The sequence below is a fragment of the Triturus cristatus genome, chromosome 6, assembly GCF_964204655.1.
Source record: "Triturus cristatus chromosome 6, aTriCri1.1, whole genome shotgun sequence".
Lineage (NCBI taxonomy): Eukaryota > Metazoa > Chordata > Amphibia > Caudata > Salamandridae > Triturus > Triturus cristatus.
The window spans coordinates 1,306,089,979-1,306,162,067 of NC_140589.1; positions in this window are offsets into that span (position 1 = coordinate 1,306,089,979).

Sequence of the window (72,089 nt, forward strand, 5' to 3'; positions counted from 1 at the left end):
ACCTCAGCAAACCCTAGCAAAGTTTGCCTCATGAATGTGAATAATGACTGCAAGAATCTCTGGAGGGAGCCATATATAGTTAATACTTGCTAGAGCTTATTCCTGGGAAAGAAATCAAAAGCGGTCTTAAGGTCTATGAAGGCTACATAGAGACTTCCACGACCAATGACCACAGTCTTCCAGGTGAGAAGAAAAAAATGAAACGCTTAGTTGATGGTACTCGTTTTTTGTCTAAATCCAGCTTGGTAAGGGGACAAGATGTTACAGTCATTCATCCAACACTGGACCTTTAGGAGGAGAGCTCGGGCAAACACCTTTTGGATACAGTCTATACGACTGATTGGTCTTTAATTGCAGGGTAGAGATCTGTCACCTTTCATAAACACAGGGTTCGTCTCTGCTTCCTTCCAGGAGGGTGGAATTTGGGCCTCCTAAGCAATTGCATTGGTTTAGGTCAAAATATAGTGTGGCCAATTCTCACTGTCATGTACAAACATGTCTCCTGGAATGCCAGCGGGACCGGCAGCTTCAGCCTTTGCGATAGAAAAGATACAGGTCTTAATTTCACTTACAGAGAAAAAATCTACTACTATGACAGGGGCAAAGCCATGATTGGGGTCTCCTTCATCTTGTGCGCAGGGGCCGGAGTATAATTGAAAGAAATGATGGTACCATGCCGCGATCAAGATGTCATTAGTCGGTGGTGGAGGCCTGTTAGAATCCCCCTTGTAACACGGAGCCAGAACTTTTGTGAATCCTTTCTGTCACAGGCCTCCCTGATCATCTCCAATCTATCTTCATTCCACTCCATTTTAGCCCTTTTTTGTGCCAACTTGTACTATCTCCTCAACTCCCTCACATGACCCACGTTATTCACTCTTATTGCCTGGGCTAGTTGTCTTCTAAGGGCTCTACACTCTTCATTAAACCAGGCCATCTGGGAGCTTGGCTTCTGGCCTGATTTAGATAAACAGAGATGCCCAGTAAAGTGTCTTGCTAACTGTTCGAAGAGGCCAGTATGACAGGCTTGAATCTTGTACAACCCTCCTGAATGGCACATTAAGCTACGAATTGCTCCTGTGGATGACAGCAGGTTCTGTTTGATAGCTTCGAGCTTAACTTCGTCCATGGCTATCTGAGGCCATTTGAGCCGATGATTGTCGTTGGAAGAAAGTATTGTTGCGGGGATTCTGCTCATGCACAGAACTATGCACAGGAAACCAGGACCTCAGTGAACTGTGGTGTACCAAAAAACTCACCTCAGTACCCAGAAACCCTATCCGACTAGCATCAGTGTCTCATTTGTTCTCCTTATCATATCAAAGCTACCAATGATTAGACAACCCAGAATAAGCGACTTAGAGTACTCTCAGGAATGGTGGGAATCAAGAACACCTTTTCGTTATTATTCTCATATCGGTCCACAATGTGAGTAATCAGAGACACGGAAAAGTTTAAAATGTTTATTTTTAACTACGTGCTCTAAGATGCAATACTTTGACTAACATAAGCAAACATATGATTAGAAATAAAACCATCAACATTGTTACAATACCATTAAAAACAAAGGGAGAAATCATATTACAATGATAGTGGAAACAGGCTAATAAGCTAGTTTTATAATAATAATAGAAGGTCTCTAGGTTTGAATGGGGAACCCCATACCTCCAGGATCAGCTTAGGTGAATCACATCACAGGTTCAGCACTGCTCTCTGTGTCTGGAAAGGTTTTCTCCAAGAGTGTAAGAATCATGCATGCAAATGCAATATTAAAGGCACCCGAGGTTCAGATATTTGCAGCTGTGTGCTTGTTGTGTCTAGAGCGTGGGCCGATCAACCTGAATTCAACAGCATACATTGTTATTTGACCTTGACGGTTTCTGCACACAGTGTTCAGACTAAGGTCACAGTGCACGTGAAAAACAGACCGTTCTCATGTGAAGAAAAAGGCAAGCAAGCAGGTTTACGTGTAATAACAACTACCTGTAGTGTTGTGTGCAAAAGCAGCAAAGTGGCAAGATGGCGCTAACATCTAAAATGCTTATGCTAACATAGCAATGTATGCAGACAAAACCCTGTCTCCACTACACCCTCCCTTGATCCAACCACGAACAAAATAGGGAAGCAATGTATGAACGCAGAGTTCAAGTTCGAGTGAGACAGAACCAGGTTCATATATGGCCAATCTGTATAATTGGTAGTGAAAAGTTTGTTGGGAAAAAGTATAACAAATCAATCAGGGGCGCTATATAGCCCATTCTGGAGCAAAAAATAAATAAATTCCAGTTTGTATGTGCGGAAGATGGAGACCTGCCAATTTAATCCATCAACGTATAGGCACAGTATGTTGCAACAGCCTCCAAGAGGAAGTCATTGTAATCTTCAGTAAATGAGTCAGCCATCCAATCTAATAAACTAAAGGAACATACATGTTCTTCGATTACCAGAGCCTCTAGCACCATCAGAGGACAACTTGCGTGTTCTTCAAAATCACTTCGCGCCAGGAAGTCATGAGCTGCTGCATACATATCCCAATGTCCTAGGATTCCATGTGCAGCTGCACAGGCCATAATCCCGATACCAGAACAGTCTAACTCATGAGCCACTAAGGGACTCATCAGTCGATCATAATCCGGGGCAGGAGATGCCGTGTTCGACAGGCACAAATCCAGAGCCCATTCAAATGAACAATCTAGGCAATGGAAAACAGGTTGCACGCAAGTAAAGTATGAGAACCGGAAGGATAATCCATAGGCTACGCTCAAAGTAGCCAGAGGTAGTGTTCCATAGTATTCAAGCATCTGGTTGCGCAGTTGGAGCAGCCGGGGCAGACTGTCGTGTGACGCAGATTGTGCAGGCATTGCGGAGCAAACAAATCGACAGCAGCACACCAGCAGTCAAGGCGAGGATTAATAGAAGCCCACCGAAGACGCTGGAAAAAATAGAATGAAAAAATGCCGGTATCACACCAAATATTGTTTGGAACAAGGTCACAAGGCCGGAGCCCACAACTTTGAAAAAATGCGCCAAGCCAGTTGTTGATGAGGCATTGAATATAGTGTGAATCAGAGCACTAAAATGAAGGGGGATATCAGTATTTAACAGAGCATGCACCTCGGTGCGGGTGTTCGCTACATGAATGACAAATGTTTCACGAGAAGAAGTTAGGGTGGCTTCTTTTTGGGGCAATAGAGCCCTTATTCTGCTCATCTTGTTGAACTCTGCTTTCAAGGTTGGTATGGAAGGCCAGATGGACACATCGAGTCTCCCATGCGGGGTTGGGAAAAGCACATTCTTACAACAGACTACTCGTTGTGAGAAAGTTACAATGTACGGAATCCCTACTAGCATCCCACAGCATGCCTCATTATTTAAAAGCAGATAGCTACCCTTAGCTAATCACGTGAAAGTGGGTGTAATCGCTGGCACAGGATTTCCCTTCAGAATGCAAGCTAAATGCGGTGCGTGAACGTTGCATGCGCCATGCAATTGGATGTTCCTACAAACCACTGAGTGATCAGGTGTGGAAGTGCAATCCTCTCCTTTTAAATAAAACTCTTTACCCTCTCTCATGCACCTGTATGTAAATGGGAGCGACCAAACTTCATGTAGGAAAGCGATACCCAGTGGTTCATATCTGCCTAAGGCATAGTGTTTCATACATGAAGTAAACTTAAACAATGGAAAAGGTAGCGTGATTAACCATGGATAAGCCACACAGCTGAGTTAGATGTGGCCACAGAGAATGGTAAAGGTTCCAACTTTTCAATATGCAATAATGAATATGTCGCATCCTTCATGGACATGAACTGTTGTCTATCAGTCAGATTAAACGGCAGGTGTTCATGTAGTCCTAGGGAACTTTCCCAGCCTTCAATGTTTGTAAAGTCCATGCAAACTGCATTATAGAACGCAATTGATTTTTTTGACCATGGTATAAATCAGACATATCATCCTGTACAATATCCACAACAGATGAAACAATATTATCTAATTTGTAAATTCTGCAAGAAAGGGTGTTAAAGCTATTATCAGTGACAGCAAGCACTTTTTCCAAATTTGCTTGATCGATTGCTCTTAATCTAGAAGCAGTCTCAATTTGAGATAATTTCCAATCTTCGTTGTAATTAGCATATACCCATCTTTTGGACCTGCCACCCACGGGGCCCCTAACAAAATCATTCAAATCTACATCGTCATTTAATTTGGACAAATGAAGTTTAACTGACACCAAGGTGGAATGTTGAAGCCAGTTTTGACATAATTTTCCTACGGAATAGGTAACATCTAAAACGCTTATGCTAACATAGCAATGTACATAGCAATGTATGCAGATAAAACCCTGTCTCCACTACAGTATCTCCTGTGATGAAACCAGGATTTGGGGGGTCGGGCAGACCCACCCAGGGTGATCCCACCAGGAGTTGCAGAAGATTGGGATCACTGTCTACGATAGATTCCACAGCCACGTCAACCACTCTGTGTCATAGTGTAATTTCCACCAGAAAGTAATCTTTGCAGCTCGTATTGTTGGTCCTGTTGAAAGTATTAGCACCCATGCTATCCAATCTAGTACGACCATTTGCAGCCCTTCATCCAAACTCTAGGGCAAGGGCATTTCATTAGAGTGTCAATTGGGGTCCTTTTTTTATAGGGAGTAGATAAAGGAGGGGGACATGCCACATCACATCCTGCTCTCTAGCCCTACAGATATCCTCCCTTTCCAAAGGCTCAAAGGTGACATTAAAGTCACTGGCTACCATCAAAGGTGGCGATGGGGCCCTATCATCCAGAAGTGCTTCTAGCTCATTCAACGTGGATGACTGCCTTCTCAACCTTGTGCCTCTAATGTAGAAGCACCTTTCTGGCCTGCACAGCCAAAATATCTGCACAATCGGACGGATGTTCTCGACACGTGCAATGGAGTGCAATCCTGACCCAAATTACTAACCCCTCCCAGATGGATGACCGGGTTTATTTGAAGATGCTGGATGAAAGAAGGTTACGTAGCCAGGGACATAGACAGAAGAGGGGCTCCATGTCTCCTGGAGTATGCAAATATTGAAAGTTTTGATGAATTGGATCCAATGTGGGAGGGACAGTTTAGGTATTACCCAACCACATTCCATGATAATATTCGGAGCGTGCTACCCACTTCCTGGCTGTTAGGTGGGTTAAGTCACAGAGCAAATAGGTGATTCCCTAACGGCACTTGCAGAAGGACTTTTTTGAGTGCGGAAACTCCTATAGCCGTCTTTCTATCAGTAGATGGAAGCACGATGGGGGTCTGAATGTCGTTAGATGAGAAGGGAATAGAATTGGGTGGGTGCATGTCTGTCTACAAGAGAGGGCTGAAAGTATGGAGATTTGGTGTTGGAGACTTTGGACATATTGTTGTTTAGAAGTGCGAGTCAGTCATAAGCTGCTAGAGAGGAATCTCTACTCAAATGGGTTACATGAGAATGGACAGTAGCAAATGGCGAGTTTAATGGTAAACTGTACTCAAATTGAATGCGTGTGGGTGTGGGTGAGCTAGATCTAGTATCCATAGCTTTCAAATTATGCCCCACCATCCCATCAATCAAACGCAATTCAATACAATCCATATGATTGCTAAGATGGATGAGCCTTCTGGCTCCTACGATATGATCTCCTATGATTGCACGGCAGCCACTCACATGGCGGATCCAATTAATGGATTTATTAATGAGTGTTTCTTCCTCTTCGTGCCTTTGGTTGGGCAAGAGATTTGAGGCATTAATCATATAAAAGCATTTGGGGAGTAATGGGGTGTGTTCACTAAACCCCTGAAGTTTGTTACAGGAATGGCACCCTTAGGATATATAGATGGATATTTGGAGGTAGGAGGAGGACCCCACACTAGGCGCCTTCCTCACCCTCGAGCCACAGGCAAACTCTAAATGGCTTCAGGTAATGGCAGATATTAACAATGATTAGTCCAAGAAGGCTTAGTCATCGACACGCCAAATCTGCTTACAGTCTAAAGATGAACTGCGTTTGGCGTCTTGCTCCAGTATATCATATCAAGAGAGATATGGGTATAAACTCACCAATCTCATAGGGCTTGAGGGATAAATAGGAAAACACAGTAAATTATGAAGGAACAGATAATCCCTGGTAGCTCCAAGATGCAGAACGCAAGGGGGGTGGCCCGCCCTGCTTCTTCCTGGCAATGATGGGCAAGAACGGGTCCGCCCTTGGCCCAGGCTTTGCCCGGCCATGGCCTGCGCGCGTTCTGCGCAACGGTGGCAGACCTTAAGAGCGCGAGTTTTGGCAGCAGCCCCTCCCTCAGGGCAGAACAGAATCCTGGAACTTAGAGTCCCTCCAGACAACAGCGTGTCTGTAATATTTAAAACAACTACCTGATCTCCATCATGAGCTCCATGTTTGGACATTGTGAGAAGAGAGACGGAACTTAGTAAATGAATTTATGGAGATAGAGTTAGCCCAATGTGGGAAAATGTATCCTACTTAGTCTGAGCATCCCCACATTTATTGAACCAACAATATTCTTGTATAGAAGGCATGTGCTGCGATAATCAGAAGGCAGAAGCAAATGAAAACGATTACATGCGCCCAGAGAGTAAATAGTAGATATAGTTCTACCATGGTACTAAAAGAGTGTATATATGCAGACATATAACCAAGGTAATAATCAGGCATACTCCTACTATGCAAGCCCCACTCTAAGTATTCCTAGAGTGTGTGTAGGTGTCAAGCCAAAAATCCCCCGAGGGACGATTCAGTCCCATCACCTGGCGGGAGAGAATTTAGGAGTCCATCTTGGTCATGGACTAGATGCCCCCTCACGGAGATGTCAGACTGCTGTGTGGCGAAGTCTCAACATGCAGGGACCCTCGGTGTCAGATGAAGTGCCTCCTCTGCTAATCTTTTGGAATGCTCATTAATTATAATAGAAAGCATCCTTGTGATGCACATATAGATTTGCAATCTTATGGATATGTAGATAGGCCTGTTGCCCCATGGATAAAGATAGAACATGTGTACATAGTGCGTAAAGAGGCCTTGTACATGTGTTTGAGGCACCGTGATAATGTTATGCGAAGCTAGATGTGTTAAAAAAAAAGTTGCAGCGAAACTAATCCACACTTTTTGTGCGCGCAAATATGTGCAAAAGGTCACAGCGGAAATGTTATTGTGCAAAATTAGGACAACAGAAGAAAAATGTATAGCTTCATAGCACATGACTGCACCAGTCCTTGCACTTTGTTCCTCACCATGAGTGGCTGCTTGGCACCTGAGTGATGTCCTGTCATTTTGAGTGGCACTGTACTTTTTGAGTATCAGTTAGCAAACCTGACATTTGAATAGTACTTTCACATACTTGACCAGCACATCGATGATTCTTGCATTTTTTTTCATTTTTGATTTGTTTATTAATTTCAGGCAAAACAATGACATCAAATAACAAGAGTTCTGTTACAGTAGAGCTATAGGAAACAACATCCACCCCACCCCATCCCTCCCCCACCCTTCCCTTAGGCAGAACAAACATAAATCTAGTGCATTGAAGAAATGCACGTTTCCACAGTCACACATATGCAAAGTAATATCAATGACGGCAATGTACGAAGTCCTCCAATAAATCTACGAATATGAGTGGACAATGAAATCTCGCGGGGCGCAAGGGGACACCTACAGTATAACAGCGATTGGGACTGTGTGTGAGTCCGAACCTGAAAACAGCCGGTGTACATATTGGAAGAGTGCATTATTTATACAGGTTTACAGCAAGTCCGGTCTGGACAACAGATATGCAGTGAGCGGGGCCCTGAAATCTTTGGGGTGACAAGTCTCAGGTAACTCCTCCTCGTAAGTCAATAGCTGAGTCTTACAGTAAAGCAAAGCACCCCAACATTGTGCCACAGCCCTCTTAGTGAACAAGGTGGACACTGCAACTATGCGTCTGTTACAGGCTTGAGGCATTTTACATATCCTAGTAGGCAGAGTTCGGGAGTGCAGTGCACGGGCTCCAATATTATATCAGTAAGCATTTTCACCACCTCATACCAAAAGGCAAACACACCCGCACACAACCATGCCACATGTAGGAAGTTTGTGTCCGCCATTCCACATCTCACAGAGTTAGCAGTTTCTCGCAGGCCATATCTACATAGTTGTACAGGGGTATAATATAATTGGTGTAAAAATTTGAAGTGAATTATTCTGAGGTTGCAATTAGCCCTAAGTTGACCGGTGAGGGCACAACATGCCCTCCAAACATCCAGAGTGAGGGTAGTCCCCAGAGCTGCTTGCCATCTGGCACAGGAGAGGTGATCATTCTGCTCCCGCTCTCGCAAGGTTGCGTTGTAAAGTTTAGTTATTAAGCCCCGACGCTCTTCTCCCGCCAGCATTGCCTGCAATGCCCGTAGTGTAGTAGGTTCCGCCGGATATTCCCGATAGACAGCCTTGACGGCTTGCCACACTCTGACATATGTGAAGCCAAACATAAAGCCATAAAGTCTACACCTTTCTGCGCATCTTGCAGGGTCTTAAATTGACCATTCGTATACAGATCCCCCAGCCGTGAGACTTTGGACATATATTGTTGTTTAGAAGTGCGAGTCAGTCATAAGCTGCTAGAGAGGAATCTCTACCCAAATGGGTTACATGAGAATGGACAGTAGCAAATGGTGAGTTTAATGGTAAACTGAACTCAAATTGAATGCGTGTGGGTGTGGGTGAGCTAGATCTAGTATCCATAGCTTTCAAATTATGCCCCACCATCCCATCAATCAAACGCAATTCAATACAATCCATATGATTGCTAAGATGGATGAGCCTTCTGGCTCCTACGATATGATCTCTTATGATTGAACGGCAGCCACTCACATGGCGGATCCAATTAATGGATTTATTTATGAGTGTTTCTTCCTCTTCGTGCCTTTGGTTGGGCAAGAGATTTGGGACATTAATCATATAAAAGCATTTGGGGAGTAATGGGGTGTGTTCACTAAACCCCTGAAGTTTGTTACAGGAATGGCACCCTTAGGATATATAGATGGATATTTGGAGGTAGGAGGAGGACCCCGTTGCGTTAGTGGTCCCCTCGAAGGTCGGGCATATAACTTTGGGCCCTAGGTGGATCATTTGGGGCAGGTACATCTTTAGAAGTATCAATGGAGTTAGCAGTAGTCACTCTTGCTGTGATATGAGTTAAGTAGGTTTGTACTAGGGAGGATGGGGTAACACACTGGCTATAGGACAAGGCGGGGAGCTGTACTTTGCTTGCACTGTTGCTAAAAGAAGATTGACCAGACCTGTAAGGTCTTTTTTTGGCTGATTTTAACACAATATTTTCCAATTTATTAGGGATAGGAATTGCGGCGGTGATATACTATCTTCAGCCCTATCATGGGTAGCTTTCAGATGTTACCTTGGTATCAAGAGTGACCACACACTAGGCGCCTTCCTCACCCTCGAGCCACAGGCAAACTCTAAATGGCTTCAGGTAATCGCAGATATTAACAATGATTAGTCCAAGAAGGCTTAGCCATTGACACGCCAAATCTGCTTACAGTCTAAAGATGAACTGCGTTTGGCGTCTTGCTCCAGTATATCATATCAAGAGAGATATGGGTATAAACTCACCAATCTCATAGGGCTTGAGGGATAAATAGGAAAACACAGTAAATTACGAAGGAACAGCTAATCCCTGGTAGCTCCAAGATGCAGAACGCAAGGGGGGTGGCCCGCCCTGCTTCTTCCTGGCAATGATGGGCAAGGACGGGTCCGCCCTTGGCCCAGGCTTTGCCCGGCCATGGCCTCCGTGCGTTCTGCGCAACGGTGGCAGACCTTAAGAGCGCGAGTTTTGGCAGCAGCCCCTCCCTCAGGGCAGAACAGAATCCTGGAACTTAGAGTCCCTCCAGACAACAGCGTGTCTGTAATATTTAAAACAACTACCTGATCTCCAGCATGAGCTCCATGTTTGGACATAGTGAGAAGAGAGACGGAACTTAGTAAATGAATTTATGGAGATAGAGTTAGCCCAATGTGGGAAAATGTATCCTACTTAGTCTGAGCATCCCCACATTTATTGAACCAACAATATTCTTGTATAGAATGCATGTGCTGCGATAATCAGAAGGCAGAAGCAAATGAAAACGATTACATGCGCCCAGAGAGTAAATAGTAGATATAGTTCTACCATGGTACTAAAAGAGTGTATATATGCAGACATATAACCAAGGTAATAATCAGGCATACTCCTACTATGCAAGCCCCACTCTAAGTATACCTAGAGTGTGTGTAGGTGTCAAGCCAAAAATCCCCCGAGGGACGATCCAGTCCCATCACCTGGCGGGAGAGAATTTAGGAGTCCATCTTGGTCATGGACTGGATGCCCCCTCACGGAGATGTCAGACTGCTGTGTGGCGAAGTCTCAACATGCAGGGACCCTCGGTGTCAGATGAAGTGCCTCCTCTGCTAATCTTTTGGAATGCTCATTATTTATAATAGAAAGCATCCTTGTGATGCACACATAGATTTGCAATCTTATGGATATGTAGATAGGCCTGTTGCCCCATGGATAAAGATAGAACATGTGTACATAGTGCATAAAGAGGCCTTGTACATGTGTTTGAGGCACTGTGATAATGTTATGCAAAGCTAGATGTGTTAAAAAAAAAAGTTGCAGCGAAACTAATCCACCCTTTTTGTGCGCGCAAATATGTGCAAAAGGTCACAGCGGAAATGTTATTGTGCAAAATTAGGACAACGGAAGAAAAATGTATAGCTTCATAGCACATGACTGCACCAGTCCTTGCACTTTGTTCCTCACCATGAGTGGCTGCTTGGCACCTGAGTGATGTCCTGTCATTTTGAGTGGCACTGTACTTTTTGAGTATCAGTTAGCAAACCTGACATTTGAATAGTACTTTCACATACTTGACCAGCACATCGATGATTCTTGCATTTTTTTTTCATTTTTGATTTGTTTATTAATTTCAGGCAAAACAATGACATCAAATAACAAGAGTTCTGTTACAGTAGAGCTATAGGAAACAACATCCACCCCACCCCATCCCTCCCCCACCCTTCCCTTAGGCAGAACAAACATAAGTCTAGTGCATTGAAGAAATGCACGTTTCCACAGTCACACATATGCAAAGTAATATCAATGACGGCAATGTACGAAGTCCTCCAAAAAATCTACGAATATGAGTGGACAATGAAATCTCGCGGGGCGCTAGGGGACACCTACAGTATAACAGCGATTGGGACAGTGTGCGAGTCCGAACCTGAAAACAGCCGGTGTACATATTGGAAGAGTGCATTATTTATACAGGTTTACAGCAAGTCCGGTCTGGACAACAGATATGCAGTGAGCGGGGCCCTGAAATCTTTGAGGTGACAAGTCTCAGGTAACTCCTCCTCGTAAGTCAATAGCTGAGTCTTACAGTAAAGCAAAGCACCCCAACATTGTGCCACAGCCCTCTTAGTAAACAAGGTGGACACTGCAACTATGCGCCTGTTACAGGGCTTGAGGCGTTTTACATATCCTAGTAGGCAGAGTTCGGAGTGCAGTGCACGGGCTCCAATATTATATCAGTAAGCATTTTCACCACCTCATACCAAAAGGCAAACACACCCGCACACAACCATGCCACATGTAGGAAGTTTGTGTCCGCCATTCCACATCTCACAGAGTTAGCAGTTTCTCGCAGGCCATATCTACATAGTTGTACAGGGGTATAATATAATTGGTGTAAAAATTTGAAGTGAATTATTCTGAGGTTGCAATTAGCCCTATGTTGACCCGTGAGGGCACAACATGCCCTCCAAACATCCAGAGTGAGGGTAGTCCCCAGAGCTGCTTGCCATCTGGCACAGGAGAGGTGATCATTCTGCTCCCGCTCTCGCAAGGTTGCGTTGTAAAGTTTAGTTATTAAGCACTGACGCTCTTCTCCCGCCAGCATTGCCTGCAATGCCCGTAGTGTAGTAGGTTCCGCCAGATATTCCCGATAGACAGCCTTGACGGCTTGCCGCACTCTGACATATGTGAAGCCAAACATAAAGCCATAAAGTCTATACCTTTCTGCGCATCTTGCAGGGTCTTAAATTGACCATTCGTATAAAGATCCCCCAGCCGTGAGATACCCACTTTGGCCAACTCACAGAGAGCCTGATTCTCACGTGTCGCAGATATATCAGGGTGTGATGCCAGAGGCAGTAGTGGAGCATAAAGGTAGGATAGCTGAGCTCAGTCCGCCAGCATATGCCAGGCCCATGCCGTGCATTGTACAGGGTTTATCTCAGTCCGCAGGCCACCTGCTCCACCCGACAGGGTTGCCGCTTGTACTGGCATTGGAAGGACCGCATCTGATTCTACCGCCACATGAGGCTGAAACCACTGTGGGAAGTGCCAATAATGCACAAACTGCGCCTGGGCACAAAGGTAGTACAGTCTGAGATCTGGGGCCTCGAATCCTCCCCGTTCAAATGGCTGCACCAAAAGATCCCACCTACATCTGGGTTTTTTACCACCCCACACAAATGTCAACATAGAGGATTGAAGTGTTTTGAACAGTGCCATATTCAATTTGATAGGGATATTGACAAAGAATTAAAGCAGTTTGGGTAGAAAGGCCATCTTTACAACCGCTATTCTATCCGCCAAGGAGAGAGGCAGATGTGCCCACCGCTCAGCCTGGTCAGTAATACGCGTGACTGCACGGCCATAGTTCTCGGAGATCACCACGTCTGGATCTCTATGCAGCCAAACCCCTAGATATTTCACGGGGTCCGATGTCCAGCTTAACCTCCTTAGTGTGCGCCGTCAGTGGAAACACCACCGATTTTGACCAATTAATCCCGAGACCGGAAAACCGTTCAAATTTAACATACTCGCGGAGCAGCTCTGGTAAATATACCGCGGGCTCTCGAACATATAATAACATGTCGTCCATATAGAGAGAGACAACTAGTGGTCTCTGCCAAAATCTCAAGGCAGCTGCCCCATGTCGTTGCCGGAGTTTGCAAGCTAGGGGCTCAAGTGCGAGCGAGAAGAGTATTGGTGACAGCAGGCACCCTTGCCGCGTGCCGCTTTCAATAGGGATCGGAGACGACACCCATCCATTAACTCACTCCCGAGCGACTGGATTTTCATAAGACACCCTGATCCATTGTAAAAAAAACGGAGGAAAGCCCATCCTAGTCAGAACCGTGAACATGTACGGCCATTGTAATGAGTCAAAAGCTTTTGCTGCATCTAGCAGCACTGCAACTGCTTGGAGGTCGGGGTCAAAATAATGTAAAGTAGAGAAAATAGTGCGAAGATTATGTGTGGTAGAGCGCGCAGTGACAAACCCGGACTGATCGGGTAGACCAAAAGAGGAACCAACGGTTGTATCCTAGTGGCGATTATTTTTGCAAGAATCTTCGCGTCGATATTAATAATCGAGAGCGGCCTATAGGAGTCGCACTGATTCGGAGGCTTGTCCGGCTTCAGAGTCACCAGTAGAGCCTCCTTGAGAAAAGGCAGTAATTTTCCCTTCTCATATGCTTCCGCATATACTTCTAGTAATCGAGGGGCAAGTTCCGACGCATATGCCTTATCAAATTTGCTAGGCAGTCCGTCCATCCCCGCTGCTTTGTAGGTCGGTAATGACAAAATGGCCAATTTAACATCCTCTTCATCAAACGGCTGTACTAGGTATTCTCGATGTGAGTTAGAAAGTCAGCCCAATGCAACATCATCTAGGTATGTGTCAATCTCTTCGGGCAACAAGGAACACTTAGCAGCATACAGTCAGGTGTAAAACTGCAAAATGGCTGCACTAATCTCAGGAGTTGAGTAGTGGGCAACCCCATCCATGTCCAGTAATTCCGTTACATGCTCCTGAGTGCACGGCGCTGCCAGTTTTTGTGCTGGGGAACGACCGGGATGGCCACTCTCACCATAGTAGCGAGCCGTCTTTTGGCGAGAGCAGTGTAACAACTCCTGGTCAACAGTTTCATTATGCTCCGTGACAAGCACTCGTATGTCAGCTAATTTCGCTGGAGAAGGGTTGGCCTCATATTCTTGTTCAAGCGTGGAGATATCAGACGCCAACTTTTTAATTCGACGTCAGATGACACGCAACACTCCAGACTGTGCCCCAATGCAAGCCCCCCTGATGGTGACTTTAAACGTCTCCCAAAACACTCCTGCACTGTCTACAGAGCCCTCATTCTCTCTAAAAAAATTCCTGATCGCCTCAGCAATTGTCAGTTTAAATACTGGATCTGTTAATTCAGTTGCATCTGTTAATCGGCATGTAAAAGGTGGCTTCTCACAAGTGGGGACCTGCAAGTCAAGGGCTACAGGAGAGTGGTCTGATAGCGTTCACGCCTCGCGTTTTACTTCTACTACCCATGTACAAACCTCTTCCGAAACCAGCCAGAAGTCTATACGGACCACAATTCATGGACCGAGGAAACAAACGTACTCTCCCGACCCACGGGATGCCGACGGCACCATACATCATGCAAGTTTCCTGCCTCAAGTATCCCCAGCAGCACCTCTGAAGCTTGTTTAGGTCTCGCCTCACTACTGCCAGTTCTATCCAGGGTCGAGTCCAGGCAAACATTAAAATCACCACCCCAAATGAGTGCAGCTGGGGGAAATGTAGAGATTCTGCGCCACACATCGGAGTAGAAGGAGGGATCGTCTGTGTTTGGACCATACACATTTACCAATAATACACTAATGCCGCACAGACTCCCATGCATAAGCGCCACTCCTCCGTGTTCATCCATTCCCAATCTAATCACAGTAAACGGGACACCTTTCTTTACAAGAATTAGCACTCCTATAGAGTAGGAAAAGTAAGAGGATATTACTTTAGCACCCGCCCAGCGCGCTCCCACCTTTTTCGCTGATTTAGTGGTGAGGTGAGTCTCTTGCAATAAGGCCACGTGCACTCCCATACGATCCAAATACACAAAAACTGATCTTATATTTTTGGGAGTGTTGAGCCCCCGCACATTCCAGGTGAGGAACTTAATGTTACTGTTCATGTCGGCAAGCCATCATCAACTAAACGCCAGTATCCTAGTATACACAGTGTGAGTCTGAGGAATCCAAATCTTCCAAACCAGAGAATACTTAAGATAGCCACAATGCAATTTTGCCATACCCAAAACAAATCCCATAACCCCCCACCCACTTCAGCGTCCCCAACTCACCAAAGCCATCCCAAAGAAACATCCCCCACGCGCAGAGTGGTACTAACCTCCTACTTAGTAGGAGGTGGCCGAGTAATTTGAAAACTATGCCAGGATACACCTAGGTAAGCACACACCATACATTATAACATCCTTCAGTATCTCCTGGGGCCACATGCACCTCCACTACAACCCATCCCAGCAAAGGCCAGACAAGGCCTGTATATGAAGCTATCTAAAGTGGACAATTGAACTAACAAGGTTAAACTTAGCATATATAATACAGATTTCCACAAATAATGCAATACGTCTAATACCACAGGGCGATGTCTTAGTGTGAAGGTCAGTGTGTCAGGTACAACACATATACATGAGGTGACCAGGCCCGTGAACGCCCACTTAAAATTCAACCAGGAGCAGAATAAGATATTACTCAAGAGTGCATATTCCCATAAGTTCACACATCTCTCTACTGTTCCTCTTCATCTGGTACAGCACTACCCTCTCATCTCTTACGTTTTAGTTGTTTTCGCATGTTCAGGGGCGGCCTTTGAGTTAGAAAAGATTTTACAGTCTCCATCTGGGCCGATACGAAGTCTGGCGTGGTAAAACATTGCGTATTGGGACACCTTCCGCTTGTAGAAATTTTTTCACATTCCCAAATTCTCGTCTGGCTGCCTATACAGTCACTGTAAAATCGGGAAAGAAGGCCAGTGAATTACCCTGGTGTACAATATTGCCCTTGTCTCTCGCCATCCTCAAGATGGTGTCTCGATCCCTATAGTTCAAGAGGCGAGCTATAATAGGGCGAGGAGGGGCTCCGGGAACTTTTAGTTTAGCAGCAGGAGAACAGTGGGCACGTTCAACAATAAACATATCAGAGAGTTGTTCCGGTTCGAAAATGTCCTTGATGAGAGTTTCTATGAAGGTCTCCATCTTGTCCATATTTGTGGATTCTGGCAGGCCAGTAAGTCTAATATTATTGCATCTGGACCGCGCTTCTAAATCCTCGTTTTTAGCTTGGATGAGGGAGAGCACCTTTTCCATATTAAGTGTCTTTTCAGCGACATCGTTAAGGCCATCTTTCATTGTGGACACCCTTCGCTCCACCTCCCCAATCCGAATATTTTGTTTTTCCAGCTGCGACAACATGTGGTCAAGGCGGTGATTTACTTCCACCATCATACCTTCTATTGACTGAAGGCTATGTTGCATTGCCAGCAGTGTGGACCCTAGAGTGGGAGGGCGGTCGTGTTGGGCATCTGCCTCTGAGTCAGATGCTGCCTTCTGTGCACTTTTTGATGATTTGCGCACCTCAAATGTGAGATGAGGCTGCGTCTTATCTGTGCACCCCATGTCTTTCCCTCAGAGCCCTCCACCTGTATATATGCCAGGAAGTGACAGTGGTGTGTGGGTTAAGAAGTGGGGAGAGAGTAAGATCTCGAAGAGCCTGCGGTTAGCGACAGTTCAAGTCAGAGCTCCTGGCACCTGAACACGGTTATGCTCAAGATGAATAGAGAGCCCCTAGTAGGCCCCACAGCAGCTAACGTCTGGTTATCCCCAGCCGCAACGCCTCAGAGTCTAGTCATGCCACCAAAACTTCATTCATCGGTAAACTCGGAGTAAGCACTGTAGACACCACAGTGGCAAGGAAGAGCTTTCCCTTGGGCGTGTCATATCGCAGGCAAGATCACAATGCACAAATAGGCCCTTTGTTGACCGGCCAATTGCAGAGGCATTCACTGACTTCAGCCACAAATATTGGGAGCATCAGGCGACCAGGGAGTCAGTGGCTTCACAGCAGGTGAATGCGAAAGCTCCACGGCAGCATGTATTGTCTCCTCTGGCCGCTCCCACTCAGTCGCTCGAGCAGTGTACGCGCCTCGCGCCAACCAGCAGCCCGCTGCAGCTTGCAGGCCGCAGCCCCCTCCCAGGGCCTCCACCTGCTTCCGCAGCTGCAGCAGGAGCCGAGCCGCGCCCCACTCACCGCAGCCGACGCCAGCGGGCGTCAGCGATCGAAGGTGGTACCAGTTCATGAGCCGTAGGGAGACCACGTCTGGCCAGGTCCTCCATTCACAGGTGGCAGTCACGTGCTCTGTCAGTACCCAGCGGAGCTAGGTTGTTCGCAGCCTCCGTGATCACCGATAGTTCTCCACTGGGTCACGGTCCGCCCTCCAGGTAAGCGCGACATCGGGATTCCCTGTTGTAGTGACAAGGTGAGCTCGGGATTCCCTCACTGCAGGTCCGCTCTCTGTAGGCGAGGCTCAGGTTCGTAGCCGCGCTGCAGCCGCCATTTTCCCCTGCGAGTCATCCGGATGAGCCAAGCCGCAAAACCAAGCAAGCAGCGAGGTGCGGAGGCTCCATCCGCCCTGAAATCATGCCAGAGATGCTCACGACTCCGATCAGGGACAAAAGAGACCTCGATGCAGCAGATATGAGGCGGATAATTAGCGGATGGTCGCTCGGGTGCCTCACTAGGGTGCGACCATCTTGCCGTGCGCCCTTGGGCGCCCCGATGATTCTTGCATTTTTAACATAATACAATTGCAACACAAATGGTTTGCTGACATTCTCAGTGGCAAATAAACAGTGAAAGGAATTGTAAGTTCCTGTAGATTTTTAACAAATCTGTTTGGGTTTTTCTATACCTCATTTGGCACCATGTTTTCAAACATTTCTTCAGTTGGAGAATTTGTCCCAAACTAAATGCAGTTGGGCAGGCTCACTGATACATTCACTCTTAGGGGTCTATTTACTAAATTTGTATGCATGAGTGAAAAGGAGAGAACAAGGCAGAGCCATATCTATAGAGATATGACACACCCCTCTTCTCCCTAATGCCAGAACATAATCAGTCTGCCGAGCACCACACACACACACACCTTTCCACCATAGAGCAAAGGTGTTAGCGTATAAATAAAGCCAGCTTCAGTCACATAACTTTGCGAATTTTGCATTATGCTTGGCATGAGGAATTCTCCAATTTACGCCATTATGCCACGTCATATAAATACACTGCGATTCACAGAAAAAACTATAGCATGGAGTATGGGAACAACATGAACAACCAGAAATTGAAAGTTAAATTATTTTTAGTGCTTTTTTTAGTATGAAAGGTGTCCTTACATCAGTGCCAGATTAAACCCTGTGGAGGCCCCTAGGTAGTCGAAATTTCAGGGCCCTCCTCGCAAATTATCTACTAATACCCAATACACCAGATTTTTTTACAAACTGCCAGCTGCCAGAAGATGAGCTTTTAAGAGATAAACTATTATGTGAATCTTAAGTCCCTGGATTATGTACTTTCGATTGTTAATCAGTAAATGACATTAATCCGGTATTTTCTCTATAGGCTTTATTATAAAGTTTTCGTTTCTTTGAGTTGATTCTTTTTTTCTATATTTTGGAAGCAATATTTTAGAAACCTTGATTGTAATTTTCTTTCAAGATTGAATCAATATTATTTTGATCCATTCTCGTGGGGCCCATGAAAGGAGTGGGGCCCATAGGCCGTGCCTATTTTGCTTATTTGGTTATTCGACCCTGCCTTGCATCCAAAAAAAACTAAAAGACGCATTTAGCGCTAAAATATAGTGCTAACTGACAGGTTTGCAATTCCCACAATTAAGCTTAATTTTGTGTTAGTTTCCTGAAATATGGCCCATCATTTAGCATTACACCGCTTTGGGTGGGTAGAAAATATTTTCCGAGGCTGCTTGGGAGTTCCAGTCCGACCCTGTTCATCAGTATCTGCATTTTTAAGCAGTGTGTTTGTATGCGAGCTGATGTGCGGCAGGACTGCAGTGCAGTTAGCAAAACATTTAGGGGCAGATTTATGAGGCCCGTTGCGCCATCGGAACGTCACTTTTTGTGACGTTCCGTGGCGCAGAATCCTGCGTGATATTTATCAGGCAGCACTGAGCCACTTTTTGTGGCTTAATGCTGCCTCATAAATATCAGTCCCTTTAACGCAGTGTTCTGCGTTAAAGGGGCGTGCAATGGGTGTTGCTCGGGGCGTTCCCAGCAACACCCATGGCCTTTTGACACTGCCCCAGATTTACGAGAAATCGTAAATCTGAGGCAGCGCCAAAAGCTTCCGCCTCCCCAGGGGAGGCGTAAGTGAGACGCAACGGGGAGAAATATCTTTATTTCTCCTCGTTTTTCCTTTTTCTATGTGTGCTGCATTCTGCAGCACCCATACAAAGAGGAAAAACCTCTTTTGATTATTTTTGTACAGAAAGGTTTCCCTTCCTGTACAAAAATATTCATCACCGCAACGCAGTCACCCTTGCACCATGGTGCAGAGGTGCCTGCGTTGGTGCAGGCAGCCCATTGTGCGCCGGCGCAGGGGAAAAGGACAGGAATGCGCCGCATTTTATAGATACGGCGCATCCCTGCCCTTTTCTTTTGCCGTAGGGAAGCGCAGCAGGAAGGCCTGCTGCGCTTCCCTTCGGCAAAACCTCATAAATCTGCCCCTTAATTTAAAAAGTGGAGTTTTCTCTCATTTACATATAATTTCCAGGTGGTGTGCAGACGTGAAGAATGACACGGACTCAGCAGCAGGAGGTGCACATGCCTTTGAAGTATAATTCTAAATAATGATACAGTATAACCATTTATGTGATACTGTAATCACCAGAAGGAAATTACCCCATTCAAAAACATCGGAGTCATTTACAATACCTGCAACAATACGATAATTGTAGCTGCCGAGGTTCAAAGGAAAATGTGACGCACGTCATTAAATGTAAATTATACTAGAGTCGCCAACAAAAGCCGCAGAAGTGAGCAAATTTACTTCAACAATCAGTCTTCCAGCACAATTCATGAAACTGCTGGAGACTTCACCGCGGGAATTCGTGTTGCGCGGACAGACTTGCAAAGCACCAGATGTTAAGTCTGCACTTTCAGCATGGGGCCGACGTATTATGATTTATTTTACAGAACAATAGCATTTTCCTTTGCAACTAAACAAAGGCTGCCATTTTGAAGCCAGTTCGCCATTAATTTATGGCTGGTTAGACAGTTTATGCTATAAGGTGAGATCTTATGTCCCCAAAGCTCACCCCACAAATCACACATGTAGACATGAATTCAGATATACATATATAGCGCCATGAAATCTATCTGGTGACCGAGCGCTTTATAAGCTCCTATTAACATAACATAACATAACATAACATAACATATAAAGGGGCTTTTAGTCAGCTTCTTCGGCATTGCCTGGTTTGGATGAGCTCATTTATGTATTGGCTTTGTGCACTGCAGGTTGCATTATGATCCAACACACAGCATTTCACTATTAAATTGGTGATACAGATGGCATGAGTGCTCAGTGAAATTAGGCCCATATTTATTAATATTTCAACAAACTCAACGCAGTAAGCCACCTTTCTGGTCTGCTCTGCGTGAAAGGGGGAGAGCAGGAATGAGCCATATTTAAAAATACATGGCGCATTCCTACTCTCTGCCTGCGCTGGCGCACTTATTGATGCCTAGCGCCAACACAAGCCTACTTGCACCATAGTGCAAGGGTGCCTGCGTTGTAGACAGGATTGCTTTTGTGCAGGAAAAGACACCTTCCTGCACCAAAACAATCTTCAGAGTCATTTTCCTCTTTCTATGTGAGCTAAACAATTCATCACACTTAGAAAGGGGCAACAACGAGTTGAGGGCAATTCAAAAGAAAAAAAGAAAACAAAGATAGTTTTCCTTGTTGCGCCTCTGGTGTCGAATTCTGATGCAGTCCCATGTCTACCAGTGTTGGCAAATTTGGGAATGAATGGGTGGATACATGGGAAAATCCACCCTTCACTCATGGTGAGCCTTCCTTGCGCAATGCAACGCAAGGCAGCGATTTGAGCTGCCTTGCATCAATAAATCAAGCCACGCAGGGCCATGCAACATGGAATTGATGGCTTTGTCAACATTCTGATGGTCTGCCAGGTCTATTGATATCACTTGTATGAGAGGTTCCGCGAATTGGGGGATGTTGAAACAGGCCCCTACCCCCCAATCTTGTACTGACATTTTGGGCGGCCCCTGGGTTGGTGAGAACCATTGGGGGGGCAGTGCAGCCAAGAACACAGTCTTCCTTTGTCTGGCTCCGGCAGTGAGGAAGGGAGAATTGAGTGCAGGCATCATGGCCACTGAGTTCCCTGAGTGGGTGCTGCTGCACAGAGGGGGTGGTGAGTCCCTGCAGGGGCCCCAGTGCCTGACCCGGAGTCAGAGGTTGCCAGAGGAGAGGGCTAAAACTGAGAGGGTGGCGGCCACATGCCTGTCCAGAGCTGTGTGCGGCGGGCCCGCACATTACAGCATAGACCACGACCCCCCATTGGTGATCTGCAAGGGTAGAAGACAGGAATGAGGAACCCATGGCCTGTGAAGCCTGGGGAGGTACTAGCACTCCTGATAGACGCCTCACTGTTGGGCCCTGAGGCCTGGTCCGGCAGGAATGAGACTGTGTAAACGCCCGCCGCTCATCAGTGGGGGAGCACACATGGCATGCCCCAGAAGTGTTGGCAGGAGCTGTATACGGCCCTGACTGGAGATTGAAGGCCTCGATGGATGCTGTGCCCTGAGTTTCTGATCTGGGTAGAAGGGACTTGAGGGGCCTGCCTGTTTGGGGCTCTGCCAAAGCTTGCTTGTGGCGGCCTGGCTGGGGTCCATGGAGACAGACATGGGGGCCGTTATTGACAGTCCCCTAACTGAGATTTCTGCCTCAACACTCTGACCCCCCTGAATGAGTAGAGTTGGTGACTGGGGAGGTGGTGACAATGAGCCTGCAGGTGCTACGTCTGACACGTGGAGGGGGCCCCAGGGCCGGATTGCTTGTTTGGTGGGCTGGGGGGCCGAGCCCGGGTGCCAGTAGACTGGGGGGCCCACTCCTGTCCTGAGCCTGCAGGTTGCCCCTGAGGAGAGGCAAAGCAGGGATTGCTGCCGGCGGCGCACCACCGAGGACACCGAGAGGGACCGCCTAGGACTAATGGGTGTTGTCCCCCGTGCGACTCCTGTATGACTGCCGGGTGTGGCTAAAGTATGCCTGACGGGGCAGATAGGACCCACTGTTGCTTGCATGGGGGTCCATGGGGCAGAACCAGGACGCTTTCCTTTAGCTGTAGAGCCCAATCTATTATGATTGGTGTCTACCCGGAGTGGAGTGGGTGATCTGCACTTGTGGTATGGCTGAGGCTCCACACTTTGATTATTGATCAGGCCTGTAATCGTCATGGCAAAGGAGAAATCTGCCAAGCTGACACAGGCCAATACAATTATAAACTATTTCCTTGCAATGCACCCAAAAGATGCAGCAAAGGAATTGGGGAGCCAATGTGGGCTGCCAGTGGACTAGGGCCCTTCGCTTGAAGAACTGATGACAACAGTAAATAGCACCCAGGAAGAATTGGTCACTAAAATAGACTCAGTGGCAATTGAGGTCAATCTCCCATGAGTGGACCTGCACTGCAGAGGAGAATGTGGTGGAACTGCAGTGGGAGGTGCACACCCTTAGGGTCTCTGTGTCGACGCTCAGCTGGACCGAGGACTGGTCCTGGAAAAACAACTTGCAATCCATTGTGTGGAAGGACAATTGGAGGAACTGTTCTTAGAGGATTGAATTGCCAACACTTTATGCCACAAAAGACTGTTGAAACGTTTCACCATCAAGTGGGTCCACTGGGCACTGCCTGCCGAGACCTGGGGTACCCCCAAGGGCCCTCATTGCACGATTCTTTGACTTTCGGGACGGGGACGTATGTCCGAGTGCAGGGCGTACCTCAGTTTGAGGGGATCCCCATTCCCCATCTCTGTCTTCCCAGACTATACAAAGAAATTACAGGACCACATAAAACATTCCTGTTTGTTCAGAAGTGAATGAGAGACCTCAACCTAAAATATAGCCTGATGTACCTGGCAAAACTGTGTGTACTGCATGGAGGAAAGGTGAGGTTCTTTTTCACCCCAGAAGAGGTGAGTGACTGGCTGGATACTGTGTTGGAGGCCAGTGTTGGGGTGCCTTGGGGAGAAAACCAGCAATGCAGCATCAACATAGGTAATCTACCCGATTGTGCAGATGAAGTGGGTGTGCAAATAGTTTGGACAACATGCCATGGGCGCAACGGATTGTGGTCTGCCCTGACGGCATCCTCATGGACACTGATGTGGTGCTGGACTCCAGGAAATGGTTCCAGAGGCAGAAAAGTGACCCCAGGACAGGCAGCAACAACACAGACATTGGGCCAAGCTGCCCTGTGATTAAACTGCGGTGATAACTGATAATAATCGGTGGGCAAAAGAACGGGGGCACACTAGCTGCTGACACTCTGGCCATACTGTAAGCCTGGAATGTTACAACTTTACTTAGGATTCCCAGGTGATGGGTATGGTGCTTGAAACTGTCCTGGGAAATGTGTAAGGCAATCCCATCAATGTGCACTGTGAATATGTGCACTAAATAGACTGATATGCTGGCGGTAGGAAGGGAGTAGATGTGTGTGGTCTAGGGGAGGAGCTTGAGTACCTTGGCCTTGTGAATCCCCCTGAGCTCTGCCCTCTAGTGAAGCAATAGGTTTTGTTGAAGGTGGACTGTTCTGTTTCTGACATATGGAAATGGGGAGGTGGATGCTAGTTCTCGGACTGCCTGTTGCAGGACTGAGCGATTTGGCTGCACTGCCGAAGGAGTGGGTGGTGTTTGAGGGGTGTTCGAGTGCTGTTTATGGTTCTTGAGGATGGAACACTGCTCTTGCACAATAGAGTATTGTTTTTCGCACCTACTCTAGCTGGACAGAAACATTGAGATGATAAGCCCTGTGGGACGAGGTGCAGGACTATACTAAATGTGACTGGACATGGCGGGTGACTTAATAAAACTTATGACGTGGAATGTCAGAGGTCTGGGCAACTTGGAAAAGCGATGTAGGATATATGCCTATTTAAAGCAATGTAGTCTCCATAGCCTTCCTGAAGAAAACCGATGTCTGAGGGACTGTGTTCATAGTCTGCAAACAAAGTGGAGGGGACAGCTGTATGCCACTTCTTACTCTGGGTATGGCCAGGGAGTAATGTTGTCGGTGGCTCCTGGGGTCCCATCAAACACAAGGGCTACATGCTTAATCCAGAAGGGAGGTATGTTGTCCTCTTTGGTGCCCTGAATTGCAGAGAAATATGCTTGTTCTATGTGTATGTCCCTAATAATGATTGCCCCGACAACTATGCTAGGGTGGTGACAGCAGCCTGGGAATACTGAGCGGTGGACATTATTTTGGCAGGAGATTGCAACTGTAGGGCAATAGATCGCGAGCCCCCCATGCTTCACACAAACCCGGCAATGACGGGGGCATTACATGACACACTGAGGGGCCTTGGGCTGGGTGAGGTCTGGCAGGAAAGACACCCAACAGTCAAGGTGTACTCGTGCTACATGCCTGCAGCAGGGATACACATGCACTTAGACTATTGCTTTGTGTCAGCAGATGTCACGCAAGGGGTGATGGAGATATCTTACCTGGTCCACTACCTGTTGGGCCACTCTCCTGTGTTGATAGGCTTTGGGACAGAGTGTAGGCACTTGGCGGTCCCGCTGTGGAGACTTAAGGCAGAGGTGCTGGCGGAACCCCGGTTTGCTGCGACAGTAGATGAGACATTGACACACTATTTGGACTAGAACTAGGGTAGTGTGGGCAGTGAGTCTGTGGAATGGGATGAATTAAAAGTGGTCTTTCGTGGAGTTTGCGTAAAGACTAATTTTGGGGTCAGTCCCAGTTGAAACATAGCCTAGATAAAAATGAGGATGGCTTAGGCTTAATAGAAAGGAGCCTGCCCACTAACCCTGACAGACTCCCAGAGTCGCAATGGTGTTGTAAGGAGGTGCTGGATGATTGTTGCAGACTAAAGAAATTTGCCTACATAGCACACTGCCAGCGAATGCACACAGAGGGTGACAAGGCAGGAGCACTACTTGCCAATTTGATTAAACAGCATGGTTGGTAGACCCAGGTCTTAGCGATGTGTGATGTCAGCGGGGTATTGGTTAATATGCAGTTGGCCATTAATGGAGTGTTTAAGTCCCACCTGTGCAGAACATATGCAGCACAGCCAGACAGATTGGTTGGGAGGGGTGCGGAGTACCTAGTTTCCGTGACTCGCAGAGGGTGATCACATATCCATGTAAATGTCCATCTCCATAGAGAAAGTTCTTGTGGCCATAGGAGCTTGAACTCAGCAAAAACTCTGGGGTACAAAGGTCTCCCTGCCAAATTGTATCACTGCTATGCAAAAACTGATGTGGATTGGTTGTACCAAAAGACCCTTCAGAGAGAGACTCACGGACACAATTCGGAAGGTGATGGTCGTGATGATACTGAAACCAGGCATAGACCGAATGGAGGCCACCTAATACATGCCCCTATCTATGTTAACTGTAGACATTACTGACAGCTCGCCTGTTGAACCACTTTCCAACCTTAATGCACAGTGATCTGAGTGGGTTTATTCTGAAGTTATAAACTGCTATGATATCATTCGTGACGCCTTTCACATGTTTATAATGTGCCTCCACTGTAGGGGGATACCTATGCCTGGTATTCCGAAACATTGAACAAGCGTTTGACTCAGTGGACTTGTGTTACCTCTGGTTGATTCTCAAAAAAGTAGGTCTTGGAGCCAAATACCTACAATGGGTTAAACTACTCTACACTGGCCCTTAACGTCAGCAGAGTGGTTGAGGGTTTGCAGGCCTCGGTCCGGTTCTGGAGGGACCTCCACCGTCCCTGATGTGTAGAATTGCTCTAGTTAAAATGATCTTGCTCCCCTGTGTCTGGACACCTTGCAAGGCACTTTTTTATGAGATTCCCCGGCGCTATTTAACTAAAATAGACAGTCTTATTATAGACCTGCTATGGGCCAATAGGTAGAAACAAGTTGGACTCGCCACACTCAAGAGGACCTGGGGAAGCGGGGGGGGGTTACAATTTCCAAATGTAAGCTATACTACATGGTTTCACACCTCCAGCATGTTCTTCACTGTCTAGGTCCGACGATAAATAGGAGAAGGGGTTACTGCGAGGATCCCATGGTGTGACATCGCTGTCCGTCTTGCTGATGGGGAGAGCAAGGGTGCCTCTGAGCACACCATATGTCATATGTCTGATGTGTAGGATCTGGGAGCTGGCATTTACAAGAGTGATGCACCGAGCACCGTCAGCCCCTGATATGCTGCTGTGGTCCCTAAAACCATTCCTTAAGATATCTCGGGCTATGTCAGTTAAAAAATGGAAAGATGGGGGCTGCGACACTCTGGGTGACCTGTACATGACAGCAAGTTTGTCATGAGAAAGGTAGCTATCACCTCCTTTACACTGGGACCTGGTCAATACCTTCAATATGACACCATTCCCAATACAGAAAAAATGGGAAGAGGTACTTGAAGAGCCCATGACTGCTACAGACTGGGAATGAGTGGAAGCAGAGGTGAGGACGTTTAATACTAATTGATACAATACTGCTATATACATCATTGCTACCGATCCCCAAAACCACTACACTCTATATATGGCACCCGTGCGGCTTGCTGCACCTGATGCCTGGAACTTATGGTGAACTTCCTACAAATAGTCTGGGAGTATCCTTTGCTGGTGCCCTTTTGGTGGGATGTAATAGAGCAACTCGAAAAGGCCACTGGCTAGGAGGTTCAGCACACACTTAAGCACGTCTTATTGGGCCTGCTTCCCTCTCCTAAAAACAGGAAAGTTAGCAGGAAATGTGCATTACTTGGCCTGGTTGGTGGCGAAGCTCCCAAGGTATAAGACTGGCTCAGGAATACATCTGAGTGGGCAGTGATGGTAGAGGTGTGCATGAAGCACGTCAGAAAGGATGAAAAAGCTGAGGGCGTGGGCAGCCCTGTTAACTGACCTGCGGGAACCCCTCAGCCCATTGGCTGCTTTAGAGAACACAGAAATGGTGTAAGTGTGGTTACTGATATGTAGGGGAGAAGGTAAGACACAAAGAGAGCCCAACTGAGACTTGCCATTGCGAGTCGGACCTCAGGAGGGGGACCTGCCTGTCAGGGAACCACCAATAAGACAATTTATGTAAAGGGGAGCAAGAACTGGGTAGGGATGGGGCGACTCCCTAGAGCATATAATGTTTGATTGTCATTTGTGATCACTGTCAAGAGCAGAGGGAGGGTAAGGGGGGACATTGGGGAACTGTTTTTAATTCCATTGTAGGATAATTCATGACTGTGAGAAAATGCTATCATATGTATCAGTCTGTGAGATGTATGTCCTTGCAAACCTTAATAAAACCTATATAAAAAAATAATCATGCAAACTGTGCCAACTGTTGACTTTTCTCTATATGACAGCAATGAAGCACACCCGCTCCCTCTTTGATGACAGTCCACTTTGCCTTGAATTCTCAAACACATCTGGCAGGGCTAGTAGGTTGTGATGTTCATAAGCATAGATTTCTACCCTTGTAGCATTTAGTTTTGGATGAGTTATCAGTCATACATAGGTTGTATTCAACTTCACGTATACTCACTCACTGGTATCGATTAGGCTTTGAATTGATTAGGCCCCCACCAGGATTTTGCACCGGGGTTAGGTGCACTGCAGATGGTGTTTCTGGTCTACAACATAGATGATGTGCACTGACTCTGCTGGTTCTTCATCATAATCCATGTTGTTCAACGGGGATGTCTACTGTTGACGTAGTGATGGCATTGATCCTTGAAATATTGAATGACCCAGGTGGACCAGATGATCTGCACACCTTCAAAGTGATTCAATTCACCACAGGTAGTGCATTTCTGGCCATGAGCTGGCCAGGATCTAGGGCAGGGGGTTCCCACCAGAAGGCCCACAGTGCTGATTCTGGTGCTTTTTAAACACTGATTTGGGTCGAGAGGGCAGTTTTGGAACCATCTTAATAGGCTCTAGTTTAATGGGCTTGGTAAGCACTGTCTCCATGTGGAGGCCCCAGCACTTGAAATTTGAGGTAGCACCCCAATTTTGAAATGCTTTGTAGCAATTGTTAACAATTCAAACTAACCACGTCAGGAAGTGTAAAGTCCAAGTAGTCAACAAATTGCAGGTAGCAAAGCAAAAAGATCAAAGACTATTTTAATCTCAACTGATCAAGGCTTTCGCTAGAAAGCAATCAGTTGGAGATAAGAGCTAAAAGGCACATAAAATCAACCTATATTTATACATGTTCTCTCAATGCATGATCTTGTCACCGAAAATTATTCTTCTCAATGAAAATGTATAATATGTACAGGTGTCAGTATCTTCCCCTAAAGGAAAAGCACAACCGCCTCGAGGAAGAGGTATAGTTTATATGTCCACCTGCCTTGAGATCTCTGTGCCTTCAGTAGAGCAGCAAACACAGCAGCTTCTCCGAAGACACTGTGACTTTGCTGCATGGCCACCTTACTTAAGGCAGCCAATCATCAAAGTTTTCAAATAAACTCCCAAAGAAGGATTGTTTTTTGAAAAACACAGAACGAATGGTCCTGACACACCGAAAGTTTTCTTCCACCATATGGTATGGGGATCATATTATTTTCTCTTATTCAGAACAGGCTTTCCTTGACGGTACTGAACAGGAAAAGCTTATGTGCGAATGTCTGCCTTCAGTATGGCAGACAGTTTGATGTCAATTGACAAACAACCAAATATCTGAGTAAACAAAGGTTAGTGGTTTACACCAGTGGAGCCAATGGAAGATCCTCTAATTGAAAGATGACTCTAAATAGAGCGGGTAGACTAAGAGCACGGTGGACTGGTTACTCCACTAACGAGGGTTGAGCAAAGAATTTTTGGTAAGCCTTCCTGTTAGTGCACAAGTGATATCTATTCCCCCCCCTCCCAATTAGCCTCCTCACCAATTCGGTGTAACCTATGTGTTCCTGTTGGTTTAATTTTTTGATCAATGTTATGTTAAGGGCCTATTTAGTGTGTATGAACAAATATTGTACTGATTCAATATTTAAAATATCATCTTAAATCTAGTCATCAAATTATTCTTAGGGCTACAGCTTTTTAAACCGTTACATGGCTCACTTATTTTGCCTGGCCTTTTTTCCGTAAAATCTTTGGTTACTACATTGTAATATCAAGTTATTAAGCAATGTCGGGAAAGCAAATCTTAATTTAATTTTCTGTCTGCAGAGCAGGAAAGAACTAAAATGAGCTTTCGTCATTTCATTTGTAGAAATTCGCAAAAGGTGCACATTCCTATGATAGTATATCTCGGCATTTTCAGGCTGGGATAAAAGGATAAACATGGTTATAAATATCCCTACATCTAAATTTCCTTTGACACTACTTTCCCAATAATGCGCTAGTAATGAAAAGTATTTCTGACGTGAAATAATCATTACTTCTCTTATGTGCACCACTCTTAGGATTAGCAGTGCACACATGAATAAACCTAAAATTGATTACCTGACAACTCCATTGCTTAGGATGGCCATTAATTAGTTTCAATCACCCAGTCCTCACTGTTCTACATTTTAAAATTAGAGGTATTTGAACTGGAGTTACCCAAAACCTATTACATTTGACACCTGTGTCCTTAGGAATTCTTTGTGGACGTCGACTCATATTGAATACTCCAGTTCAAGTGGGCTAAAATGTAACTCTGGGGACTTTATTTCAATGTACCCATCCAATTATAGCGTTCAAAGCCTGATAGTTGCAATATTTCATAATTGTTATATTAATCCCCACAAAAAGTGGCATGATTTGATGAGAAGTGGCTTTGGCCTAAAGGCATTGGGCCACATAAGTGCCTTGGTATTCTCAATTGGATGTCTAAGAGAGTTAGAGGCCCCATTGGGAACTATGAGGTCTGCCAATGCACCATTGACCTGTCACGGTTCCTCCATAGACATTGGCTGCTGAGCAGAATGAGAAATTACTGGGGCAATCACACCTGGAGTACCAATTTCACTAGTAACTCCTCATTCTCAAAACTCAGAAGATTCTCAGGGTTGAAGCCCTGTAAATTATGCACTCCCAGTGCTTGCAGGACCCCCATTTTCTGGAATGAGGAATTAGAATGACCCCGCCCCTGCATAGGGACACTCATAATGGAGTCCTCTGAGTGGGAATGAGAATGAGGCCCTCATAATCCTGACCTGCAAGGTCAGTGTGCAGTCTTTATGAATTTATTTTTGGAAATTAATATGTATCCATCAGCACACAATTGTCATAATTTCGATTTTTATATTGAAATAAAATGCATTCTTTTGATGATTCCCCCATCCTTTAATTTTTGCTTGTCCATTGATAGGAGGATAACAGGTTACATAAAGTCAATGAAATTAGGTTAATTCAGTTCTTTTTCCTACCAGTCAAAGGTATTCTAGGGAATTGACTATGTGACCTCTTAGCTAGTGGGAATCCCTAGACTCAAGATTGTACCTTTGTTAAAGTGATGTTTCCGCAAGTCTTAGATCAGTCTCTTCCTGGAGTGAATAATAACTGAAGTGGAAACTGAAGTCAGCCCTAATATAAGTGTTCAAACCAGACCAAACTGCAGGAGGCCATGACAAGAATGAGGCCATGGAGGGATGTTTGGGTCATGTCAGCCTCCCCTGCCCTGAAAGTGGCTTCCTAAACTGTAGCCTAGAGCGAAAATGTCAGAGTAACGGAATGGGCAAGCTAGCCATGGGAGTGGTCATCTTCTGTTTGTCACAAGAATTAAAAAGATTAGCTGTCTCAGAGTAAGCAGATCTCTAGAGATAGGCACTCCTTTAGTAATAGGGGATCACTCTTTCTCATAATCCATTGGTTAAGGAAGCAGAAAACACTCTCTCTATGTTTCTCAGGCACTGCCACCTATCCGTAAAACTTTCCTCTTTGCTAACTTTATCAATCACTCATTGTCGACTCCTTCAAGAAGAACAAGCTATCTTGTCTTGAATCTTTCATTAGACACATTCTTTTATTCTCCCTAATTTAAGGAGCTCAAAGTATTCATGTTTGAACATTCACCCTAATCCGATTTGTTTTACTTACAGTTGGACACTTCACACCCATTTTATGACCCTTACCCAAAACCTTTCAATAGGCCTAAGGAAATTGCACCTATATATTTAATGACCTGTGCATTCAAGCATTCCTTGAAATCCTTTATTATTTGCTGCACTGTCAGTACTGTTAATACCAGGTATCACACTATCTACATTATAATTTACATTCTAGCTTATGTCCACGGGTGTGGGAAAACTGAGATTAACACTTGTTATTCAGAACTGTTTACACATCTCTGTACATTATGGTATGATTTCTCATTTATTTTCAAAGGATCAATTAACTTGATGCCACTTGAGACTACATGTTACATTGCCCATTACAATGTTCAAAATTGTGCAGGAATTTACTAACCCCACACATGCATTGAAGGCCTTCGCTTCTTCTATGGACATGTGTGGATTGCTTTCTCTATTTTTTAGAGATAAGATCCCCACTATATGTAACACCTTCACACCCTCTTATCATGTACAAGGACGAGTTTTGGAGGGTTACATCCTTTTTATCCTGTCAAAGTATGCAGGTTAGTTTACCACCTTACTGCTCTTCTTCAGACTCTTTGACCTGCGGCATTCCTCAAGGCTACTCTATTGGATATACTCTCTTCAATGTTTATGTTTTCTCTTGGGTCAACCTTACTAACTCTTTTGGTTTATCATCTATGTGCTAAGCATGGAACACTGAACTCATCCTTGGATGTGATGGACAGTCTTAAGCTGGTTCATCAAATCTTTTGTATTTGGCTTACAGAAGTGGCAACCTAGAAGAATAACAACTGTGTCAAGTTAAATGCAGAAAAGCCATGAGTGGTTGTGTTGGGAGGGCTCCAGTTGATCTGTTTCTCAACTTGGTGGCATGATTTTTTTATAGGGCTGTGTCCTACACCATCTCCGTCAGCCACAAATCTTGCTCACAAGTACTCTTTTAAACTTCAGAATGCCACTGTTGCCTCCTCTTGCTATTTTCATGTCAAGTTCCTGAAGAAAAAAATGTAATCCCAAGTCAGAGATGCTTTAAGTTATGGGCAAAGTGGGATACCCTTATTTTGCTCTCCCCTAGCCTTGCTTCCTCCTCCTTTTACCTGATTGCTTGCTTTCAAACCATTTCTCTTTTGTTCCTCTTGTCTCCTCTGCCTTATGTATTCTTCCTTTTTCATCCCTCCTCCTCATTTAATGCCTTTTATCATTCTCAGTTTACCTATTTCTCTTTTCTTTCTTCTCAAAGGCACAAGCAAATTACTATAGAACTACTTACTTGTGTACTGAAGGTTGAAGCGGGAGATCATGTAGAGTTTTTAGACCAGAAACAGTACAAGGGCCCACTCACGTAATCTAGAAGAAGGCAAGGTTAAGGCTGGTAAATAAACAATGGGTAGCAGATGGAGACTGAATGGATAATGTTGTCCTCATCTGCTACCATGTTTTTTGTGCACAATGAAAAAGCCCTTTGAGCTTAGCCTAGCCCTAAAAACCCATAGTGATACTCTCAGACTCAAAGACCTTGTCATCTCTTGCTGCAATATTTTACAAGTCACATGTCATGTGGTCATTTCCTATGATCTCATGGGGATGTTAAAGGTCATGTGATGTTTTTTCCTCTAATGTCATTGTTATGCTAATTAGCATATTTGAAATCTGAACAATTCTACCTCTTTTGGTCATAGAATATTGCCAAATACACCACAGCCTTGTAGTGGGCTCCCTAACGATTCCCCATAGTGTGCATATGTGATCAAGACAGTCGAAGGTCTGATTGAGAAGAGGAGGGTCTTAAAGGTTATAGGTGACACCTTGCAGATTTTATGTAAGTGAACATGAAGATTAGCTTCCTCCAATTTGCTGTTGAATTCTTGAGCAATGTGGCCCATAACTTTTGAATATATCCCTACAGACACCAGCTCCTCATTGACAATCATTCCACTTGCAATAAATGGAAATTCAGTGTTCACTGAACAATCAGCAATGTTCTGGCGAGTTACCACCTCCAAGTTCATATTGTTTGACGTTAATGACCAGAATGTATCAAGTTGCACAGGCAGAGATGTAAAATGTTGGATGCAGGCAAGGTCAATTTTTCCACTTGTAGACATTTGTATGATTCTCTCACATTCTTTGACAGATAGTTCAAGATAACTGTCAAAGACAATGTAAAGTTCTTGCACGGTGCACATTGACTTTGATATCTGTAGAAGAGTCTGAACGACCTCTCCAAAGTTTTGCATGGATAAAATCTTGACCATTCACTGTTATGACATATAGTCCACCACAACAGCAGTTTTCAATGAGAACACCTTTTTTAATTGAAATTTTTCAGGTGAAAGGTGGTTTTCGATCTCTTGTACGAGTTTGTGCTTCACTGGTTTGGTTGCAGCATCTCCTTCAAATAATGCTTTTGTTGGAAGAAGATCATGCGACAGATAGCCCTCGATAAGTTCACCCTTTTCTTTTGCTACCTCCATTGCTCACTGTGCTTGCGAAAGTTTTTTTTGTAACCTGTGTGTAGTGGCTGGTTGGACAAAACCCTCAAATGGCAATTATAGTGTGGAAGTTTAGCTTTAGTGATTATGTCACACAGCTTTTTCCCTTTTAATACAAAGCTCTCCTGCTTCAGTTCTGCATATAGTTTCAATCCATGTTCCAGGACATCTAGTAGACGTGTCTTTAGAATGTTATCCACATACTGTATGGTTACAAAGTTGTGCAGTCACACAAGCTCAGTGATTTCAAAGGGGTTTCCTTGCTGCTGAATAAAATGAAGAAGGCTGTCAACATCTTTATTAAAACGTTCCCCTCTTTTTCCCACAAGTTTGTGGTGAGGAACAGTTTCACGATGACCCATTAATTTAAAATTTTTCATCTCTCTGAAAACATTGTAAATTGAAAGGACTTCATAGTAAACTAGCTGCCATTGAGAAACAGATTCTCTTTTAAGTGTCTGTCCAACAATTTCCTTGGAGCATTTCTGTAATCTCTGGATTGTCAGTTTCATTTATGGAGACCCAACATTGAACCTTCCAACTCTGGTTTCACCACAACATGTCTTAGAATGAATTTTCTGTAGAGGTATAGTTTTTCCACCACTAGCTTCTTCACTCTTTCTAAATACCAGGACCCAAATCTCATGTAGTTCATGCAATCACATTCACAAAACACAGTAATCAGTGACTCCACAATCTTCATGTGCCGCTCCCAATCACCTTCCAAACAGCAAGTTTGCACAAGAGCTATCACGTGTAAAACATTTCCCCAGTACTTGCAAAGTTCAGATTTTTCTTCACAACTTATGTCCGCCTGCCACCCCGTCAGAAACAGCACCGCCCAACAGGATGTTGGCAGCCCTAACACATGCATTACGATGCGAACGCCATCATGGGCGGTCTCAATGCATTGCGGAGGGGGCAGCTGGCTGCAGCACATGCTGCAATGCAAAAAGGAGACACCTGCATATCCCTGCACTACGTGGCAGGTACTATGCAGTGCCTGTCACACGGTGCGGGGATATGTAGGGGGCACCATAGGTGCCCCCCCACAACCCACAGGTTAGGGCAAGAGGGTTAGGGGGCCCCGCTACAGGCCCCGAAAGTCCCTTTTAATCTGCATTTTCATGGCGGGTTACCTGCCATGAAAAGGCGGGCGGAAAAGGACATTATAATCCCTATGGCGGTGCCTGGCAGACAGGCCACCATTGTAGGGAATACAAACCCCTCCAATGCACCAGCGGGCTCAAGGAGCCCGTTGGATGCGTGGTGGTCTGTCTTTCTGACCGCCAAGAAACCCCCCGCCGTTGTAATATGGCGGGCGGGAAACTTGCTTACAATGGCGGTGAGACCGTCACCGATGGGCTGTTGGTGGCTGTCTCACTGCCATCGTAATTTGGCCCTTGGTTTTCAGGTTTTTTAATTTTGAACTAAATGTATTGAACATTCGCATTATGTATTCTAAATAAAGTGCACTCTGTACATTTTTCACCAGTGAGATAAGATATGCAAAACCTAATTTGTCATTCTTGTTCCAGAAATGATTTCAATGCAATGTTTCTGTAGCCTCAGATATGTTAAGCAGACCTTGTAACGAATGAACATAATGAGTTCCACTCAATACTGACTGGACAGTTTTGCTTACAAAGATTTCAGCCTCAATAAGTACATTGTCTATGCCACATTCACTGAGATAACTTTCTGCACAACACAACACAACTTTTGTGATGTGGGAAATGCCCACCAATGGATATATATCATCAAATTCTACTGGATTGCTCACAAAAATGTGAGCAACAATACGGAAAACACCTTGAATGCAGAAAATTAGCAGGATAGGCTGGTCTTCAAGCTGAGCACACACATTTTGGAAACTTTGTAGAGATGTGTATACTGTTGCATAATTTGTGATTGGAGATGGTATTATTGGAAAACCCCAACCTTCTTCAGTTGGACGGTATTCTAGAAGATGAGAGCATGAATTCTAGCCCACAAAGGAACTGGCTTTTCTTCATCCTTCAGTCCGCACAGAAAGAGTGATATGATAAATTCTGTTAAATCAGCTTTGCGGACCACAGCATCCGGTAGAAGAAGATCCATATCCTCAGCCCTTTTGAAACTTTCTGGTAGACTGGGATGTGTTGATGGCTTGTAGTGCTTTTGCACACGTTGGCAAGGCAGTTGGGTTATAAGTTTGCAGCTTGTTTTCCAGCAGCTGATTTATTGGTACAGTCTTGAAAAACCACCATGGCAGTTTCATGTATACTGGATGTTCCAGGCAAAGAAATCAAAATTATTAAGTGCAGCAATTGTAAATCCTCTTCTGGTAAAATGACGTGGAAGTGGTGTGCTGTCGGATTCACAAGATTTTACAGCATGAGCTGCTAACAAGTTCCTGCTCCGTCCTATGTCATTATAACTTGTTAAAACACCAATCCAATTTATTGAAGTGACTAGCTCTCTACTTTTGCAATTGTCATAGATTGCGTGGCCAGTCATCATGTGTAGCAGAGTTTTCTTTTTGCTGTAATGTAAATCAAAAAACATGATATGGAAAAGACAGTAAATTTGCACAGCATAAGCCTGTTGGTTCATGGGGTTGTCTTCCACTACTTCGCTTATATCTTCAAAGCCATCATCAATGTTGTCAGCTTCTGTTCTGAATTCAAGAACTTTAGTTTTTAACAGTGTTGCTTTGCTAATATTAAACAAAAAGGTAAAAATGTTAAGACAACGTCAGACATTCTTGCTGACTCCCATGATTTGAAGAGCTCTGGGGCATCACAACACTTTTATTAAGTCCAAAATGCAATCCTTTCAGGACATTTTTTAAAATGGTTCCTGCTCATTTTACTGCATCCTGTGATCTTATTTTGGCAGCAAGAACTTCAGGAGTCAAATAAGCTGAGAATACCATAAGTGGCTCATGTTTTTTGTTAGACTGACAAAAACAAATTCTGTCATTGTACATTCTCATCAGAAAAATCTTAATTTCATCATTATGGATCAATACAGTTTCATAAAGGTTGACCATTATTTCTCTGATCTCACTGAGTGTGAACCTGCAGCTAGCACTCAATAGTGGTTTTAAAAATTAATTTGCTTTTTCAATGAGTGCAAACTTAACTGAAGTCTGGTGGTTACGTTGCTGCTGGGAGCTCTTTTTACATTCATATTTTGGAATGTGGGCACGCATGCAGTTTGGGTGGGCATACAAATCCACTGCAAATACATTCACCTCGCTGTTTAGATCAGCTACTCAGCTGAAAACTTAATCTTGGCAGAAACTAGCAGCAGATAACAACATGTTTACCCTTTGAGACTCACCTACTATGTACTTTGTTCTTTCGTCAATACCTTTGGCCCTTGTTCTGGCTAAACCACAGATAACACATTGAAGATCCTCTGCTTTCTGACCAGTGGTTGGAGGTGGATGAGGGGTAGCCTTTGATCTTCTAAGTGGATGGGCACTGGGTTTGGTTGTCATCACTTTCTCAGACGACTCAGATAGTTTTTGTGATTTGCTGGTTTATGCCAATTTTGATGAATTTTTTCCCGGCTTTTTTTATATTGTATACGACTTGTAGAATGATAAAATATTTTATCCTCTTCACCCATCAGTTTCAATCTTTTGTGAACAACTTTGTCTTGCTGTATTTCTGCTAGCATCTCAACATCTCTTCTGTCCAGCTGCAGCTGATGTTAGCTTTTCTTTTGGATTAGTTTGAAATATGACACATTTTTCTTTGTTGAAGGAATTCTCAGATTTTGGAGCTAGCAACACTCTGTCAGGAGGTAAAGATCCTCTGCTACCACCTACTTCTCTCATATGATAGCTAAACCACATAATTACAGAGCTACCATTTTGGAAAATGGCATGAGGGTTGCTCTGAGAAGTTATTTTCTGTCTCTATAAGACTACCTGACCCCCAGAACCTATTTTTTGACACTGAGCAGAAAACTTTAGCCCAGATTAGCAATGTCTATCCAAGCAAAATTACAGATCTAATGATACAAAAACACAAATCAAGAATGAAAATCTCTGGACAACAATTTTTTTACGTAGGTATATCAAGGGGCCAGATCCAGGAGCGGAGTTTTATCCATATTCTCAATATTTTCTTCTTCAATTTCATACCTTACTGGATCTAGGTAAAAATTTAAACAGTGAAGGATCAATATTCATTACTTCCTCCAATGTGTCCAAAGATTAATTAACACCCTTTGAGTCAACGTAGTGGAGAAGAAGGTGTAAATGGCACAATGGAGAAGGTGTAAATGATGAAAATAGTGATGGAATGTTTGTATTGAAAGGGGTGTTTGGACAGCATATCGAATTTTAAATATCATGGGACATAAGAATTGTTTAAAAAATATTATTATGACCAAAATATCGTGGGACAGAATATCATGGGAAAGAATATCGTATTTTTTTGTATATAATATTTTTTTCAAGAATGTTGTTTTCCTAATAATATTTAATTCAATATAGTTGTACAAACTTTTATTTTGTATTTAATGTATTCTATTTTAGTTAATGTGTTAATTATGGGTCTAAGTATTGTTAGAAAAGTCTTAATTTTTTTAAAGGAAGTTTTTAGTAAGTGTTTAAGTAGTGTATTTTTTTATTTTTAAAAGATGTTTGTAGATGTGAGTGTCGTAGTAGTTTATTTTTAAATGTAATTACTAATTTATAATGTAGTAACAGGTTGTTGAGTTTTTAGGGCAATAGAATTAGAAGTTAATTAAGTTATAAATAATTTAATTCAAGGATAACTAATTTTTATTGTAAATTAATTTTGAATTGGTTGATAATTATGTAAATTGTCTTATTGTTACTTTATATTTTTTCCATTAAATGTGATCATTTTAGTGTATATTTAAATTAAGTTATTATAAGTAAGCTATATTTTAGTAGCGGATTGTTGATGGGAAATAGTGTGGAAAGTTAATTTAAATGAGATGTTTTGAATTTTAATGTGCATTTATTTGTCTTCAATATTGAATTGATTGATAAATATGTAAAATATTTTAATATGTGATTCATTTATTTAGTGTTACATTTATTTTAATGTTTATTTTAGTTATTAAAGGGCCAATTACGATGTAGGATGGACCTGAGTCCGTCCGACATCGTTTGGGAACTGGGAACAAATGACCTCATGTCATCAGTCCCAACCTAGCAAGTAGGATGCCACTAAACACTGTTCGGTCGCAATCCTATTCTTTACAATGGGAGTATGCATTCCAGTCGGAGTGCATGCTCTCATTGTAAAGAGCTGAGGTACAGTTCATCCCTGCACACCGCGGCAGGCAACTCAAGGTGCCTGCCACCGGGTGCAGGGATCAACAGGGGGCAGGCCGCCATCCGGAGGCCTTGCACCCATGGGAGCCTGCTGGTGGTCCTCAAAATCGGATTCCCACAGCTTTTCTGTGTAGGAAAGGCCAGCACAGAAAGGCTGTGGGAATCTGCCATTGTAATCCCTTCGGCGGAAAGAGCCGCTATTGGGATTAAAGGCCCCTTTCCGAATTGCAGACGGTCTCTCCGAGCCCGTAGTAAGGTATTGAGAAATCCTGTTTGGATTAATTTCCGCCTGACTCCATCAAAATGGGTCGGTCGGAAATTAATCTAAACAGGAGATTACGATGCTGTAGGAGCTGCTACGACCGAGGGTTGGAGCCATTTCCTACGGCATCGTAATTGAACCCTAAATGTTTGTTAGTAATGTACTTCGTAATACTATGTTATTATTTGAAGGGGAATAGAGTGTGAAAATCTTAAACTTTATATATTTTTATTATTATTATGTACATATAATAGATTAATTGAAAAATTAATTAAAAATAATTGTAATGTTGTACTTATGACAATTATTTGTTTTATTTACATTTTAATTTGTTTATTTTGTAGGTTTTTTAATCATTTTGTATGCGAAATTGTATTTTCAATGTTTTTGTTTTTAAATTTTTTATATAAATACTGTGATACTTATTTAACATTTGATTTTTTTTTCATATTTTTATAGTTAGGACAGTGAATGTTATTATAAGTAACATCATTTTTTATTGTTGTATTATAGCATTTAAAATATGTTCTTATTTTTGTGAAATAGAGTAGTATATACTTGTTCTATGCGATATAATTACATTTTGTTGTATTACTTATTGAAATATTTATAATAAAGGTTAGCAATTACATTCTTATATGTAAGCCTTCTGAAGCCCAACAGTTTCTCTATTGGTGCTTACACTCGAATGGAAATAGTGAATGCAACCCTTTCAAAGTCCAACACTTCCCTACAGTTGCTTTGACTGGAATGGGAACATTAAGTATAAACCCTCCAAAGTTAAATGCGTTCCCTACTGTTGCTTAGTCTGGAGATGGAATAATTAATCTAACCACTCCAAAGTGCAACACTTTCCCTACTGTTGCTTAGACAGGAGTAGAAGTAGTATATATAACCCTTTAAAAGTCCAACACTTTCCCTATTGTTTGACTGTATTGAGAATAGGAAATCTAACCCCTCCAAAGTCTAACACTTTATTTAATGTTGCTAGACTAGAGTGGGAACAGTTAATTTAACCCTTCTGATGTCCAACACTCAGTGAAACTGTATTTAAATTACTTTTGTAATTATTTAATATAGTTTGCTTTAATTTTTCTTAACATTTATTTTGGAATAGTTATATTATTATCAGTAAAATTTGTTTTGTGTGGTTTAATAATGTACTATTTAATTTAGTGGTCAGGTTAAATATCGTATTTTCTAATAGTGTTCAAAATATAATTTTGCTGGTGTTCATATTATTAATATTGTTTCTTTAATTTCAAATATATTATTTATATTTGATAACTTATATGTGTAGATTTCTATATTATATTTAATTTTTAATTTGTATATCTAAAATAGTAAATATTATTCTTTTTTATGCTTATGCGAATATTTACATTGGGACATGTTTTGTGCATTTGTTAACTATTTTTAATTTTCTTAAAAATGTAGGATCTAACTTAGAGTTTGCTGGAGAGTTCGCACGTTCGTTTAGTCTTTATTCGTCTATCAAAAGATAGTCATAAAAGTAAATCATACAAAGAAAAAACGTGTTCTGTATATGGGTACAATCAAATTGATAAAATCATTTATTTTCTTATATTAAAACCGTACATCCAAGTTCATATTAGTACATCACCAAAAAATCGAGCCTTAAAAATTATACATAAAAAATCTAATACTAATATTCTAAAATTCCATGGATCATGTCATTTCCTTTCTGCTAGATACTCATAGTTTTTCTCATTTTAATAGCTTTCAGGATTAACAGGGCAACATAGTAACAAGTCAAGGGATCACCCAACGTCACCATGAATTTTAACGCTTCTTTATGTGACCTGATATAATGGGTGAGAAAAAGAGGCTTCAGATAAAAACTTCTAAAATTCTTGGAAAAATTACAAAATTTAAAAAAATGCATTGTACTCTGCTTACTCCTGTTGTCACATGGACATAGCATATCTTCAGGTGGATGAATCCGCATAGTAGGGAAAGCTACAAGATAATGAGCAATGCCTCATCTTAATCTAATTAACACTAACAAATGATGGATGTAGGTCACATGTGACAGATAGTTTTTTGTGCTTGCCTCCATGATATTTAGTATATTCCGTACAACAATAGATTTGTCCTTTCCCGCCTTAGATCTCAGGTCCAGCCTAAGTTGTAGAAAGGTGTTTTTAATCTCTTTCTTTGTGTACATCAGTGTTTTAGAAATGTTTGACCATATTGTTACCTTATACTCAGTTTTCCAGAGCATAATTAATATATGACAGCCATGGTATTTAAGACAGCATGCAATTTAAGACATTCTAAAATAATTTATTTTGTAAAAGCAGTTTCTTCCCTTTTCCATACTGAGTGCCAGAATACTAATGGTTGTACCAAATGTAGGTCTTCAATAAACTGAAGACCCACCTCATGATGTGCGATGGTGTTTGAAGCAGATGGTGGTAAATAAAGCAAGCGTTTCAGGAAGAGGTTTTCTTTTATTTGCAAGACCTTGTTATTTGTGTAACCCCATAGCCCTACCCCATATAGGGCTGTACTTGCACCTTTGGCTTTATACAAAGCTACCATCTCATAAATTGGCCGCTTCCCTAGTTTGGAATAAAATAAAAAAGTTCCCTGGGTTGCCCCGTTCATTTTGGCTCTAATATTAGTAACATGTTGAGACCAAGAGCCGTTATTCATGAAGAGAATACCTAAATAGCAAAAGGAGGTGACAGTCTGGATAGCGCTTTTTTCAATAAAAAAGGTTTTGAGCAGTTTAGGTTTGGGGCCACAGATCATGGTGTATGTTTTGGACTTATTTATAACCATTTTCTTCTGTTCCATAAAGGTAGAGAATGCGTCCATCAGTCTCTGTAGGCCTATCACGATTCTTGCTAACAATACGGCATCGTCTACATATAATAAGACAAGTATCGGACAACATGCCACCATAGGTGGGTCTGCCTGTTTTGTCTGTAGATGTTTATCTATTTCATTAATGAACAGAGAAAATAAAATTGGTGCAAGAACACAGCCTTGTCTTATACCCCACCCCAAGACGGACCTGACTAAATAACTTCTCGTACAGCCGGGAAAGAAGCCCTACAATCGCCCTAGGTGCTCCCATTGAAATTAGGGTTGTCCAGAGCAAATCATTGTCCACCAAGTCAAAAGCACTGCTTAAATCGGCAAAGCAAAGGTATAAGGAACCTACCTTTGTCCTGATATATTTGCCGATAAGCAGCGCTAAATTTGTACATTGCTCGATACTCCCTATTCGCTTTCTGAACCCATACTGCACTGGTGTTAAAATGGAGTATTCGGTTGCCCATTCCTCTAGTCTTATCAACAGGACTCTACTCATCACTTTCATAGATGTATCAAGGAGTGAGATCGGTTGATAGTTTTTGGGATCCTCTTTATCTCCCTTTCTGAATATTGGTATGATAGTTGATTCTCCCCATGACTCTGAGATTCTATCTATAGCTGCTATGTTAAACACCCGAGTTAGGATGGGTCCCCACAAGGTAGGTGCTGATTTGAATATATCTACTAGGACCCGATCCGGCCCGGGAGCCCATGCCCCGACACTTGCATGGATTGCCTGAATAACTTCCTCATTGGAAATAATCATGGGGAGGTTTCTTCCTTCACTTATCAGACCATCCTGTATCGTCCTCTGCTCCATATTAGTATTAAAGATTCCGGAAAAATTATTTACCCATAACATAACACGTGTATTTGTAAAGCGCACGTTCACCACTACGGGTATCTTGGCGCTGAATAACAGATGTTTATTGTTACCCAACTCAATGTTACTCATTTTATCGACCTCAGATGGATGAAAGGCTGAGTGGACCCGCCGGGATTTGAACCTGTGACCATGAGGTCGAACACAGGCCCCTGCAGCAGACGCATTAGTCCACTGAGCCACCAGACCCGGCTTGGGCATTAACTACATCCCAAAAGAGTTTATTATTTTTAGTTTTAGCCGCGGTGGTCAAATTTTCCCATGCCTCTTCCTTTAATATCTTTTTCTGGGCAGATACAGCTATCTTATACTCCCGACTTAGGGTTTGAATAGTGGACAATTCTCTTGGTGATTTGGAGAGAGCATGCTTCAAATCCCTAAGGGCTTTAGTGCAGGCACCATTAAACCACCCCTTCCTTTTACTACATGATGGTCCGGGGGTTTTAGTGAAGATTACCTTAATCGATTGTGTAATGGTGCAGAAATTCTTGGCCAATAACACCGGTGTAATTTCTTCCTGTAGACAGTTGCGATTTCCCTTCGGTTAGAATCCACTATTTTCCTCAACATTAAACATGGGTCAACACCTGACCATTTTATTCTAATCCCAGCTATATTTATATGATGTGCTGTATCATAAACATCAGTCTTTTTACCCCAAAAAAGAAAAAGTATACTTGTGGAGAGTTATTCCATTACAAACGTGGTGGATATCCAATCCACCTTATTACAAGGGCAATTGTATATAATGCACTTATAGTACGGTAGATGGTAGATCTGTCATGTTTGGGACAGAGTAACCTATCCATTGAACTTCAAATCAGACGCTTATTTTTTTCATATATCAGAAAAACTTCATAATTACTTTTTATATTTTAGGTGGAAATATATACCAACAAGGGGTCCCTCCTTCAGGAACACCACCGGAGCACTCATGGGTTTTAAAATTCCTTTTATTGCATCCAGCATGACGCGTTTCGTCTGCCAAGAATTTTTCAAATGCTGTTTGGTGAAAAAAAGACCTGTGGCATCCAGGTGTTTAAATGCCTCATTAGGCTTCCCCTGCAGAATGTTTAGCAAGAGAGGACTACACTTTCGACATAGTCTCCTCTCTTTATTTTTCGCCGCCATCTTTGAGTGTGTATTCCTTTTATTGCAATCCCATAGTAGTATTTAATATTTTAAAAAGGGTCAGACTTTGTAGTACACCTCCATTTAGTAATGGGAAATATATATCTGGAACACGCGCCTGCTTTTCCTCTCCTACACTGTCAAGGCCGTCGATTCTCCACAGAGGCAGAAGAAGCTTATTCCCAATTCCTTCCTCTCAGAACACACTGCGTTAAGCAGCTGCTCTAAGCAGGGGGGAAAGGGGAGTGGACAGAGAAGAGAAAGACACTCGAGCTGGACCTGAATTCCCTTGTCTTCTGTTTTCCTGTCTCCTGGGATTCCTAATGCACATAAGGGGAAAAGAAGCATTCAAATACACATAACAGTTCTGCTCATTACTAAACTATTCACTTCTTACTCTATCCTACCAGGTATGGCTGGAGTATAGGCTCCTCTTCTGTATTGAGGTCTCTCAGTCCCAACTGGTCTGGAACTGCATCTTCCTAACACATATGGAAGACACTACAATAATATCACAGCACAACTTTCTACCTTTCTTCTACTAACTGGGAAATGGACGTCTCCTACCTAAATGGTAGCTAGACCTATCTCATATGGTTCTCATCAAATGTTCAGGATACTAGTCTAATTGAATGAAAGTCTCTCACGAAGTCTCTCTTCCTGAAGTCTGGTTCAGTTCACCTTGACATAGTGAAGATAAATGGCTTCTGGAAGGTACGCGCAAGAAGGAACAAGGAAGGATAGAATGGAAGGAAAGGAAAGGGAAGTTTGCAAGGAAGGAAGGGTACAGAGGCAAACGTGCTGCTCCAAAGTTGCAGTCTCCTTAGCGCTGTAGCAGGATAAATTCTTGGCTTACTTGGATGTGAAGCATCTGGGCTCACCAACCTAGGACTCTCGACATTCCTGGAAGGCTTCAACAACTGGCCTCTCACAATGCGGATTTAGTAATGTCCCGAATAAGAATTGGACACTAGTACTCCGCACACTTGAATGGGAAATAATTCCCTCTGTGAAATTATATCTTTGAGTAAGCGCCGCTTCCACTAATTGCTTAAAAGTAAGCGCGCTTCGAATTCGGACTTCTCTACCTCAGGTTCAATTTGAAGTGCGCAGTTGAGCGTGCTTGCGAGCCGCATCATTCCGAAAAGCCTTCAAGACTAGAACATCACTTTCGGAGGCTCTGATGCTTTGTGTCAACGCGGCGGCCATCTTGAAATGGTCTTTTTCACCGGGTTTACATTAAACCAATAATTCACAGTAACAGGTTTGATTACTACTCTATGTCTCTTGGGATAACACTGCCCTATGGTAAGGGCATTCACCAGGGTCCTGACAGTACCCCTTCTCAATGACCGATTTATCGGTCTAGGTTTGAGAGGATTTTGCAAATGGAAGCGTTTAATTAATTGGGAAGCATGTACATTTAAGGCCGGTTCCCAAGATCTCTCTTCAGGTCCATACCCCTTCCAATCCACCAAATAATATAGCTTCCCTCAAATCCTTCTTGAATCTATGATTTCCTTGACTTCATATTCTGTTTGTCCTTTGATTCTCACTGGAGGGGGAGGAGTACCTTTGCGAAGATGGGGGACTGCTGGCTTAAGGAGGGATACATGGAATACACGGTGAATCTTTAATTGCGAGGGCAATTTTAGCTTAACTGTCACTGGCCCTAACACCTGTTCTACTGGGAAGGGACCAATATACCGTGGTTGAAGTTTTCTATTCCCCTTCAATCGCAGGTGACGAGAGGATAACCACACTGAATCTCCCACCAGATACTGAGGGGCCTTCTTTCTGTGTTTATCTGCTTGTCGCTTATAACTCTCCTTAGCCTTTAGAATATTGGACTCTGCAGATTTGTGAGCTCGGGATAGTTCTTTCAAATACTGATCAGCTGCAGGAACCCCAAACTCTTCTCCACAACTGAAGGGATTCGGATGTCTTCCAAAATTGAGGTAAAATGGAGTGAACCCAGTGGAGACATTCTTCGCATTGTTGTGAGCGAATTCTGCCATCCACAGCAGGTCTGACCACTCACCATCCCGAGCCAAAAGGAACAGGCGAAGGTATTGTTCCAACTCTTGATTTACTCGTTCCATTTGACCATCTGTCTCGGGATGGTAACTGGTAGAATGCCTGATTTCTACCCCTAATCCCAGCATGAAGGCCTTCCAGAATCGAGAGACGAACTGAGGGCCCCTGTCAGATATCAAGATCTTAGGCACCCCATGAATCTTAACTATGTGTTCACTGAAAAGTTTGGCTATTTCTCTAGCTGTGGGAACCCCTTTTATAGGAATGAAGTGACTCATTTTAGTGAAGGTGTCCACTACAACTAAAACGGTATCATAACCCCTGCTTACTGGAAGGTCTACAATTAAATCTAATGTGACTGTGTGCCAGGGTTCTGTGGGAGTAGGTAGGGGTTGTAAAAATCCTTGGGGGGCTTGCCTACTGGTTTTCCCTCGAGCACAGATGTCACAAGATTCCACATAACCTTTTACATGAGCTCTCATATCTGGCCACCAGAAGTATTGTTGGACTAAGTCAAGGGTCTTGACCATGCCTTTATGCCCTGCTAATGGTTGATCATGACAGTCTTTCAAAGCTTGTTCTTGGATTGCTTTGGTTGGCAAATATAATGCACAATCTCTCGGTCTGTTTCTTGATTCGCCCATTCTGACATTTCCTCAATAGTCATTTGTCTTCCAATTTCTTCCTTATATTTCGTGAAACTAAGAGTGCATACAATCTTGGATTCAGGAATAATTGGGCGTGGTTCCACCAGATGTTCTGTGGCCCCTGTTTGAATTCGGGACAGTGCGTCCGCTTTGCCATTCTTACTGCCTGGGCAATAAGTAATCACGAAATCAAAGTCGGCAAAGTAAAGGGACCAACGTAGTTGACGGGGAGTCAAAGTTCTGGCTGATTTCAAAAACTGAAGATTTTTATGATCCGTGAAAACTGTGACAGTATGCTGGGCTCCTAATAAATAATGCCTCCATTCCACAAAAGCATCCTTGACTGCTAGCAATTCTTTCTCCGCAATAGTATAATTCTGCTCTGCTGCATTCAACTTTCTCGACCTGAAAGCTACTGGATGTAGTTGTCCAGTAGATCGTGTCGCTGAGACAGGATTCCACCTATGGCTTGGTCTGAGGCGTCCGCTTCAACAAAGAAAGGTTCAGAAGGATCTGCATGAAGGAGAATTGGGGCCGATGTAAAACTGGTCTTGAGATAGGCAAAGGCCTGTTCCGCCTCTACCGTCCATTGACATTTTTCCCCTTTTTTTAACAATCTTGTGATGGGGAGAATTTTTTGAGAAAACCTTTAATGAATCAACGATAAAAATTGGCAAATCCCAAAAATCGCTGTACCTCCTTAACATCTGTGGGGGATGGCCATTCGACCACAGCCTGCACCGGGGAACAGCCATTACAATGCGTTTTTTACCACGCAGTGCAGTTACATCGCAGGCGTTACAACGCATGCGATGTTACAACGCTATGCCATTACAACGCAAGTCTGTACATCGACTTGCGCTAGATGGCGTGCTAACATTACAAATAGTGTAGTTTACTATCCCAACACCTTCCCTACTGTTAAGTGGACTGGAGTTGGAATAGTAAATTACACTTTTTAAATGTTAGCACACCATCTAGCGCAAGTCGATGTAAAGACTTGCGTTGAAATGGCATAGCGTTGTAACATCGCATGCGTTGTAACGCATGCGATGTAACTGCACGCATGGTAAAAACCCGCGTTGTAATGTCATACATCCCCTGCACCTTCCTTGTGTCCATGGTGATTCCGTCTGGGGACAGTACAAACCCCAAAAACTCTACTGTGCGAACACTGAACGCACACTTCTCTAATTTTACATAGAACTGATGTTGTCGAAGTCTTTCGAGGACCAACTTCACATGTCTCACATGTTCTTGTGGGTTCTTAGAAAAAATCAAGATGTCGTCCAAATAGATCACCGCTACCTTATCCAACAAATCTCCCATGGCATCATTAATAAAATGTTGAAAGGCTGCTGGAGCATTGCACAGCCCGAAGGGCATCACCTGATATTCGAAGAGCCCGTACTTGGTTCTGAAGGCAGTATTCCACTCATGGCCCTCCTTCATTCGGATAAGATGGTAAGCTCCCCGAAGATCTAATTTCGTGAATATCTGAGCCTCTTTGATCTGATCCAAAAGGACGGAAATCAAAGGTAAGGGATAGCGTTTTTTAATTGTTGCTCTGTTGATTGCTCGATAATCAATGCAAGTCCTCAACGACCCTTCTTTCTTTGGAATGAAAAACAATGGAGAGGAGACCGGAGACTGGGATGGTCTAATGAACCCGTTAGCTAAGTAACGATCCAAATAATCCTTCAAATACAGGTTCTCGGCCTCCGTTAATGCATATATCCGACTGCAGGGCAAAACGGCCACGGGTTCGAGGTCGATAGCGCAATCATAAGAGCGATGGGGGGGCAATCGTTCCGCTTCACATTCACTGAACACATCTCCAAATTCCTTGTATTCATCCGGAACAAGTATAGACTCGACAACCCCAATGGAATCTCCCCCGTAAGACAACAAGGTGGCGGTGGAACGTTCAAGATTCTTCTCGCCTGAAGAGAAACAATGTTCAGAACAAAACAAGGAAGTCATCTCAACAGTCCGATTCTCCCAGTCGATAGTCGGATTGTGTGTGGTGAGCCACGGAATACCCAGAATGATCTGAAACTGTGGGGCATCAATCAGGTTAAACTGAAGATATTCTCGATGTCCATTTGATTGGACCAATTCTAACAACTCAGTGTGATGGGTGATGGGTGATGGGACCCGATGAAAGATTGGTCCCATCTACGGCTCGAACCAACTCCTTCTTTTCCTTTAACATCGCTTGGATTCCCATCCTCTTCGCATACTTGATGTCATAGAAGTTCCCAGTAGCTCCGGAGTCAATCATGATGGCTACTCCTGTGATTTCTTGTTCACGGAACTTCAACGTCATCTGTAGAATCAAATGTGGTGCTTGAGTTTGAAGGGTGTTCATTATACAATGAGATTCTGGAACCTTCTTCTCACATTTTGCCATCTGAGCGGCGCCTCCTACAGATGGTTTTGAGAGTTTCCCGGCACAACAGGTTTAGGTCTCTTTGGACACTCTTTCACGAAATGTCCTGCTGCTCCACAGTACATACATAACTTCTTTTCTCTCCTCGACTCCTTTTCTTCTTTACTTAAGGGACCCCTCACCGGTCCTATCTGCATTGGTTCACTCTCTGATGTGGATACATTCGTTTTACTCCCTTGAACTCTAGGTCTGTCAAAACGTGAAAAATTCCATTTGAAATCTCTAGACTTCTTTTCTCCTTTTCGCTCCGCACAGCGAAAATCGATTTCTAATTCTAAATGTACTAATTCTGTAAAATCAGTAGGTCGGTTTGGAATCTGTGCAAGCGTGTCCTTTATATCATCTCGTAATCCTCTATAAAACAGTGCAGCCCTCTTCTCCGGTGGCCAGTTAGTTTCTACTAACAGTTTGTTAAATTGCGTTAAGTACGTGAGGAGATCTTTGGATCCCTGACGCAGTTCCAAAAGTTCCTTGTCAGTGGCCTGGGAAATTCTTCTCCTGTCAAAAATACGAAGAAACTCAGTCTTGAAGCGATCAAAATCATATAAGAAAGGATCATCTCGGGAAACCAGAGGCATAGCCCAATTGGCGGCATCCCCACTAAGATAAGACAAAATGAAAGCCACCCGGGATTGAGCGTCTGGAAATAGGGTTGGGCGACACATGAAATGAAGGGAACATTGTGTGAGGAACAATTGGGCCTTTTGAGGATCCCCGCTAAACCTTTTGGGTGATGCTAATGCAATAAGAGGGGAAACCGAATGAACAACTTGGGCCACAGTTCGGTGTTTAGAATCTGGCAAGGACCCCTTTAAATCTGCTACGGAAGGAGGAGAAGCTGGGGACATCATCTCACTAGCTCTTTGGGATAGCATCATTGTTTCCTGCCGCGAAGCTACCATTTCTTGTTTAAGACTCTTATTCTCAGCGCTAAGATGTCCTACATCCAGCTGAATTCTCTCTAACATGTCCCCTAACGCCTTCAAACTAAAACCCTCCGCCATTCTGCCTGGGTGGAGTGAAGTCGTGTGCACTTCAATCTGTCAAGGCCGTCGATTCTCCACAGAGGCAGAAGAAACTTATTCCCAATTCCTTCCTCTCAGAACACACTGCGTTAAGCAGCTGCTCTAAGCAGGGGGGAAAGGGGAGTGGACAGAGAAGAGAAAGACACTCGAGCTGGACCTGAATTTCCTACCAGGTATGGCTGGAGTATAGGCTCCTCTTCTGTATTGAGGTCTCTCAGTCCCAACTGGTCTGGAACTGCAGCTTCCTAACACATATGGAAGACACTACATTAATATCACAGCACAACTTTCTACCTTTCTTCTACTAACTGGGAAATGGACGTCTCCTACCTAAATGGTAGCTAGACCTATCTCATATAGTTCTCATCAAATGTTCAGGATACTAGTCTAATTGAATGAAAGTCTCTCACGAAGTCTCTCTTCCTGAAGTCTGGTTCAGTTCACCTTGACATAGTGAAGATAAATGGCTTCTGGAAGGTACGCGCAAGAAGGAACAAGGAAGGATAGAATGGAAGGAAAGGAAAGGGAAGTTCGCAAGGAAGGAAGGGTACAGAGGCAAACGCGCTGCTCCAAAGTTGCAGTCTCCTTAGCGCTGTAGCAGGATAAATTCTTGGCTTACTTGGATGTGAAGCATCTGGGCTCACCAACCTAGGACTCTCGACATTCCTGGAAGGCTTCAACAACTGGCCTCTCACAATGCGGATTTAGTAATGTCCTGAATAAGAATTGGACACTAGTACTCCGCACACTTGAATGGGAAATAATTCCCTCTGTGAAATTGTATCTTTGAGTAAGCGCCGCTTCCACTAATTGCTTAAAAGGAAGCACGCTTCGAATTCGGACTTCTCTACCTCAGGTTCAAATTGAAGTGCGCAGTTGAGCGCGCTCGCGAGCCGCATCATTCCGAAAAGCCTTCAAGACTAGAACGTCACTTTCGGAGGCTCTGATGCTTTGTGGGCAACGCGGCGGCCATCTTGAAATGGTCTTTTTCACCGGGTTTACATTAAACCAATAATTCACAGTAGCAGGTTTGATTACTACTCTATGTCTCTTGGCATAACACTGCCCTATGGTAAGGGCATTCACCAGGTTCCTGACATACACAGAGAAAAACGAGAGTGGACCCGATTTGATGTGATGAAGTGTTTATTCAGCACTCTACCATTCCGCCGTAACGTATAAATACATTGTTAAAAAATTGTTTAAAAAAATTCCTAATGCATACCTATAAAACCTGTCATAAAACTTACATTTTTTACAGATTTTCATACGGTAAAATTCCACGTAAACTGGTATTGTTTCAATTGTCCATACACACTTAGCTATTTAAAATTAAAGTGACCAGTGTTTTGATCCCCATAAAAGTGCAAGTCTACATAAAGTGCATAGTGCAAAAATTATATGTAAAAAATATTATCTATTGGTCTCAGCAGCATGAATTCAGTGTATAGAGTTACTATTATGTAACCAAATTACACATCGATAAATCTATGCTCACTTTTCCTAATGATTTTCTTAAGGAGGTGCCTATAATATGCAATCCCAATATTCAATCCTCCTTAGACAGCTGATTCCCACAAATGCAGATATAAATACATAAATATATAAATATGTGAAACATAATATATACACATGTTTATAAAATACATTCCAACTACCCAAAATATATATATTTTTTTGTTGATTAAATACGATAAGACTATTGCATATACGGTTTAGTCACTATTCTATTGCTCAAATACATGGATGAATCCGTACTTGTATGCTTTAGCAATATCATAAAGAGGTGTCAATAGTATTAAAACATAATGTTCATCCGATTTCAACTGTTGATTCCCACAAATGAGGATATAAATATATAAATATATAATATAATATTATAATAAATTCATTCCATCTGCATAGAATCAAAAAAAAAATGTTAATATACGATTGGTAAAATATTATCAAGTGTTAATCAAACATTATGGACCTACAAGTATGTATGCATGTCCCTACTTGTATTCAATCCCCCTGGATGCTTGGTGTCGAGTTCCAGTATGTATCTAGTCTCAAGGCGTCTAAGGTTGGCCTCCCTGTTGCCACCTCTTTTCTGTGGCAGTATTGCATCTAAAACAAAATATTTAAAATGTTTAAGGCTATTGTTGTGTGTTTCTTTAAAATGCCTGGCAACAGGGTAACTAGGATCATTATTTGCAATGGCCCTTATGTGTTGTAGAATCCTTTTATGAACAGCTAACTTAGTACTGCCTACATAATACAGATTGCAACTACATATTAGAACATATACTGCAAATTCAGTCTTGCAGGAAAGGTGCTGGTTGATCATGTGCGTATGGTCACTAAAGGCCGTCTGGTATGAAGTCTTGTTAATACCGTACTGACAAGCCTTGCAGCTAGAGCATTTATAGAAACCCTTTCTAGCTGTCAACCACGTACCAGCTTCTTGATCCTCTGGGCTATTCCTGACCAATGCATTGCCCATTGATGCAGTTTTTCTACATGTTATAGTAGGCTTCTTTGGAAGGAGACCTCCTATAATTGGATCACCCAATACTATAGGCCAGTTGCGTCTTATAATGGACCTAATCTGTCCTTCTTGCCTTGAATATGACAGAATCAAACTTGATGGCTCATAAGATCTTTTATCATTTGCACCCTGGGATTTAGATTTGGACTTGTACTGGAGTAAATCTTGTCTAGCTCGCCTCTTTGATTCCAAGATTGCTGCATCAATGGTTTTAGTACTATATCCCCTCTCCAGAAATCTTGTTTTACATTCAAATTGTTTATCAAATGAATCACTGTCCTCACTACAGATTTGCCTTATCCTTAGCATCTCCCCATAGGGGATGCTTTCTACAAGGTGAGGGGGATGTGAGCTAGATGCATGCAATACTGCATTACCAGCAGTTTGTTTACGAAACAACGATGTTGACAATCTATTGATCGCTATATATAACTTTACATACAGAAATGAAATGCTCTCATTACTGACAGATGAGGTGAAACTCAAGTTAACATTGTTATCATTGATTTGTCTAATAATGTAATTCGCACTTTGCTTTGAACCATTCCACACAATAAATAAATCATCAATAAATCTCAGGTAAGATATTACCCTTTCGCCCTCAGCAGGTTCTTGTCACTTAGCGCTAGGACGCTCACGGGCAGCCATGCGCTCTACAAATCAGTAAAATAAATAAATAAATAAATACGTGTGTTCATATTGCTTCATGAGGACCAGCTCCTCCCACCAGCCCATGAATCTGCAGGTACATTTGGTTTTTATACAGAAACAAGTTGTTCACTAAGCAAAACAACAACCTGTCTATCAACATTTTGTTATGCTGGGCAAATTTCATTGGTCTGTAGGCCAGGAAGTACTCAACTGCTTTAATGCCATCATGAGTCTTAATGCATGTATAAAGTGCAGATACATCTAAAGCTATCAATTGGTAACCAGCTTGAGCTCCGAGCAATCCAAATGGTGGGAGCACAAGTCTCTATCGCGCTACCTGGAGGTAGGCAGGATTCCTATAGGCTTACGTATTACACTGGCACCGAGCTATGAGAATCCGGACCCCAATATGCTGGCCGAGTGGGCTGACTGCCATCTTGAGTCCTCCGGCAGGTTGTTCTGGATTCTTGTGAAATATACAGAGAGTGACTGTATGAAGCTACAAACTAAAATAGAGGATCTTAATGAGGAAATAAGCAAATTAGAAGTAACAGACTATGTTAAAAAACTGAGGGATGAAATGCATGTACGTCTACAAAAAGATGAAGAAATAATTAAAAGACGCAAAGCCTATAAATATAAACGAGATAAAATGGACTATTTAAATGGACAGGTGTTCACATTTGGCCGCAAATACGATGCTGTGAAAGTAAAAACGGGTATCATTCGCCAGCAAAGAAACCAAGTGGGCTCTGGTGAGGCAGCATTGGCATCTACCTCTGCATCAGATCTGAGTTCTGCTCCAGAAAGCGAACCGGAAGGGGAAATGGCAAAAACACCAGGATTGGGGTTTACCAAGCTATCCCTGGTGCAGGAGGTCGACTGTCTGTGCCAGGACAGGAGAGACTAACTCAGACCATGAGCCCAGAGTGGCCAAAAAACAAAAGAATTAACCAAAAGCGCAGCAAAAGACGAATGTGCAGTCAACAACGAAAGGCAGACAACCAAAAAATCAACAAGAGGCAGGTGGAATCGCAAACAAAAGTGATACAGAACGTCAATCCCAATACAGTGGTTAACCTTACAGACATTAACTTGACCATGGTGGAAAAACAAATTTTGGCATTGGGACTCTCATATAGTCCGGACAGTAGTTTTAAATATTCAGAAAACAGGATGGACGTTTTTAGTTTTACAGAAAATTAAACTACGCAAATTCCACCTGCTAAGGGCAAAAACGCAATCAGGTCCTGTGGAGCCAACAAGTGGCAGCCCGTCCCTGCTTACAGCAGGAGATGTGAATCTTTTTCATGACCTTATTACCTTACAGAATGAACAATCTGCTTAAACAACCAATCTTAGTTTGGAGACGACTGACATAAGCGGGACTGTGAAAACACCTTACAAACCCAAGTCCATTTTTCAACCCATTATGCTACATGACAACCTAGATGTTTATCATGAACAGGTCACATTGGAATTGAAACATCTATACAATCAATCAACAATGCGAGACTTTAATGTAGCCGACAAAACCAATGCTATATACAACTCATGAAAAATCTACAAAACAACAATAACCTCGTAGTAAGACAATCAGACAAAGGAGGGAATGTTGTTCTGTGGCCTCATAAGTTGTACATGGAAGAAGCTTACATTCAATTAAATTATAATGAATGTTATAAAAAAGCAATATCCACATTGTAAAAACTGCATGGAATGAATACTATCTCAAACTATTGGCTTGGAAGAGTGGGGGGCGGTTGAGTGATGATGAATATCGGTTTTTAAAGCAAGAACATCCAGTTATCCCTGCCATTTATTTTATCCCCAAAATACACAAACATGAAATCAAACCCCCAGGTAGGCCAATAATTTCGGCCATCAACAGATGGAAAATACGTCTAGATACATTGATTATTTCCTCCAGGAGTGGGTCAAGAGTTTGCCTTCCTATTTGCAAGACACGTCAGATTTCCTTAGAAAAATGAATGACATTTCGTGGAGTGAGGAACTACTGTTAATTACCATGGATGTAACCTCACTCTATACATCTATTCGTCACTCAGATGGCATCAAAGCCATTGAGCACTATCTGAACCGCAGACCAGAACATCTGTATATGCAAAACAAAATATTGGTTAAAATGGTAACTACATGTTTAGAACAGAATTTCTTTTTCTTTGACAACCACATTAACCAGCAAACCAGGGGAGTTGCAATGGGGGCCTGATTTTCTCCCAGCTATGCTTGTTTGCATATGGGGCTGTGGGAAGAGCAGGTCCTCATGGGACAATTTAAAAACACTATGGACCAATTTGTGCCCTTATGGTTGCATTACATTGATGATCAGTTCTTGATCTGGAGGGGTTCTGAGACACATGCTCTCCAGTTCATAGAGCAGATCAATGGCAACCATTTAAACCTCCAGTTCACGGCTAACATCAGTAAAAGCTCAGTTTGCTTCCTTGACGTGGAGGTTTATATTAGGGATGACCACATTGCCACTAGATTGTTTCGCAAACCCACTGCTGGCAACTCACTGCTGCATGCCACGAGCCATCACCCGCGCCATTTCATACAGAGCATCCCATATGGGGAGATGCTGCGAGTGAGGCGAATTTGCAGTAGTGAAGATGATTGCCACATGGCGCAATTAGCCAGTAAACAAAGATTTCTGGATGTCATTGAGAGGGCCATTAATAAAACTAGGCTACTTACCAGGAACCAGGCACTTGCTATAAAAACCAGCGAACAGGGCACAGGCTCAGATCAATAAGAACAATCTTGCAGAGTCATTCTAACCTATAACAAACAACATCAAGCCCTTAGAAAAATTCTGAATAAAAACTGGAGCATTGTATGCAGTGATCCCATTGTTGGCAAATATCTTCCTAAAAACCGGATTTGACATTCAGAAAAGCTAGGTCTATGAGGGACAGTTTAGTTAAAAATAGCTCGGAAACTAGATCCCCCACCAATTGGCTCACTACATACAAAGGATTTATCAGATGCCCTACATGTAAAGCTTGTAAATTTGCAATCAACAAAACAAGCTACACTACACCATTCAAGTCAGACTCTGTGTTAATCAGCAAAAGACTGACTTGTAAAACGGAGTATGTGGTTTATGTGCTTGGGGCTTAAGATATATAGGCAGCACTGAGCTTCCAGCTCACAAGAGGATACTCCAGCAAATAAGGGCCATCACAAATAAGGATCAAGCCAATCCGGTGGCTAGACATTTTGAGGAGAGCCATGATAGCAACCCTACACATTTACTGTATTTTGTGATAGGCTCAATTCCCCCTCTAAGAAGGGGAGGTAATCGAGAGGCCCAACTCCGCCTCCTTGAAACAAGATACATATTGGAACTCGACACAAAGATTCCGGCAGAGCTTAATGCGAGTGAAGATTTTTATACTTGTTTATAGTGGGGCATTGAAGATTTATTATCAATTGAAGTGCTGTGGTGGCACTGGCGTAATTTTCATAAAATGAAATAATATATATATGTGGAGGAGACACAATATTTCCCTTGTTGTACATTTACATCTTAACTTGCTTAATTATTAGAATTTTTACTTAGTGTTTTACTTTTCAGCAATTAGCACTTTGTATGGAACCAGATGGTTCCAATTGGTGGCACATTTTACACATACACTTGTTTATTTATGATTTTAGACATGGAGTGACTCTTGGCCCACTTGGGCTTTATTCCACTGAATGCTATATATACAAAGAGTATATCACCTTGACACCAGATCAGAAAAGGATTCAATTATCATTACAGGATAAAACTTTACTTCAAAACCACATCTAATATCTTTCGTAATCCTATGTGTTAAAAATAAATTTCTCATAGGAGTGGTTTTTGTGCAATTTAGACTGATGTATATTCAAGACCAGAATATGAACATTTCAAATATTGGCATTTTTAGCTTTTTTACAATTCATATGTTTGAATGTTTTTATGGATTTTAAATGCCAAAAATCAGTTCTAAAATGTTTACATTTATCATCATATATTTTTTGCATTTATGTATATATTTATTGCTAAATTTATTACATATTTATATATTTATTTGAACAAATGTTTGCTATTTGCACTAGGTGAACCTTTTGTCACAAGCATTTTCTGTGAGGTAAATACTACGTAGTCTTTTTTCCCTGTCTATCAAACAGTCGCCTGCTTTGGTCTGCACTAGCACTTTAAATAGGGGTTAAAAAATGAGCAACGCGTCATGTGATCAAGGCCCAGGTGGGGCAGAAACGCGTGATGGCGGCGATGTAGGGCAACTAAATAAAACTTGACTGCACAAGGAACCTTGGGTCCGAGATCGTCTATCTGAGTGGATGCTTCTAGACGAAATCAGCGATATATATATATATATATATATATATATATATATATATATATATATATATATATATACATTCACAGAAAAAAACATAGGTTTCAGGGGTGTTATAGTTAGCTGGACATTTCACTCGTACAAAACCATAGAAATTCCTCCGTTATAGTAAGTTCTGCTAACTATAACTCGCGCGCCCGCAACGCACTGCTGACGATGTCACATATTGCATCATTCATGACATGGTCAGCGACATCACTGATGACATCTCAAATGACATCACTGATGACATCACTGATGACATCATCCAGTGAATGTGGTTTAGTTTGAAATTTAAATATGTATTATATATATACCAATCTGTATTGAAGATTGAGTGGATATAGAACTGTCTGGATGGAGGATTTAGTAGCTGTCTGACTGTCTGTTTAAGTGAGTAATTAAAAGTGTCTCACTTAATACATGGATTAGTAACTAAACTATGTGAATGTGTGCATCACTGTCTCTGTTGTTGTATAACATGCTGCATCAGTTGGTCATTAACTACATGAGTGTGTATATTAGTTATTGATTAGTTGGGTGAGTATTTGTCTGGGACACTGAGTTTGTGTGTGGTTGGATGGGATGTGTGTGACTCTATGCATAGATGTGTGAATGGTTGATTGAATAGGTGTATAGGTTTAAGAGTGCATGTGTGTTGGTGAGCAAATATATGTTTTAGTTGTACATCTTCAAGAAAGAAAAAATATAAAAGGCATTGTATGTGAGAGTTGGTGTATATAAATAAGTATATATAAGAGTCAGTGATTGTGAGAGTAACTATATGATTGAGTGTATAATTGTAATGGTGATTTTTTAACATATTAACTTTGAGTTACTATGTGTTTGAATAAATGAGGTGTTGTGTGTATAACTGTGTAAGTGAGTAAATGTAAGTGTGATAAATTTTTTTCATGAGTGAGTAGGATGACTGCATAACCAACTAAGATGTCTGATGATGTGTCAATGTCTGTATATGTGTATAAGTGCATTTGATAGTGTTCTATTAATTAGTGACTGCATGTATAAGTGATTCTGTTGTTGAATCGGTAGTTGTGTGTGTAGACTTAGGAATCAGTGAGTGGGTACGTAGTAACTGGTATTGGTGTGTCAATGGTTTCAAATATGGTACTCTGTATTTTACAGTTAGTGATGAAAGGTTATACTAGTGTATGATGAGGCATATCAGATTGTCTCGCGGATGATGTCATCAGTGATGTCATCAGTGATGTCACTGACCATGTCATGAATGATGTAATATGTGACATCATCAGCAGTGCATTGCGGGCGCTCGAGTCATAGTTAGCAGAACTAACTATAATGGAGGAATTTCTATGGTTTTGTACGAGTGAAATGTCCAGCTAACTATAACACCCCTGAAACCTATGTTTTTTTCTGTGAATTTCTAAGGTGTTTTAAATGCTAATTTCTAACTATAATGTCTCTAAAACCTATGGTGTTTTCAGTGAATTTCAAAGCTTTTTTAAATGCTAATTTCTAACTATAATGTCTCTGGAACCTATGGTTTTTTCAGTGCATTTCAAAGGTTTTTTAAACGCTAATTTTTAAGTGTAATAGTAGTTATTCCTATTTTTTTGTACTGATTTTCTACAGTTTTTTAACTGTTTATTTATAAATATTGTATTCATTAAATAACATTATATATTTTTCAGAAAATTGCAAAAAACAAATGTAAAAAAAATTAAAACTGAAATATTGTTTTATTTTTTTATTTTAATATATTTATATTATTTCCTTATTTCCAAAGCATACACATCACGGTGGGTGCGCGGATTCTAGCCGCCATTTTAGAAATGTTGTGAAGGATCCGCGTATGGTGTGCGACGGCTGCGTGTTTTTCAGTTACATCATATACATTTAATATTACGTGATGTGCGCGATTGGTATGCGACCAGTCCGCGACTCCTGCTCCCACGCATTTGTGACACATGCGCATAATGGTACGCAACGCTTGCGCTGTGGCGGGTCCCGCGTGACGTCATATATGTGCTGGAGCGCTCTGGGTGCGCGACTCCCGCAATTTTTTTTTATGTTCTAAAATGATATGTATGTGTGTTTAATATACATATTAGGGCAAGAGACTATCTAAGATATTGATAAAAATAATATATTTGTACTTATAATAAACGTATATTATTTTTTACTATATTTTCGCGAAGTTGCGTCGGGTGCGCAGAGTGCGCGGATCCCATGTGACCTAAAAAAAAAAGATTTCATTGGTTCATAACATTTCCCACTGTAACTATCGAAGGACCTCACCCATTTTAATCATTCTTGTTGGAGCATCTTTAGAGAGACATCTCTTTTCCTACAAGAACCCTTTTTGCTTGTTTTTTTGGTGTTTTTCAAAAAATATCAAACAAAATGGCATCTGGACAGCAGCAGCAGCAGGAGGAAGTAACTTCTGAAGAAGAATTCTTGCAGGAGGCACCACGTCCACAGAGGCCGGAATCTGTCATGTGGAAATTCTTCACTTTTCCACCTGGAGAGAAGAAAGTAAATGCGAGAAAGGTGACGTGCAAAATTTGTGACTGAGTCCTGTCAAGAAGCAGTGAAAAAAAATACTCTTGTGGCACTGCTTCTATGTACAAGCATCTCCGGAACACACATCCTCTCAATCTTGCTCGGGAGGAAATGAGGCGAGCGGCTTTGAACCCCTCACCTGCTGTGGCAAGTACATCTGGAGCGTCCTCAGATACACCTGCAATGGACATTAGGCCAGAATTCGCCTTTCTCGAGCAACACTGCGTGAAGTGTAAGAAGCTTATATGCTTCGGTGAGCAGTCAGTGGATGCACTTTGTGCTGCGCAACGCAACAATCGTTGTTAATTTTTTTGTTTTTGGAATGATAAGTAATTCCAAATGTTTCCTGTTTTATTCGGCTTTACAATACAAAAGAAAAAAGAAGAAAAAAAAAGTTCTTATCAGAACTACCTTATCTGGTTAAAGAAAGAACTATAATTGCAAGGTAATGTGTGAAAGTTTGGTTGAATATATGTATACAGCATGATTGACTGAAAGAATGCATTAGCAGTGTATGGTGAATTTATAGTTGAAGATTTATGAGGAAGTACTGCAGCGTGACACTGCAAGCTCTTTAGCTGCACTGCACTGTGGCACTTCCGAAGCACAGGGATGTGACATATGTACATGAATATGTTGCAAATCTGTGCTTCCCTCTGCACTGCTGCACAAACTGCAGCCATGCGGTGACACAGGCACCCTTGCACCATGGTGCAAGGATGTCTGTGTCGTGTGGAGATTGTTTTTGTGCAGGAAGGGACACCTTCCTGCACAAAAACAATCAGTAAAGGCATTTTCCTCTTTCAATGTATGCTGTGGGATGCAGCATGCATTGAAAGAGGAAAAAATGAGGAGAAATGAAAAAATTCTTCTTGTTGCGCCTTGCTACACCAACTCTAGGATGGCGCAGCATTCACACATCTCCAGATTTACGATTTCTCATAAATCTGGAGATGTGTCTTGTTCTATGGGTGTTGCATGGGAACACCCACAGCAACACCTATGGGATGCCCCTTCAACACAAAGTTCTGTGAATGAAGGGGTTGTATTTACAAGGAGAGGAAAAATCACGCAGGGTGGCTTTTCCTCTGCTTGTAAATATGAAGGAGTGCCTGGCGCCTTCACTACGTTATAAAAAGTTATGTAATGGTGGCGCAGGGTGCTTGTAAATCTGCCCCATAAGTGCTTAGTTATTGGCAGACTGATACAATAAGAACATAGTGCTGGATGGGTGATTGAAGAATTGCATGAGACTGACCGGAGGTATACTACGCTGCATGGGTACTACTTCAATATTTAATGGAGTGTACCAATAGTATGTATCTGCTTAGAGATTTGTAGGGATTATGCACAGAATATTTCATGTGTACTTGTGTTGGTGCCTAGGTCATCTTATAAGAATACCACTAGTAACTGGAATGATGACAGTGCTGCTAACAGAGTGAACACTTAATTTAGAAGTGCTTACGTATTGGTGGAGTGATAGGATAAGTAGATAGTGGTAGATAAGTGATTAAAGAAGTGCATGGGACAGACTGGACGATTCCTACACTGCATGAGTACTAACTGGGTATTTAGAAGAGTATACCAATAGTATGTAGCTAGTTAGAGGTCTGTTTAGATAGTGCACAAAATATTATAGATGTACTTGTGTTAGTAGCTAGGCCATTCCATAAGTTCATGACTAGTAACTAGAATAATTACAGTATTTCAAACAGAGTGTATAATTAATTTATAAGTTCTTAGGTATTGGTGGAGTAATAGAATAAGTAGATAGTGCTGGATGGGTGATTGGAGAAATGCATGGGACAGACAGGAGGATTCCTACACTGCATAGGTACTAACTGGGTATTTAGAAGAGCGTATCAATAGTTTGTACCTGGTTAGAGGTGTGCATGCATAGTATACAAAATATTGTACCTGCACTTGTGTTTTTGACTACGCCATTCCTTAAGTATACAACTAATAACTGGAGTAATTTCAGTGTTGCAAAGAAAGTGCGTACTGAATTTATAAGTGCTTAGGTATTGGTGGAGTGATAGGATACGCAGATAGTGCTGGATGGGTGAATGGAGAAGTGCATGGGACAGACAGATGGATTCCTAGACTGCATAGGTACTAACTGGGTATTTAGAAGAGCGTATCATTTATATGTAGCTGGTTGGAGGTCTGCATGCATAGTGTACAAAATATTGTACCTGCACTTGTGTTAGTGGCTAGGCCATTCCTTAAGTATATGACTAATAACTAGAGTAATTTCAGTACTGCAAAGAGAGTGCATGTTAATGTATTAGTGCTTAGGTATTGGCAGAGTGATATGCCATTCCTTAAGTATACGACTAATAACTGGAGTAATTTCAGTGTTGCAAAGAAAGTGCGTACTGAATTTATTAGTGCTTAGATATTGGTGGAGTGATAGGATACGTAGATAGTGCTGGATGGTTGAATGGAGAAGTGCATGGGACAGACAAAAGGATTCCTAGACTGCATAGATACTAACTGAGTATTTAAAAGACTGTATTAAAGCTATGTAGCTGATAAGATGCCTGCATGCATAGTGCACAGAATATTGTATCTGTACTAGTATTGGTGTGTCTATGGTTTCGAGAATGGTAGTCTGTATTTTAGGGTGTGAGGAGGTGCATCAGATGATCACGTAGATGATGTCATCAGTGATGTCATCAGTGATGTCATCAGTGATGTCACAGACCATGTCATGAGTGATGTAATATGTGACGTCATCAGCAGTGCATTACTTTAATCCAAAAAGCTGTGAAAGTTCAGGAATTGATACAATAAAGAAAAGAAAACAACTGTTAATATGCACACAATGTCATTTCGGCATATCTTGCCCCGTGACCGCCATACCTGTATGTTCGTCAAGGTGACTTATTCATGATAAACATACTTAGAATTGCAAACATCAACATAAACAATGGACTACACATTACTTGAGTGCCCATGACGAGCTGGACTCGTCATGGGCCGCGGTTGCGCTGTGCCCATGACGAGTCCAGCTCGTCATAGACCCCGCCCGCTAATGCAACGGCCGGCACAGGGCGGGGAAAGGGGCGGGCACTCAAGGGGTCAAAGTGAAACGCTATCGGCCATATTAATCTGAGCACGTTGCATATTATAATGGTTCTTACATGAAAGAAAAGGAAAAAAGGGGTGTTAATATACACACACTATCCCTAAAGTTCTAGCGATTATAGTTCCATTCCATTCACAGCTCATTTGAGATGTCATGAGTGATGGCATAAGTGATTTAACTGACCATGTCACGAATGATGTGAGGACATTAGCAATACATTGCGGGGGCGTAAGTTATAGTTAGCTCAGGTAAATATAACTGCTGAATTTCACTGGTTGTGTATGAGTGAAATCTGAGTCTTACCATACCATCCCTGTAATCTTTGTTTTTTTCAGCAAATTTCTAGGTTTTTTTTAACGTTAAGTAAGATGCATATCACAATGGATGGTGTGGGGTTGGAAGCAGGACCTGGCATTGTTCTGCCCCCACTTAAGCTTGCTGCTCCTTCCTTCCCTCCACCTAGCCATCCATTGTCCAAGTCCATGTCCCTGCTCCCTTATTACAGCCCTGTGTGGCTGTTGTTCTGCCACTGGCCTTCCCACCTTCTCTGAACAGTTGGCTTGCTGCCCCATCCACCTCCTCCCTATCCTCTGTTGTCTGAATCCATGGGCTAGCCTCCTCCCTCCTGCCATGCATGGTCTGATGTGCTGCCACTGCCCTCCATTTAGCATGATGTACCAGTCTACTCCTCCTGCCCTCCATTGCCCAATTCTATGCCCCATCATTGACCTCCTGCTTCGCCTCTGTGCTTAGCTTGCTGCCCCTATTCTCCTTCCCCCTGCCCTCCGATGTTTTTGTGCATGCTCCTGCTCCATCCTTTTTGCCTACCATGTTCCATGGACCTGCCACTCCTATCTACTCTGAGTGTTCTGTTGAGCTGCCACTCCCCTCCCACATGCCTAGCATTGTCAGATGACTGTAACCTTTCCCTGCCACCTCCACCTTGCCTGCCCACATTCCATGCCCCTATCCCCTTCCTCCTGTCCTCCATGGTCCATTTTACTGCCACACCCTACTACCCTCCCTGGTCTGTTGTGCTGCAACTGCTCCTCCTGCCTGCCCCGCATGGTCTGTTGTGAGGCCCCTTCCCCTGAACTCTCTTGTCTGTGCCCAGGTCCTGACCCTCCTTTCTATCCTCCATGGTCCTTTGTGCATGCCCCTGCACCCTCCTTTTTGCCCATCACAGCCATTGTGCTGCCACTAACCCTCCCGCTTGCCATGTATGGCCTTCTGTGCTGCCACGGCCCCTCCCACCTTCCCTGTGTGGTCAGCTAGCTGCCCCTGACCCCCTCTCACCTTCCCTCCATGGTCTGTGTGCATGCCATCATAGTATCACTGTTGCTCTCCATGGTGTGCCTTGCTTCTAGTGCCCATCCTGCCTGACCTCTATGGTCATCTTGCTGCTCCTGCCCTGCCCCCTTGCCCCAGCCCTCTGTTTCCACGTGCAGACCCCTATTCCCTCCCTCCTGGCTTGTCTGTTCCATTGTAATGCCCCTGATCCGTCCCTCCTGCCCTTTGTGGTCTGTTATGCTGCAGCTTTCTCTCCTGTCTGTCCATTATGGTGAGCTAGCTACCATTGCCTCTTTCCCCTCTGTTCTCTGTTGTCCATGTGCATGGTCCTGTCCCCTCCCTATTGCTTTCTATGGATTGTTGTGCTGCACTCCCGTCCCGCATGCCCTGTGTGGTGTATTGTGCTGCTGCAAACCCTGATGCCTGCCCTGTAGGGTCAGTTTGGTGCACCTCTCCATGTCCCTCCTGTCCTCTGTTATCCGAGTCCATGTCCCTACCCCAATTCCTCCTGCCTTCCATGATCCAATGTACCATACTTGCGAACATTTTGAACTTGGTAAGAGGGAGATTTTGAAAAAAAATGGGGTATTGATTTTCCCCTTTGAGTTACATTGAAAAAGAGGAGATTGTAGACAGGAGACAGATCAAATAAAGCCCATTTGAGCTTAAAAACATTGGACGTTTCCTGGCTGAATCGGGTCTGTTGGTATGTATGGTTGTACTACCACTGCCTCTTCCTTCTGCCCACAATGGTCTATTATATTGCCACAGCCTCTCTTGCCAGTCCTGTATTGTTGGTTTGTTGCCCCTGCCCCCCTTTCCACTGCCCTCCATAGTCTGTTGTGCTGCCACTGCCCTTCCTGCCTGCCCAGTGTGGTCAAATTGTTGCCTCTCCACCCTCCTACCTGCCTTCAATTTTCAGAGTCCGTCCCTCTGGCCTCTGCCTCTCAACAGTATCCTAATGAACAACTAGATTGCTAACATTCTATATTTATTACAAAAGTGTGGAACGCCTGATGTCATCTTGATGTAATCAAAACTCTAATACCTAGAGCATTTCCTTTAGAAATTACATATATGAGAGGGTCTTATTTGCATCAAAATTATGGTTAGTGCTCTAAAAAACTAAAATGAGGACATATTTTCTGAGTTTTCAAATAGCGACAAAGCACTTTTAAATTATTTGTTATCTTTATGTTTTTTTATCCAGTTGACCACTTGATTAAATGTTGCACTTAGGGGAGAGGATGTGGTGTTACTTCCAGAGCTGCAGACTGCAACTGGGGAACCAGGTTGGAGTTTCTGCTTCAGCTCGACATTCTGTGATTCTGGTCAAATCACTTAATCTCCCCATGTCTACAACCAAAATGAATTTGTTCTTGTGTGATGTAACCAATGCTCATGTAAAGCACTCCAATACCTGGCAAGTCTGCACTATATAAAACTGCAAAAACACAAAAAATAAAAAGTGTTTTGCATACTTATGTCATTGGGATACATGTGGGCTACATCTGGGCGATATTTGTGCTGCATTTGGGCTCTTTTGTCTCTGGTGGCCATCTTGGGAGATTTATTTGTTATGAAGTTTCCTAATTTCCTCATTTACAACAGTCTCCTCAGTAGGAAAGACTTTCAGTTTTTTTACTTTGATTCCATCAAGAAGCATTCAGATGTGTCACGCATTTTCCATAAATTCAGAATGTTAGCGCTCTAGTTGCTCATTAGATCACTGTAGTAAAGCTACTGCTCACCAGGGAAGTCTGCTGCTGGTATTGAAAGTGCATGTTTCAGTCTGCATGTCAGAATATTTTAATGAAATAGAAGAGGATTTGGCTGCCAACACTTCTTGGATGACAGCCAATCAGATCTCACAATGAGATGTGTGGTTAGGCTCCGCCCAGATATATATGTGATTTTACTTCTGATTTTCTCAGGAACTACTGAACGGATTTACACCATTTACCAAAAGGTATGACTCTAAACCAAAGGCTACCTTTTTGGTGTAATTCCGTTCAGCAGTTCGGGTTGTAGCTGCGACTAAAGGTTCCTATGGAAAATTGCATGGGGAAAACACGTTTTGGGGCACCCCCTTTTTTCTCGGCCCCCGCTTGACGAATCACCCCGAGACTTTCAGGATAGGAGCAGACCGGAGCTGGCCAAAAGTTTCGAAAATGTTGCGAAGATTCGTCAACCGGCGCCACAGTTATTGGGAATAGAATGTTGCGGATTTCCTATAGAAAATAGGTCCTAACAATAACGCCAGTAGGTAATATATATATATATATATATATATATATATATATATATTTATATATACATATATATATATATATATATATATTTATATATATTTATATATATAAATAACCTACTGGTGGTTGCCAGTAGGTAGTTATAGTTAGAACCTAGTTACCATAGAGAAAGCGTTTTTTGATTTGCCAATATCTTTGGCGCCATTTGGCAAATCATTGTGAAATTGTCCAAAAAACAGGGTTGGACCACTCCGTTTGTGTGTTAAAAGTTTCGGGGTGATTCGTCAAGTGGGGTCCGAGTAAAAAGGGGGGTCCCAAAGCGCATTTTCCCCTTCTTAATTTCTATAGGAACTTTATTACAGGCTACAGCCTGAACTGCTGAACGGAATTACACCAAATTTGGCAAAGAGGTAGGTCTTGGTTTAGACTGTGGCCTTTTTGTTAAATGGTGTAAATCTGTTCGGTAGTTGCTGAGAAATTAAAAAAAAATATCGATATCTGAACTCCGAGGAGGGTTCTCGAACCCTCCCAGTACGAGCTTAACTCTGCCAACACTCCAAACCAGGAAGTGTTGGCAGCCATCTTGTGACTCGGTAACCAAGTCACAAGAAAAAGGATGAAACAAAGATAAAAAACATGAAAAGGGGGCAGGGTTCAAACACATTGACCCCCCAGGCCTGCTCAGGGTGTCCCACAAGGACCCCCAGGGCCCAAAAAAAGCATTTTTCGAAAAAGGAAATCGGGCAAAGTCATGCTGGGGTCGCAAATCCGGCCGAGAAAATTTTAAAAAAGATAAGCGGGCTCCCGCGCTTCGTTGTATTTAAGCCCCGGGGTGGGCCAGGTCCCGGGGGCCTGCCTTATGTGGCGGGGGCTTGCGGGGGCCCCTGCAGCCCCGGGGACTGCCACTTCCCCGGGGCTTTATTAATGATATGCAGGGATGCCCGTGACCTCCTGCAGCCCCGGGTACCGCCAACTCCCCGGAGCATTATTCAGACAGTGTGGGGGGCCTCACTCCCCCACAAGCCCCGGGGATTGCCAACTCCCTGGGTCTCTGCTTTTAAAAAAAAAAATGTATGGGGGAGCCACCCCACATGCCCCGGGGACCACCACCTTCCCTGGGCACTAAATATGGAAATTGGTGGGTCTTTTATGGACCCCCAAGCCCCAGAGACCACCACCTCCCGGGGCTTTTAAAATGAAGGGAGGTGGGCCACGCAGCCCCCCTCCAGGAGCCCTCGATGGCCCTAGGGACTGCCACCCCCCAGGGCCAGCTCCTGCAATGGGGACATTGCCGTTTGGTATGGCAGGGTGGGAGCCGTGCGACTCCCGCCCTGTCATAGCACACTCTGCTTTTCTTCATTGAAGCAAGAGCAGGGAAACCTGCTCTCGCTACAATTAAGCAAAGCAGAATTGCTTTTGAGCAAGGGGAGCTGCATTTCAGCAGCTCCCCTTCCTCAAAAGCAATGCCGGCTCCTGCAGGAGGCAGGGAGCCAGCGGGATGGTGGGGGTATTGGGGCTCCCCCCATGGTCCCAATCACAGAGGCCAGGCCCCCGGGGCCAAAGGTGGCCTGAGGAGGGGGGCCATGCAGCCCCCCTCCATATAAATAACTTTTTTTAAAAGAAAGAAAATCTGGCCATTGCCCAGGGAAGGGGTCCCCGGGGCTGAAATTGGCCTCAGAAGGGGGACATGCGGCCCCCTTCCTGTTTAAAAAAAAAAAAAAAATAGGGGTCAGGCCCTGGGTAATGGGGTCCCCAGGGCCCCAAAAAAGTTTAAAAAAAGGTGACCACACAGCCCCCCTTGTTAACAAAATAAAAATAAAAAGCCCCCTTTCTCCACCACTCTGCAAACGTGCCCCCTGGCGCATTGTTAGATGAAGACTTAATTCCCCTTGAATACTGACGGATCCTGGGGGCCAACTAGCCCACCAGGTACCTCCAATATGCGCCACAGAGCTGCGTTGCAGTGAGGTGGTCCAAGGCCATGCCCCTTTTTACACTACTCTGCAAATGTGCTTCTTGGCACACTGTTGGTGGGGCGATGAGGTCCTCTTTTGTCCTGAGGACCTTAGGACACAAGTGGACTTCATCCCCGAGCAGCAGTGCGCGCGGAGGTGCATTTGCAGAGTGGTGTAAAAAGGGGGCATGGCCTCCGACCACTTCTCTGCAGTTCAGCTCCGTGGCGCATATTGGAGGTACCTGGTGGGCAAGTTGGCCCCCAGGAACCCTCAGTATTCAAGAGGAATTAATTTGCCAACTAACAACGTGCCAGGGGGCGTGTTTGCAGAGTGGTGGAGAAAGGGGTGTGGCCTTTGTCTATGTCTCAGCAATCCCACTGCGTGGGGCTTACTGGAGGTAAGAGGTAGGCTAGTTGGCCCCAAAAGGACCCCCTGCAGCAAAGGGGACTTCAATCCCCATCCAAGAGCATGCCAGGGAGCGCGTTTGTAGAGTGGTGGGCAAAGGGTGTGTGGCCTGGTACAGGTACTTAACAATGCTGCTGTGTGGGACTTACTGGAGGTAATAGGAGGGGAAGTTGGCCCCCAAGGATGTCCTTGGGAGCCAGCTACCCCTCTTGTTACCTCCAGTAAGTCCCACAAAGTGGGATTGCTAAGATGTCTTCGGAGGCAATGCCTCCCTTTCTCCACCACTCTGCAAATGCACCTCCTGGCAGACTACAGGATGGGGGATGAAGTTGAATTTAGTCCTGAGGGAGTTTGGGGGCCAAGAAGCCCTCCTGGTACCTCCTGTAATTCCAAGGCAGCGGAATTCCTAAGCGCTGGTCAGAGGCCCAGCACCCTTTCTCCACCAATATGCAAACATGACTACTGCTTAAAGAAGCATCTTTCTGCACTTCTGACTTAGAGGTAGTTTTAATCCCCCTGCCCTAATATGTACTAGGGCCTTACAGAAGAGGTCATGCTAATCACAGGGGTACCCCAATGCATAGTCTTCCCTCGTGTATGTAGGTGTTTTCACTGTATTCTAAGTGTATTTTAGCTTAGCACTGGCTCTGGGCCTGGTAAGTCAGAGTCAGTTACCACCAGTACCCGTCAGCAAAAGTTGGGTGCACAGGAGGACTTTCTGTTCCTCTGATACCTGAAATCTATGGTTTTTTCAGTGAATTTCAAAGGTTTTTTAAATGCTAATTTCTAACTATAACGTCCCTGAAACCTATGGTTTTTTCAGTGAATTTCAAAAGGTATTTTAAATTCAAATTTCTAACTATGCCTCCAGGGGTAGGACATGTTAAGAAAGAGGAACAAAGGCCCAGAAAGAAGCACGAGAAATGCAGAAAGAGTCAAAAAGAGTCCAGAAAGACGAAGAAAAGTGCAGGAAGAAGTAAGAGATGTGCGGAAAGAACCAACAGAGGAACAGAAAGTCCTCCTCTGCACCCAGCTAAACTAACTATAATATCCGAATTTCTCTGGTTTTGTATGAGTGAAATGTCCAACTAACTATAACGTGCCTGAAACCTATAGTTTTTTCAGTGAGTATATATATATATATATATCTATATATATATATATATATTCAACAGGTTCTCCTCCCCGTTCATGCAAGAACCACTACATACACTCCAAGATGCTGCAAAAGGTAGTGTTTATTCAGGCTTCAGCTTCAAGCCTGATGTGTTTTGGCAACAATATTGAGAAATGGATCAAGAAAGGTCTAATACAGATATTGTGTCAAGAAACTAGCCTATTTAGTGAGGCACCCTCACCTGGCTAAGAGCAAGAGGCTATACAAGCAAGTGAAATGAAGGTAATAAGTAAGCATTTATTTATGTTATTTAAATTCATTTCATTTTTACATTCAACGAAAAGCACGACAAGCTAAGCAGGCTCAAATCCTACATGACATGTACTAAATCCGCTTTGCACTGCTTACACTTCAAAGAAGCCAGTCTCCAGTGCACACACAGGAACCAGGCACGAGACTTGCCTCTGCCTTTGTTTCACAGTCATGGATAGAGCCAAATCCAGGGGAAAGAGAGGATACAACCAGAACCAATTTTGGGGTTAGACAAAGAGGTGTCCCGCATCCTTAGGCTGGCATTGGGCTTAATCACCAGAATTCGAAGGAGAGCAAGAACCTGGTCCTGGATGGCTACTGAGGCAACACCATATACAGCTGGAAGTCCCCTGGTGGACTAAGGACTCTGTCTGCAGCTGGTCCCCAGGACTAGTTTAGTCTCCCCAGGGCCAGTGACATTACCCCCCTTACTCCCCTGAGAACCAGTTGGGGAAAGACCTGGACTTCTGTGCTCCAGCAGGAGGAGAGGAGCACCAGGAGCCAGACAAGGGAGATACCTTGAGAAGGGACCCTGTGAACCGTCTCCCTGCAAAGTGCATCCTTTCTGATGCCAAGAAGCCCACTGTAACTCCTCCTGGTGGCTGGGGCTTTCCACCAGGAGTAAAACAAGCCAGAGATCAAGAATATCGGCCCAACAGGGCCGGTAGTATGGAGTTTTAAGAATCTTTGACCCCATTGCTGCATGATTGTTAAATGTGACTGTGGGGTCCTGGGTTGAGACCAGGGCAAAAATCTACCAAAAAAAGAGGAAAAGAAGTATCAGAAGTGCCTGCGAGGTCACGTGCTAGCAACTAAAGCAGATGGAGTTGCTATTATATTATTAAGTACTGCATGACTTAGAGCACCTTATTATGCCTGCAAGAGGAATATTTGAGTCTCTCTTGTCTTTGTGGTTTCATAAGGAGGGGCAGGGGCACCACCAATGCAAATGTTATGCACAGTGGGGCCTACAGGGAGTGGAGCAGACTCAACTAGGAAGGATAGGAAGAAATAACCCAATGTCTCACAGGTCAGAGGATGCATGACCTTAGAAGATCTTACCATTGTTTTTAAAGTTTTCTTTAGGTTGGAGATTCTAATCTACAGCTTGGGAGTGCAGGGATCTCTAGTGATTGGTCGAATGGCTCCATTTAGTGTGTAGGTGTAAAAGAAAGCCTTCGAAAACCTGTTGTTGATTTTCAATGCATTATTGGAAATATATTGCTGAGAATGATTTTTTCATAAACTTTG